The sequence below is a fragment of the Emys orbicularis genome, chromosome 7 (assembly GCF_028017835.1).
Source record: "Emys orbicularis isolate rEmyOrb1 chromosome 7, rEmyOrb1.hap1, whole genome shotgun sequence".
Classification (NCBI taxonomy): Eukaryota; Metazoa; Chordata; order Testudines; family Emydidae; genus Emys; species Emys orbicularis.
The window spans coordinates 107216725-107288335 of NC_088689.1; the positions used below are offsets into that span (position 1 = coordinate 107216725).

The window sequence follows — 71611 nt, forward strand, 5'->3', positions numbered from 1 at the left end:
TATTTTGTTCTACAAATAAAAGCACACAACTCATATTTTAATATCTGTAGTCTTACCTTTCTAATGTGATGGATGTGCCCTCTCTCCCACACCGTGGCAGCCCCCGAGCTGGGGCTGGAAAGGAGGGGGGGGGTCTCTCCCCCGCCACAGCAGCCACAGAGCTCAAGCTGGGAAGGAGGGCTGTCTCTCCCCGGCAGCCGCAACCCTGGAGCTGGGGAAAGTCGCCTCTTTTTCCTGGCCACCGCAGACCTGCGCATCCCAAATTTCCCCCACCCCTCTTCTCACCTCACTGCCCCCTCCCACCTACCCCCTTATTCCCCCCCAAGGCCAGCACCTCACCTTACATGTGCGTCTTCTCCAGGGTCCCGGCACCTAATTCGTGAAGCCATGCCGGGGCGGCTCCACTTATTAGGTGGGTGGCCCTTCATTCTCTTGTGTGCAGCAGCCCAGGCGTGCACCTTAAAGGGAACTATCCGCGGACCACCTGAATGGAGCTTGTGGACCACTGTTTGAGAACCTCTGATTTAAAGGATCTGGTAGTGTGTAGTGGGGTTCAGGGCAGGGCATATAAACCCTGGCAGAAATCTGAGGGGCCACATGACCCTGCATCCCCTCCCCCCCCCCATGCGTCTTGTGGTAAATGATAATTTTGTCACACCTCTCCCTCTGTACCACCCATTTCTAACTATTTAAACTATGGGAAAACTTCTCAGTTTCTCTGTTACCTTCTGAACCAGGTAAAGTTGGAAGTGTAATACTGCTATTAAACTGCTGTAGACAATAATCTTTTACCAACCACTTACAAGTGTAATTGGTGTCTATAAATCTTACCAGAGGGGAGGAAAACTCAAAGACGTAACAACCACATCATTTTGTTTTGTTTTTTGGTTTGTTGGCCCCTTTGTTCACAGTACAGATGCATGGGCTCAGAGCATATGTTGTTGATACCACACATGATGTACTGACCTGATCTTAGGACTCACTAGTGCCACATTGCAGTGCCTTATTTATTAGGGATTTCTGGTTTTCCCAAGCCTCTCACTGTGACGTAGCTTGTATATGGCAATGAATTTGGTCTGGAATATATTTCTTTGGCACAAATATGCACTTTCAAACACTGGTGAAAGCAACAGAAATGATGACGCTGAATCAGAGAAGGTGGGGGAAAGACTGTCCCTAAGCAGGGCTGGGGAACCTGTCCCAGGCAGGTGAATAGATTGTGGGGAAGAGCCTGCTCCTGAACAAGTGCTTATTGGTTTGGGCGTGGCGGCTGCAGGGCACCCAAGCTGCTTTCCGAGAGCTCACTACAGGGGGACACTTAGGTACGTCACTGCTGCAAAGAAAAACCTGTGGCGCCGGTCTCAGAGACTGAGTCAATTGACTTGGGCTCTTGGGGCTCGGGCTGCAGAAATAAATACAGTAGTGTAGACATTTGGGCTTGGACTGAAGCCTGAGCTCTGAAACCCGGCAATGTGAGAGGGTCTCGGAGCTTGGGCTCCAGCCCCAGCAGGAATGTCTACACTGCTATTTTTAGCCCAGCAGCCCATGCATGAGGCAATGGATCCAGGCTCTGAGACTTGTTGCTGTGGGTTTTTCTTTGCAGTGTTGATATACCCTACGGGTGCCTCGCTGGGGCTCTAACCTCCACCAGTTGGTGGTAGGGGACCCTAGCAAACACAAGCTGATGCTGGAGCTTGTTCTGGTGGTAGGGTGTTAGTCTTTCCTGGTGAAAAGACTCAGCTAATCCCAGGGAGCTCCTGTACAGTCACTCCCTCTCCTCACTCTCAGGCCTGGTCTACACTACCCGCCTGAATCGGCGGGTAGAAATCGATCTCTTGGGGATCGACTTATCGCGTCTCGTCAGGACGCGACAATCGATCCCCGAATCGACGCGCTTACTCCACCAGCGGAGGTGGGAGTAAGCGCCGTCGACTGGGAGCCGCGGCAGTCGATTTTGCCGCCGTCCTCACAACAGGGTAAGTCGGATCTGATACGTCGAATTCAGCTACGCTATTCGCGTAGCTGAATTTGCGTATCTTAAATCGACACCCCCCTGTAGTGTAGATGTAGCCTCAGGGAGAGGAGATGAACCTCAAAGTCGGGGACTTGGTCTGTCCCTAGTGCTCAGGACTGCCCACACTTTGCCTGGGCCAATCCCTAACCATAGGGAAAGTGGAAGGCTGGCTGATTGTTTAGGGAGACAGGCGTTCCAGAGCTGCCTCCCTCTCAGCAGGGAGAATCACTTCCTTTCAGCTGCAGTGATATGCTGCTATGCCGGGTTTTGCGAAGGGATTGCACTGCTAACAAAGGTCACGCAGTTGATTCTGCAGAAAAACAGACTGATACCATGTCTGCCCTTGCTTGCTGCGGAAGAAGTTAGCAGGAGAAATACTAGAGAGTAGACCTTCACCCCTTATAAAGCGTAAGCAAATGTGAGCAAAGGAACAACTGTTCTTGGATTGTGAGTATAGCTTTGCGGGTAGCTCTCACCTCTGTGCCAGAAAGTCAATGCTCAGAGAGCAGATCGCAGGCTGGATTTGAATTTACAGTAGAACCTCAGAGTTATGCTAGTGAAGGCAGGGGGCTGGACTCAATGACCTTTCAGGGTCCCTTCCAGTTCTATGAGATAGGTATATCTCCATATTATGAACACCAGAGTTACGAAGTGGTCGGTCAACCACACACACCCCTGGAACCAGAAGTACTCAATCAGGCAGCAACAGAGACAAAAGAAAAGCAAGTACTGTACTGTGTTAAACATAAACTACTAAAAAAAAGGGGAAATTTTTAAAAAATTTGACGGTAAGAAGACTTTCTGTGCTTGTTTCATTTAAATTAAGATGGTTAAAAGCAGCATTTTTCTTCTGCATAATAAAGTTTCAAAGCTGTGTTCAGTCAATGTTCAATTGTAAACTTGTGAAAGAACTATAATGTTTTGTTCAGAGTTATGAACATTTCACAGTTAGGAATAACTTCCAATCCTGAGCAAGGTGTTCGTAGCTCTGAGGTTCTATGGTATAAGCAATCCTAACAGTGAGGAAGATTCATTTTGTGAGTGGGGCTATATTGCAACCACACTCACAATGCCAAACCTTTGTTTTTATGCCTTACTGTCACTTGACAGGGCCCCTAAAGCAGTCCACTGGGTCACTGTTAAAGCCCTGTGAACACTAAATTTGACAAGTTACTAATAGGATTCTAGCCCAAATGGTCAAACATGGTGGTTGCTAATCGCTTCCCTGATCATATTGGACATCTGCAGTAGTCTTATAACATGCTACAGCATCTACATTAGATGAGGAAACCATGCCTGAATTCTGACGACAATGCTTAACCACATTGTGCTTACACACTATCTTAATGAGAATATGGAGTAACGTACACTGGGATTGTGGAGCTTTCTCCACGCCCTCTTACAGAAAGTTTTTCCTCTCTGCTTTTTAGCTGCCTGATGGAGGGAGAAGATAAAGCATTAACTCTAATGGGCTGACAAATGATGGAATCATTACATTTGAAATTGGTCTATATAACTAGCAGAGATATTTTCCATTCCATACTGAACGTGGCAATCTAAACAAGACAGATTTGTGCCCTATGCCACAGAGACCCCCTTCCATGGCAAAGCCAATGCAGTTCAATTCTTTTCTTTTTTTAATGGCTAAACAATTTACAAAGCAAAGGGTAGAATCTGATTGAGTGAATTGCTCTATGTATAATTGGCTACAACACATCTACATACCATACATGACAGCTTGCTCTACAATAAAAGCACTCAAGACAAGTCTTAAACATCACTAACAAAGTTAGTTCAGCTAACGGGGAAGTCAATAGGTGGAGACAAAGCATCCAGGAAGTTTATTCAGTCTACCAAATTGGAACATATTCGCTTACTGCAGTTGCAGTGATCTCTCGTCTCATCTTAAATGGAAACTTACACATTCAGAGGGTTCCTGTCCCATAACTGCAAAATACTCTAGAAGCTTTTATTTAGTGAAGATCTAGTGTCCTTAAACAGAGAGAAAGCACAACTTGAATCTTTCATACCTAAACAGCATTGAATATATTCAGAAAGCATTTTCATATTGCAAGGAAGGTTTTATATGAATTAAGCTCACTGGCTCATTTCCTGGAAATACTGGACAGCCATTTCTGACTTTGTATACTTAAATTGTGTAGTTACTCTGATTAAAAAACATGTTGGATCGTAAATAAATTGGATCATAAATAAATCATTGACTTCCATGTTCACTGAGTTGGGGGTATTATGTTGCAGTTAACATTCAGCACAAATTCGGACACTAAAGTATTGTGGCTTAGGAAGCTTTTAGTTGGCAGTTTGCCTATAGAACAAATTAATTCACAACACAAGATGTCAGAGTCTTGGTCTTCAACAGAGGTGGATGCTCCATATACTGAGTAATAGTGAAGAGCAATGGTGTAATATATACAACGAAGGGGCAAATGGAGTTGTTTATCCATCTATTTACAAGAGAATCACCAGCAGACAGAGGTGAAAGTAAGCTGGTATGCCCCAGTATGGCGTACCGGCAAGAGCCGGTTTGCCGTACCAGAGTGGCCCAGCTTCCCCAGGGGGCAATTTAAAGGGCCTGGGGCTCCCAGCAGGGGCTGGAGCCCCGGGCCCTTTAAATTGCCACCAGAGCCCCGCTGCCGGAGCCCTGGGGTAGGGCTGCGGGGCTTTGGGGGCTATTTAAAAAGTCTGGGGCTCCAGCTGCCTCTGCCGCCCTGGTCCTTTAAATAGCCGCTGGAGCCCCGACGCTTCCCCAGGGCTCCCGCGGCTATTTAAAGGGCCCGTGGCTCCCCTGCTTCTACCGCCCTGGCCCTGGAAATAGCCCCCGGAGCCCCGGGCTGCTGCTGCTACCCCAGTGAGGGGGGCACTTACCTTACAGGGTGGGCTGGGACTGGCTCTGACTCCCTCTGTCACGCCCCTTCCGCCCTAGGCCCCGCCCCTTCCGGGGGCCAGAGCTGGTCCCAGCGTACCGGTAAATCACTGGACTTACTTTCACCCCCGCCAGCAGATGACTACTGCAGACTGATCTTTAATTTTAGTTTGCCAGATTGTATGGACTGTAGATGGTAGCCATCATTTTACTGTTATAAACAGGCTTCCTAGATCTTTCGTAAGTATAAAGACAGCTTATCCCTGCTGTCCCTTAGCAAATATGGTTAAAAATTACTCTCAGTCCAAGAAGTTTTCCTGGGCTGGTTGTGATGAAAGATTCTCCTTCTGTTTAAATAATCTGAACTGATCTTAGGGCATAGCCAGGAATTTAACTGAAGCTATGAGACAGTTAATACAGGACTGGATCTGATTCATTGTTGCTAGGATACAAACAGACAATTTGAATTTACCAGAAATATATCTTCACATAACAGAGGAATATTCTTTTCTTTAGACTGGTGGATGGGTTAACCATGTCCACAAAGGCCATAGAAACAACTAAAACTCTCAGTACCCAAACTGCTCCCCCCATCTATAGGCAAAGGATGGTCCAGGTGATAGCATGCTAGCCTGCAATTCTGGAGACCTTGGCTCAGCTTCTTGCTCTGCCGCAGCTTCTGGGGAGACCTTGAGCAAATCACTTAGCTTCTCTGTGCCTGGGTTCCCCCACTGGTACAATGGGGGTAAATAGCACAGCCCTATCTCAGAGAGGTGTTGTGAAGAGAAATATTGTGAAGATTGTGAGATGCTTAGATAGGATAGTAAAGGGGGGCATACCAGTACCTCAGATAGATATATGGTCTGGAACTACCTCCCAATCAAGATACTTCCAAAGCTTTAAATCCTACAAAACACAAACAAGCTAGGTATGAGGGTGGGAAAAAATCCAGATGAGAGCATTCCTCTGTTATGAGAAGTCACTTGCGGTGAGTTATAAAGAGGGGATATGGGGGCAGATGGGGAAAGAGCAGAATGAATTGAGACAGATCAAGGAAGAATGACAGACTGAAAGATCTGGTGATCAAAGGCAGTGTCTGGTGAAGATGCTGTATCTACATTGTCACATGCAGAGATTGCCAGGTAGCTGCTCTCAGCAGATGTGCCACCATCTTGCTATCCCTCCTCTGATACAAAGAGTTGGCTCCAGGGACAGCCCACCAGGATGGAGAACTGCGGGTGGAGTTAACCAAACTTCCTCTCCACCCATGGACTGAGCTGCAAGGGAAGATAAATGACATTTCTATAGCTCCTTCTTGACTCCAACCACTACCCTTCTCTGCCTTTTCTCCTCTTTCTCCTTCTCCCACTATCAACACCTTCTCTTTCTTCCCCCTTTAAGTATTCCCACCAGCTCTATCTTCTCCTGTTGCTCTTCCCTCTCTCAAATCCAAACCCCACCTTTGCTTCCTCTTTCTCTTTCTCTCTGGTGATGGCTGCCCCAACCCTGGCCCTGCCTTAGTCCTCACCCTTTTCTCCCACACCTTTCCCCACCATCACCAGGGTACCTCTGGATCCTTCCTCCTCTAACCTCATACCTGTCCCTACCCTCCCCCTCACCCTCTCCCCCCCTCCTGTTTACTTTGGAATGCTCAGAACTCTTCTTCATCTCCCACTCTCTCCACCTCCTGGCTCTCCCAGAGACCTTCCTCCTCCCCCTTTTCCTCTTCCTTTGAACAATACTCCATCTCATCTCCCCCATACATATCACTGTGATCTGTTGCTCAACTGGCTTCCCCCTTCACTATTCATATTCCCTTCTGACTTCAACTCTGGCTCTTCCTAGCATCACAGCCATTTCAGTTTCCATAGTAATGTCCCATCTGGTCCTCAGCCTCCCTCCACCTTGTATAAGTGTTGCCTCTGCATGTGGTCTCTGGAGTGCTGTGGTACTAGGCTTTGTCCTGAAAGAGTCTTTGGTGGTGTCAGGTGCACCATGCTCAATCAAGTGCTGCAGCTGTAAAGCCCTAAAGGCTCCAGCACCTAGTGCATCTCAAATAGCACTCTGCCAGCTGCCTTCAATGTCACGCTCCTCTCAGCCCCCCGCCTCACTCCCCCAATGTATTTTAGCTTACATTGATTAGGAATCTGTTTAAGACAAACCAAAATGAACTACTCAAAAATGAAAATAAGTGTCCACACAGGGGTGTGCACTGGTTTAACTATAGCACTATATTTTTAAAAAATATTTAAATTAAACTAGCACAACTTTCTCATGTGGAGAAGGCTCTGAAGTTTAACTAGATTTTACCCACAATGAGACTTCAACCCTTACTGTGGCTTAATAATCCCTTATCTTCTTTAAACTAAATCTTTTAGGAGGGACTTTATCACAAGACTTTTGAAGTTCCAAGTAAACTTACAACCCCTAGATAGCCCTTATCTGTAAGGCTAAGTTTTTGTTACAGATATTTTTAGTAAAAAAATCAGGGACACGTCATGGGCAATAGACAAAAATTCATGGCAGCCCATGACCTGCCCCTGATTTTTACTAAAAATATCTCTGACAAAAGGGGTTCAGCACCCACTGTGGCTGGGGCTCCCAGGTTCTCTACCACTGCGGTGTGTGGGAGCTCCGGGGTCCCCCTGCCTGCAGGACTGAGCTGCTGTGGGGTCTCTTTGCCCCTGGGGCAGCTGGGAGCTGCAGGTCCCCCAGCTGCTGACTGTGGCTGGACAGCTGCGGGGTCCACCGCTCCCCACGGCGGCTGGACAGCTGCAGGGTCCTCACACCAGGGCAAGGGCTCGGAGCTCCAGCCCTGGGGCAGAAAATGTCATGGAAGTCATGGAGAGTGGGGTCAGGTTCCCTGATCTGTATTTCCCAAGATCTCTATTGGCTCCTTTTTAAAATAATAGGTACCACATTAGCAGAGGTGAAAGTAAGCCGGTCCGGTCCGGTGTACCGGCAAGAGCCAGTATGCCGTGCCGGACCACACCGGCTTCCGTGGCGGGGATTTAAAGGGCTCGGAGCTCCCCGCCACAATGGGGAGCCCAGAGCCCTTTGAATCCCGCCTGCAGCTCCGGCGGCTGGGCTGGGGCCAGGATTTAAAGGGCTTGGGGCTCCCCGCAGCTCCTCTTGGGCCCCACTTCTACAAAGATTTAGGCATGTGCTGAATTTTATGCACTCTGAGTAAACCCAGATCAAGGGCCTGATTTTTGTGATGTGATCACAGCAGAGTTTTCCAGCCTAGGCAGGACCCGATGTTCTAATGTTAAAAACCAAGCAGGGTTATTTTAAAGTTAACCCAAACTTTACTAGCCTTTAGATGCATAAAAAAGAAAGAAAATGGCAAGTGCCCATTTTGCTTTCCTTTGTGGAAATGCTGAAAAACTCTTAATGGATATTTTCAAGAGTTTAGATTTAGTATCTAGATTTTCACAAAATCTAATATTAATAGAGATATTTTAATGTTTTTTTTAAAAAAGTTAAACAGTTTACTACATTATTGTATTTAGAAAAAGGTGAATCTGATTGGGAACGAGATAGTCTACCTTCACTATTCAAAATGAGCAAAATAAAACAAAACCAAAAATCCCCCCCCCCCCCCCCGCCCAAGTATTCACTGTGAAAAATAAATGGGATGTTTCGCTATTCATTGCGTTGTATAACACTGGTCTACAATTTTTGAGAAGTCGTCCGCTTCAGAGATAAAATGTGCTATTTATTATGTATTTTGATGTGCTGAATTCAAATATGACAATTAAAACAACTGATTGGCTACTGTTTCTAAGATATTTAAGTTTTTACATTTTATGTCTATGTATATTGTGTAGATAGTAGAGTTTTAATCATAAATTGTAAACCTAGGTCTTTTCATGTGTTTATGGTTGCTTTACATGATAATATTTCACCTGTCCTGTTTATGTAACACTTTAAAAATCAGCAAAAGGGGTTATATAAATAAAATTTATTATGAAAAAAAGGCAAAAAACTATTATGTACATAGTTTAGTCCTATTCAGTGTCTACTCGGCGCTTCTTGGCTTGTCTCTTGTATTCATTAAATGGAGCATCTCTTGTCACTGTCCAGCAATAGTCTTCAAGCATTGATGGGCTCCATTTGCCCTGATAGCGTTTCTCCATTGTTGCAATGTCCTGGCGAAATCGCTCGCCGTGCTCGTCGCTCACTGCTCCGCAGTTCGGTGGGAAAAAAATCTAGATGAGAGTGCAAAAAATGTATCTTTAGTGACATGTTGCAACCAAGGCTTTTGTATGCCTTGAGGAGGTTTTCCACCAGCAACCTGTAGTTGTCTGCCTTGTTGTTTCCGAGAAAATTTATTGCCACTAACTGGAAGGCTTTCCATGCCGTCTTTTCCTTGCCACGCAGTGCATGGTCAAATGCATCATCTCGAAGAAGTTCACGAATCTGAGGACCAACAAAGACACCTTCCTTTATCTTAGCTTCACTTAACCTTGGAAATTTTCCACGGAGGTACTTGAAAGCTGCTTGTGTTTTGTCAATGGCCTTGACAAAGTTCTTCATCAGACCCAGCTTGATGTGTAAGGGTGGTAACAAAATCTTCCTTGATTCAACAAGTGGTGGATGCTGAACACTTTTCCTCCCAGGCTCCAATGACTGTCGCAGTGGCCAATCTTTCTTGATGTAGTGGGAATCTCTTGCACGACTATCCCATCCGCAGAGAAAACAGCAGTACTTTGTGTATCCAGTCTGCAGACCAAGCAAGAGAGCAACAACCTTCAAATCGCCACAAAGCTGCCACTGATGTTGGTCATAGTTTATGCACCTCAAAAGTTGTTTCATGTTGTCATAGGTTTCCTTCATATGGACTGCATGACCAACTGGAATTGATGGCAAAACATTGCCATTATGCAGTAAAACAGCGTTAAGACTCGTCTTCGATGAATCAATGAACAGTCTCCACTCATCTGAATCGTGAACGATGTTGAGGGCTGCCATCACACCATCGATGTTGTTGCAGGCTACAAGATCACCTTCCATGAAGAAGAATGGGACAAGATCTTTTTGACGGTCACGGAACATGGAAACCCTAACATCACCTGCCAGGAGATTCCACTGCTGTAGTCTGGAGCCCAACAGCTCTGCCTTACTCTTGGGTAGTTCCAAATCCCTGACAAGGTCATTCAGTTCACCTTGTGTTATGAGGTGTGGTTCAGAGGAGGAGGATGGGAGAAAAGGTGGGTCCTGTGACATTGATGGTTCAGGACCAGAAGTTTCATCCTCTTCCTTGTCTGACTCAAGTGAGAATGATTCTGGTGCATCAGGAACTGGCAGTCCTTCTCCGTGGGGTACTGGGCGTATAGCTGATGGAATGTTTGGATAATGCACAGTCCACTTTTTCTTCTTTGACACACCTTTCCCAACTGGAGGCACCATGCAGAAGTAACAATTGCTGCTATGAGCTGTTGGCTCTCTCCAAATCATTGGCACTGCAAAAGGCATAGATTTCCTTTTCCTGTTCAACCACTGGCGAAGATTTGTTGCACAAGTGTTGCAGCATATGTGTGGGGCCCACCTCTTGCTGATCTCCAATTTTGCAGCCAAAATAAATGTGATAGGCTTTCTTAACCATAGTGGTTATACTGATGCAAACGTCACTTCACCACCAACATAGCAGAAATTATCTGCACTGTTCACACAAGTACGAGGCATCTCTGCTCACTTTGGCTAAACAGAAATGTGTCCCTTTGCAAAATCAAACACTGACAAATAAGAGAGCACGACACTGTATGATTTCTAGAGCTGACATAGGGCAATTTGTTCAGCAGAGTGATGTAAGCTTTGTTATGATTGCATCATCCATGACTTCTAGGAATAAAATGATGCGATTCATATCATGTATGATGCAATACCAGCTTCAGATTGCATCATTCATCGTTTTGCCTAAAAAGCAAGTACTGTCCAAACCTAGTCATAGATTTATTCATAGATCCAGTCAAAGATGTATTTTAGTCATTTCTGGTTTAAATTGAGATCCCTTCCCTTTATAACTCACTTATCCTCCGCCATTCCCAAGTCAAGGGTCGTATATACTGACCCAATAGCATATCTTGAAAACTAGAGCCAATCAACAATTTTAAGCGTCATTTTCGTTCTCAGTGACCCAGAATTAGTGAAGTTTGACTACATTTATTTCAGAAGCATTTTGGCTGTAGAGCAGTGTAACCCTTAACTTTTCTTACTAGCACAGAAAAGGAAACCTTTTTTATAATAGGGCTTTTGATCTGCCAGTGTCCCTTTAATTACAATAGCGTAGCTTAACTCAGTGACACATACGGCTGCTTTATTGGTTGGAGAGCAAGCCCAGCTGGGGCCGCGATTGAAGCACCCTAGGCAGAGAGCTTTGGATGGCAGCCTCCCATCAACTTTGTAGCAGCCTGTTAGTGGTGGTGCCCAGTATGATGTCATGCCGCTTCTGATGATGATGTCTGTTCAGCTCTGGAACAAAACAATCCAAATGCAGACCCAGTGCAGCATGATGGACCCTTAATCACTGACCCCCTGGGGTGCATGCCAAGAGCCGGTAGCCCGTATCTGTGCGTTATGTCCCATGCACCAGCCCTTGGCTAAGGGAGAGAAGCTCTAACAGTGGATAAAGCGATGGAGCTTTATAAAGACACATTCCATTGGCCCGGGGGGCTGGGCAGGCTGCTGCTCAGACTGAGCCAGAGCATTTTCTGTCGGAGGGGGAGACTCCCGTGCTCCCTGCCTTTAAGGTGCAGGGAGAGAGAGAGAGACAGAAGCAGCCCGCGCTGCAGTTGTGGGGCTGCAGCCCGGGGCAGCCACAGCCGAAGGAGGCGTCGCGAGCGGAGCGGGGCAGCTGCTGCAGGGCCGGCCCCGGGGGGACGCCGCGGCGGAGCCGGAGAGCCCGGGCGGGTGAGGACGGGCTGAGCTAGGAGGCCGTGGATGGGGGTGCCGGGGAGGATGCTGCTGCAGCGGCCGGGAGGGGATGGGATGCAGGCGGCGGCGGAAACAGCTGGGGGCAGCCTGGCTGGTGCCGGGGCTTGAGGCGCAGTGTCAGCGATCAGGGCTGGGGGAAGGGTGGGGAGAGGAGCTGCCGGTGCAGCCGGGGGGCAAATCCCGGAGCGTCAGGGTATGTGGCTCTTCTGAAGCCTGACGGGAGCCGGGCCTGGGCAGCATGTGGCCACCCCAGCGCAAATTCACCTCCCCCCCCCCCCCCCGGGCACATTAGAGGCATCGTCCCTGCCTCCGGTCTGGGCACCGCAATACAATCGGACTCAGCACATGCATGACCTGGACCTGGTTACTCTGCAGAGGCGGTAAAGGTCCCAGCAGGGCACTTCGCCTAGCAACAGCCACGCTCCTCCCCAGAAGTAGCTGCCTTTCGGCTGGGTGCTTTGATGTGACCTCACCCGCGTGTGGTGTGTAAAGCGCTTTGTTGTGCTAAATCATTGTAAAACATCATTACTGGGACGGGGGCGATCTTACAGGAAAGGTGGAACTAGATGGGATTCTGTTCTATAACATTTCCCCTAGCTATCATTTCCTGAGTCAGCATGACTGTTCTCAGGAATTTACCACAATTATGTAAGAACTAACACCAGGTTTGTCTATATGTGAATTTACACCTGTGATGAGACATCACTGGTATTGCCGGACTGTTGAACAATGTTAGGTATTTGTTTTATTGCCTAAATTGTGGCCCTAGCAAGAAGAAGGGCCTGTGAATTCTTTAGTGCCCCAACCTCTCTTGTGGGCTGCAGGGATTTTCTTGGTCCTTCTCTAATGTGGGTCTCAGGAATTGGCTTATTTGAATTTTTTAAAACAAGATTTTTGCACAGATCCCTGTGCCACTTCAGATATGAACCAGGCATAAAACTGTAGGCTTTGTAAGTAAAATGGTTTACTGGTGAAGTTTGTTGAATGCTCTCTAGCCATCAGAATGACAGGCACAGAATGTTTAAGCTTGCAGGAGTTTTAAATTGAGTTTAAATATTTATTTCAGAGAGCATTGAGCACAGTGAGTGGGATTTCTCTTGAGTTTATAGGGCATAAGGCACATTCCTATCTGGGAGAATCAAAAGCATTTTGGGGGATTGTTTTCAGTGGAAAATTCCTAATCTATTTTAATACAGGGCAGTCTGTTGATGTACTCAGTATAAACCAAAGTACCTACACATGACCTCCTGAGCACCAGTGGAAACAACACTGAGCGTCTTCTATAACAGAGTAGGATATGTGTAATGCAGGATTTTCATCTCAGAGATCTCAAAATTTGGGCCAGGATTTAAAATAGTGTGTTTTAGTGTTTCCTTTTTGAAAAGGAAGAGTTGTTACTAATCTGTGACTTTTAAGCCTAAAGGGGAGGGGGATTTTGCTGCTTTATGATCTAAGACTTTAATGAAGGACAATGCCAGATTGGAGGAAGGCTAGTGGACATTTCTGATGCAGCTAAGCTGACCAGATGTCCCAATATTATTGGGAGCATCCTGATATTAGGGGCTTTATCTTATATAGGCAACCTATTCCCCCCTCCTGATTTTTCACACTTGCTGTCTGGTCATTGTAGATGCAGATGAGAAATCTGATATGTCAGGAAGGATTTGTTAGTTATGTATTGCTTACTGTATTGTGTCTGAACCATTTTAGCTTCATTTAGAAGTAATAGGACAATTTAATCAAGAGGGAGTATGTGTGTTGTATATATGTATGTCTTTCATATTTTAACAAATCAGTGGATCTTCATGAGCACCTATACAGTTCCAGTATTTAAAAAAAAGTTTTTAAGTTCTCACTGTAACTATTTTTAATTCGAAAGTAGATAAATAGCCACATAAAAATGTCTCTCTTGATTTTTAACATTGGAAAAGCAAAGTGGTATCCATGTCTATTATTTGGAAGAACCTGCCTTCTTCCAAAATGAAATTCTATGCGTATCAGATGGTGTAGTATAAATGCTACTTTGATCAATGTCTATATACTTGGAAAGAAATTCAGAATCTGGTTAGGTTGGAGCCATTCTTTTGATTTATTTGGGGGAAAGCATACAATCTCTTCCCCAACCTTTCACATTCATATCTTCTCATATATGAGCAATGATAACTTCAGATATACAAATGAAATGAATAGGGAAATTACACAACTTGTGTAGACCGCTTAAAATGTGCATTTATAGATGCTGATGTATATGCAGATACATAAGGGATGGAGATTATTTTTGGATTTGGAAGAAAGAAGGGGACTTTTCTCTGTGTCTTTAAGCCAGCTGCTATTGTTGGAATCACAGCCAGTACCAGTTAAGCTTTTCAATGGTGTTTTAACCATGCTGTTGACAAGTACCAGTAATCAGTTGTTGCTGTGGTTTGATAACTGATAGTAAAAAACAGGGATAGAAACTGCACCCAAATTATTATTTCAGTTTGTATCTCTTGTGTTTCACAAAATAAAAACAGGTCAAAGATACAGAGACTGTCAAACTCAGAAAAAAAAACTATGTATTGGTCTTGAAGCAGTCTGTAAATAAAGTCTAACAGTTGCATTTCTTAATTCCATCCCTCTCAGGACTGGATTAAGCAGGATAGCTAAGTGGCTCCTGGACAAGCAGTTCCCTCCATCGCATTTCAAATATTAATAGATTTTAATTTACATTATACAATTATATGGCTTCTGAAAGACTGCGGAGCATAGCACGTGTGTGAAAAGTCAGAACAGCTGGCATAAATTATAGTAGTATCAAAATGGTCAAATTATCTCTTATATATATGGCATTCTAAGCAGAAGATGGTTTCAAAGAGAAACTTCAATTTTTCTTGTGTTATTAGCTAGTTCAGGTTGGGGTTCTGGTGACAGACTCTCTGCTATTGTGGTTTATCATAGCCTGAAAAATTCCTCAGTGGGGTCTTACATTTGTATTATGTTTTTTCTTCTCTATTAATATTTCAAATAAAAATAAGATGCATTTAATTTTTTTTAACTTTCAGTATTTTGAATTTAAAAATCTATTGCCATGTAAATCAGAAATTGAGTGCTTTGGACCCAAGTAACATTAAGCTAAATATAGACTATATCCAAAATTATTTTGATTTTTACAGACACAGTTCTTTACTGATAATGGCTACATTAAAGTTCAGCGGGCCTGTTTAATGAAGATATATATGTGATTTCTACAGAAAGAAAGTCCCCCATGACCTTGCACAGATTCGCGCAGCATACAAGATGGACATTTTTCTTCCCTTGCTGAACTGAGCTCTAAATTCTCACCTAAGTTTTTAGCTTCTGAATTCAAAAATTGTTTGGTATGTCAATACTCCCAGCGGTGTGTATTATCCTCTGTATGCTAAACACCATTTCATCAAAAGGAGTTTGCTGTGTAGGTTATGTAACATTCCCCAAGACACATTGTACAAAAAATTGGTGATACTAATGAAAAGTATCAGTGCTCTGTGCATGCTGCTCTGGTACTTTACTGATTTGGATTTGAATTCCCCCCCGCCCCCTTGGATCTCATAAACAATATTAAACTAGTTCAGATGAATTTAGTTTTGGTGAGGAGGCATCTCTGTTTTAATTGTGCCACACAGTGTGCTGTTTTTGAAGCCTATTTGGGATTAACTTGTTAAAATCAAAATAAACATTTGATTTATACCCCAAGAATTCTCTTATACCAATTTGCGTGCCAGCAAGGAACAAGACAGACTATAGACAAGGATTTAAAACTCATTCAGACTAACCAGTCAGTCTTTTGGCTAACAGTGCTGCTGAAATGCAGTTATTCTGCCATACTCTTATGTTTCAGTAAGTAGCAGCTTTTGTACTTTTGAAACTTACATTTTTACATTTGAACAGGTTGTTCAATTAATTGAGTTCAAGTGGGGAATAATGATTTTTGACCTGACGAATGCTTGGTTATAAATTTCCTTGCTCTTCCTTCTGCTTTTGATAATTATTCATTAGATTATTTTGGATGAAGGGGCTATTGGGTAAATTCTGTGGGACTATCTGGAACTTCTCTTGAACGATTTAAGTCCTGTTTCACCACCTACGTTACTTCTGTCACTCACATATGTGCTGTTTCTGGCAGCAGTAAGACATTTGGGATGACCGGGTTTTATTTTGAATCCCTTTCTACAGAATGCTTTAATCTTAGAGGCATGTGGTCCAGTGGTTAGCTCAAACCTGGGCAGCAGCACTCGTAGGTTCTAGTCCCAGCTCTGCTGCTAGCTCAATGTAAACGTCAGTGTTTCCATTTTGCATATGAATGTCATGGTTACCCACCTTGCATTGGTATTGTATTCTAAGGCTTGCCTAATTAATGTTTAGGAAGTGCTTTGAGGACCTTGCGAGGAAGGCACTGTAGAAGCCCAGAGTGGTGTTTTTTCTCTCCCATATGTTGCTATGCAAACAACACTTGGTTACAAAGCTCTCGTTGGGATAATTTAGCCTTTGAGAACAGATTGTGATCCAGTGACGTGCAGCTGTTAATGAGTGCAAGTCATGGGTTTTGGCTTTTGTTTTAATTGAATTTTGACAGAATCAAAATGTTGCTCGTTGTGTTTCTGTGCTGGTTAAATTAGCATCCTCTTTTTTTTTTTTTAGTTGTGTTGCCTTTTTAATAATTTTGTCTTTGTTAAGCGCTTAGGTGTTACTGTGGGCTAAAAAACACAACCTAGCCACCTGAGGTAGCTGCTGAAGAACAAAACAAAGTGCATCCTTTCTCTAAGGGCTAAGTTTGCTGCTTCCACACTCTTCCTGGTCCCTGGCATGACATGTGGTGCAGGAAGCCAAGTTTGCTCCTGCTATAAAATTTTTGTTGCCTTTTTAATTCTATTCTTTTTAAAAAAAAAAAAACCCACAACACAGTCAACAAGACACTTTCTGGGGGGTAAAAGACATTTTAAGTAGATTGCTAGTCTGAATCAGTGCCAGTGTTACCTGCGGTTTGGGGGTTGATTTGTAGAATTAATTTTCTCTATATGGTTTTGCTTGTATGATTTTATGCTGTCCTCCTTGCCCCTCCCAGCATACGGGGTGTCAGGCAAGGTGAAGGAGTGTTGGGCTGTGATCGTTCTTGCCTATTGTCACAGCCCCAGACGGCTGGGGAGAGAACCACCCTCCCCAGAATCTAGGGAATGCAATAGGTACTGCTGGGGGAATTCTGCGCCACCCTTCATGTCCCCCGCAGATTTTTTCGCTTTCCCGCAGAAAAATTACTTCCTGACAGGGAAACAAAGGCCTTAGCTACACTTGGCAATTCACAGCGCTGCCGTGGCAGCGCTGTGAAGCGCGAGTGTAGTCGCGCCGCCAGCGCTGCGAGAGCTCTCTCGCAGCACTGTAAGTACTCCACCTCTCCGAGGGGAGTAGCGTGCAGCGCTGCGAGCGAGCGTGCAGCGCTGCAGGCGCTGATTACACTGGCGCTTTACAGCGCTGCACTCGCTGCACTCGGGGGGGGGGGGGCGTTTTCACACCCCTGAGCGCAGCAAGTTGCAGCGCTGTACAGTGCCAGTGTAGCCAAGGCCAAAGGAAAGCTGCAAGAGCAGTCATGCACCACTCCCTAGGAGAGCAGGTACATCATTTCATGCACCCGGAGCAGCTGGCAGAGAGGTAAATTACCACGGGGCTAGGGACACCCCAGCCAGTAGCTCCTACCCTGAGCCGGGATCAGCTGCTGGTCCTAGCTGGGCTGGAGGCAGGAGAGGAAACAACTTCCTCTTCCCCTGCAAGGAGTGTCTGGGGCTGTGTCACACCCACCCCCAGAAACCTCTCCCAGCTGCAGGAAGCTCAGCATTCTACCCTGCTTCCTGCCCCCATTGGTCCTCAACTGTGGGGGGAGGGGTCACTGTATGGGGAGCTGCTCCCCCATACACCCAATGCTCATGCATCCGGACCTCCCATACCCAGACACCCCTGCCAAGCCTCACCATGTACATCCAGAACTCCCCTAGCCCTCCATACCCGAACCCCATCCCACTGAACCTCAACCCCTGCATCTGGAGTCCCCCTGCACGCAGACCCCCTGCCTCCGGACCCCTATCCCTGCACCCAGACCACTACCCACCCCACCAAACCCAACTCCCACAGCACTGAGACATCCCCCCTCCCCCACTATGACCTCCACACCCAGATCCCTCCGCTGATCCCCAACCACCTTCACCTGGAAGCCTTTGCAGAGTCCCATTGCCCCTGCACCTGGAACCTCCCCCAACAAGCCTGTGTGCATCCAGATCCCCCCCCCATTTTGCTGCCTGCATCCAGATTGTCCCACACAGAATCCTGTCACACCACACCTGGATCCCCTGACACTGAGCCACTCCACACTTGGATCCTGCCTGGTTGAGCCTGTGTGCCCACACCTGGTGCACATGGCGCAAAGGGGCAGGGCCCCAGGGTGTTTCTGGGGCAGACCCAGGCCTTGTGCTGCGTAAGGGTCGTGTACAGCCTCACCGCTGAGTCCATGTCCCAGGGGTGAGGGGCCTGCAGGGTGATTTCCCCACCTTTGTGCAGCCAGAGGCCTGTGCTCCCCACTGCCATGCTGGAGCCTCTGCATTTATTTATTGACAAATAAAACTTGCAGAATTTTGCAGAATTTTAAAATATTGTGTGCAGAATTTATAATGTTTTGGTGCAGAATGCCCTCAGGAGTAAATAGGGTGGATTGATTTAAATCAAAGCAATGTAAATCACTGATTTTAATCAGCAAGCAGGAAACCTTTTTTTAAGCCATCAATTTAAATCGTGTACTTTCTATTTTCCTAAAGCAAGTTTGATTCTCATTGGTAGGTAACCATTAAAATATGTTGGTTTGCAACTAAGTAAAGCTTTTACACTAAATTTGGTACTTCTTTTTGCTAACCAGGAGCTTACGCTATTTAATTTATTACACATTTATTTAAGCAATTGTATAGTTTAACTTACATTGATTCAGATTCTTAATTCTTATTTTTAATTATGTTTGAAAATGATGAATGAATGATGCAGTTCTTATTGACTGGATGATTAATCTTTTACTTGTGATTTGTGTCTACCTCTACTTGGCTGAAAATTCAAACTGCACAAAAAACAGCAATTTATTCTTTTTAAATAAAACTACCTTAAATGTTTATTTACAGTGGTATAAATTGGGAGTAAGTCAGTTGAAGGCAGTAGAGTTACTTTGGTGGCAGTGAATGAAGAATAAAACCCAATGCTATAGTAATGGAAACATTAGTATTTTGTATTTTTGCCCCGATTTAGATTTGAAATTTCAAATTACATCAGTCTTATATCCGGAATGGAAAGAGAAAACATGTACATGTCGTTCTGTACCTGCATGTATACATACATGTGTTATATTAGAGCTTGCGAGAAAGGCATACAATATTTCTATTCAGATTTGTCAGACGCATTTGGTTTACGAGGGATATGTTTCCTTGAGTAGTGTAATGCTCATTGGGAATATTTAATTATATGAGTTGTAACAGCTGCCATGGCTTACCCCAGGAACAGACTGCAGACAGGAAGCTGGTAAACATCTTTGCTTGTTGAACTCTAATGCAGAACAGCCAATTGGAACAAATAATACACTTCCTGGTTGCTGCCCCAGCCAGCACACCCCTTTTTAAAGGGAATCACATCAAATAACTGGAACTCTGAACCAGGCTTTCAGACCCTACAATAGACATTAATCAAATGCTGTTTGTGCATTAAATGTCTTTCGGTGTGTTCTGTAACTTGAATGATACTTTATCTAGAGCTGCTGACTGAGTAACTCATCAAGATAGCTCAATCTGTTATTGTAGGAGTACAAAGAAACGTCCATCTCTCTAATACATTACAGCCCCATTTATCAAAAGGTTTTGGGGCAATATAAAATCTTTGGGGAAGAGGGTTTCAAATAAATAGGAATAGCGGGAACCTGACTGAGTTTTAGTTAATGTGATTTAATTGTACTGATTTTTTTAATGATAGTTGTGATCCTAAGTTTCCGTCTTCCTTGTTTCCTTCAGTTCAGCCAAGCTATTATTGTTAAATTTCCTAATGCTTGGGCTTGATGAGGTAGATCCTACTGTTAAGTGGATTCTTTCAGTTGGCTCAGAATGCTTTAATCTTCTCACTCTTTTTCAGTGTTTGTCCTGTGTGTTGACTTGCACTTTGTACATGCTTGGAACTAGTGTCTTGATATTATTTTATTACATGAAGTGATATAAAATGGGAAAGGTTGAACAGGGGGTAGTGACCTTGTACTTTGAAGTGCTGCTGATGGTTCAAACAGCAGAAATGAACAGCATCTCTCTACTAAATATGAAAGAAAAAAGCACTGGAATATAATTTACTTTTTTCTTTTTTAATAATTGTTTCAGAACATCATTGGTACCGGTGGCCTGTGGCAGCTGTACCCAGGAGGAAGAGGCTTTTCTGAACAGTAAGCCCTGCTTTTAAAGACTCTGACTGTTATGTTTAAATTCTAATCAGAGAGTGGGGTGTTTTTCAATAAATTAATGTCTTTTTGAAAGAAGTTATAGTCAATGTTCTCCATCTGCTGCACACCCACCTACTGTCTAAGTTAACAAAGCCAGCCTCACTGTTAAATGTGCTACTTGTGAGATCTACAGCCAAGCAACAGCTAAATAGTGCATGAGGTGGCAAAATGGGGAAGTACATTGGCCAAGCAGAAACTCTAAGGCAGTGGTTGAAGAAAATTGTTGTTGCCCGTGACCCAACGTAATTATATCTTTTGACTAGAGTTTTCATAAAATCATAATATTGCAATACATTCCAGCTTAACCCACTTTACATAACTAACACTAGCCTTAGTAAGCTTATGGTAAGGAGTGTGGGAGGTGGCCCAGGGTAGGGCAAAGGGTGGGGTGTGGGAGTGAGGGCTCTGTCTGGGGGTGAGGGCTCTAGGGTGGTGCTGGGGATGAGGGGTTCAGGATGCAGGAGGGGGCTCTGGGCTGGGCAGAGCAGAGGGTTGGGATGCGGGGGGGTGAGGACGCTGGGTGGGGGTGTGGGCTCTGGGGTGGGGCCAGGGATGAGGAGTTTGGCGTGCATTCAGATTGCCCTAGGGCTGGGGCCAGAGGACTCCCCTCCCCCCAGCCTTCTCCCCGCCGGCAGCATGGAGCTCCGGGGGAGGGGTCTCTCTCTCCCCCTGCCAGCAGGCAGAACCGAGAGGTCTGGGGGAAGGAGCCCCTCTCTCCCCCTGCTGGTAGGCAGCACGGAGGGGAAGGGCCTCTCTCTCTCTCTGCACGGAGCTCCTGGGGAAAGGTCCCTCTCCCGGCCGGCAGCAGCGAGCTCCGGGGCCGGGGGAGATGCCAGCAGCAGCCCTGCAAGTCCCAACTTGCTCCCCTCCCCAGTTCCTGCTCATCCCCTAGCTCTCTCCTCTCCAGGTCCCTGCTGCATGGCCCTTTAGAGCTCCTTTGTTATAATTTGAACCAGCAAGGCGCCGCAGTGCCTGACATTCCGCGACCCGGTATTGGGTTGCGACCCGTACTTTGAAAACACTGCTCTAAGGCACAGTACCCAAAGCCGACACATTGCCTCCAGGAGCAATGGTGGAGTATAGCTGTTGCTGTATCCCCTGAAAGCTTGCAGTGTGTGCTCCCTGCCTTCTCCCACAAACTCCTTATGCTAGGCCATAAAGGGTGGGGGGAGCTCACACCTCTAGGTGTTATAGCACCACTGAATTACTAGAGATCCTACATCCTCCTGTCTGGAGAGGATCCAGGGTGGGAGTGTGCTGTTCTCCTGCACAAGGGTAAAGGGAGGGGAGCCTCTACATACTTTCTTCAACCTTTTACACATTCACAATATGGCCCTGAGTAGGGAAAGTGCCTGGGACACTTCTGGGATAATGCCCTTGGAAATTAGACTGTCCCTGTTCCTTAGCTGTGCTCAAACAGAACATTTTCTTCAGCACGCTTTCCCCCAGCTAAGCTTAGCCATTATATTTTTAAATGTGTTTCTGAATTTTAATATAAAAGATGGCCCAGTAGTACAGCTCCAGTTCAGAATAGATTATAAGTACAGTGTTTGGTTCCTGTTCGGCAATGTACTATACCAGCTGTAGCAACTACTGTAACACCTCAAAATAATCAAACCCATCTGGAGCAAACAGAAGTAGGTTTATCCATGGGCCCTTGTCATAACTATAAAGGGAAGGGTAACAGCTCTCCTGTGTACAGTACTATAAAATCCCTCCTGGGCAGAGACTCCAAAATCCTTTTACCTGTAAAGGGTTAAGAAGCTCAGGTAACCTGGCTGACACCTGACCCAAAGGACCAATAAGGGGACAAGATACTTTCAAATCTTGGGGGGGGGGAAGGCTTTTGTTTGTGCTCTTTGTTTTGGGGGTTGTTCGCTCTTGGGACTAAGAGGGACCAGACATCAATCCAGGTTCTCCACATCTTTCTGAACAAGTCTCTCATATTTCAAACTTGTAAGTAAACAGCCAGGCAAGGCGTGTTAGTTTACCTTTGTTTTCTCAACTTGTAAATGTACCTTTTACTAGAGTGTTTATCTCTGTTTGCTGTACTTTGAACCTAAGGCTAGAGGGGGGTCCCCTGAGCTCTTTAAGTTTGATTACCCTGTAAAGTTATTTTCCATCCTGATTTTACAGAGATGATTTTTACCTTTTTCTTTAATTAAAAGCCTTCTTTTTAAGAACCTGATTGATTTTTCCTTGTTTTTAGATCCAAGGGGGTTGGATCTGTATTCACCAGGAGTTGGTGGAAGGAAGGAGGGGGGATGGTTAATTTCTCCTTGTTTTAAGGTCCAAAGGGTTTGGATCTGTATTCACCAGGGAATTGGTGAAAAGTTTCTCAAGGCTTCCCAGGGAAGGGAATTAGCTTTGGGAATGGTGGCAGCAGACCAGATCTAAGCTGGTAGTTAAGCTTAGAAGTTTTCATGCAGGCCCCCACATTTGTACCCTAAAGTTCAGAGTGGGGAAGCAGCCTTGACAGCCCTATTGTGAGAAGTTGAGCAGTAGCATTGGGAGATGGGTGGTTAGCAAACCTTGGATTTAAATATGCTTGGATTTATCATTCATTCTTGTGAGGAGGCTAGCGTTGAGAAATGGATGGTACGGGAGATGTTCAGCATCAGGAATTAAGGGATATGCCCAGGATGTCTGTGTGACAGGGTTTAATCCTTCAGTAGTAAAGTGCATGCATGCTGTTTAGTGATGAGAGTATAGAAATAAAGGAATCCCACATTATACTATACAGACGATTGCATTTGAAAAGCTATGTTCTGGGATTGCTAATACAAATTGAAGTTCTTTGAGATCTTGCATTTGGAGCACTCTGAGGTTCTGGCAGGGGCCCTTTTAACATCGCTCTTGGGAACAATATATTTTCAGTCTAGTATGAGGATTTGAATGCTCTGGTATTTTCTCAGAGAAGGGGACCAATTTGAGGCTTCCGAGAACCTGTACACGAAGAATGCTATGCCAGGTGTCCTTCCCAGACTTCCTTGAGACCTTTAAGAGGCTCTGCTCCTTGATTAACAGCTGCCTGTCTAAAGCAGAAATAAGTCTGACCCAGGACACATGAGGTTGAATTTTAGGTCCGATATTGTATGCTGTGAATCTCAGACTTGGTATGGAGGATAGGAAGGCTAATTGGGTTAAATGAATGCTTAGTCAGAGCTTTCTTACCCCAGTCTTCAGATTGGGGATAGCATGATGGTAGGGAGGGGGCGAGAATGTATGTTTTGCAAAGTGCCCTAGCAACTAAATTATGACCAGCTGTCTTTAACTTTCATCAGAGAAGATGAGATTGCAGTTTTTAGGTTTGGAAGAAATAGGGTTTTAAAACTGAAAACAATTTTCTGTATTCCTGACCAATATCTGTTGTATATTACAATATCTGTTGTATGTTTAATGCCTTCCTCTTATCTTGGCAGCCTTTCCTTCATTCACTATTCTTATTTGACATATGCAGGTGAGGTAGAGCCTTAAAGAACAACATGGACCTTGATGTGCTAAACATGTTTGTTATAGCAGGAGGCACTCTGGCTATCCCCATTCTGGCATTTGTAGCATCCTTTCTCCTGTGGCCTTCTGCATTGATCAAAATCTATTATTGGTAAGTTAAAGTATAAGAATATTAGCATGGAATGATTATTTTTGGTTCACACTATAACTTAGATTTAAAATGTGTGGTTGCCAGACAAACTGAGTGCTCAGTAAGTCCCACTTATCTTAAAGATGCGGTCCCCGTTGATCTTATTGTTTATTATTCATATTCTTAACTCGTATTCATTCAGTAGTGCATGGGGCCTCAGACTCCGGTGGAGGGCCCCATTGTGACGAGTACTGTACATACGCATAGTAAGGAACGGCACTTTCCCCAAAGAGCTTACAATCTAACTAGACAATGCAGATAAAGGCTGGGAGAGAGGAAGTATTATTTATCCTGAGTTTGCAGATAGGGACCTGAGGTACAGAGAGATTGAGCAACTTGCCCAGGGTCACATATGAGCAGTGATGTTGGAACAATTTTTATAGCGAGGGTGCTGAGAGCCATTGAACAAAACTGTAAACCCTGTGTATGATGGAAACCACTTCAAGTCTGGGGGTGCTGCTGCACCCCTAGCCCCGCTAGTTCCAGCACCCCTGCATATGAGGTCACTGTCCAAGCCCGGTACTGAACCCTGGTCTCCTGAGTCCCAGAGTTCAATGATGTGTTCTCTTCTAGCCCAGAGAAATGGCTAACAGCGGAGTCCAGCTTTAATACATTTTAGAAGACAGGATTGTTTAGTGACAAGGAGTGTTATGAAAACTTCCCAAAATCTCAGTCAGCTATACTTGATACCAAGGCACACTGGCACCTGGGGGAAGTATTCTTAGGGCCCGTAAAATAAAATTAGATTAAGACTTTAACATGTGGATGGAGTTTTGTTATAATAGATTTGTATTACTCTTAAAACACATAACTTTAAAACACAGACTGAAGGAATACTACCATTCCTTATCACACTCTCCCATTTGAGACTTTTGGGGTTATGTCTTTGTTGCAGGTTGCTAGGCAGAGCTTGATTATCCAGGTTGCTTTCATTTGAGAGGGAGGGCTGCCCCTGGGAGCTGGTGTCATTTGCACTTTTCGCAGTACAGGAGAACAGACTGGGGACAAGTGGCCTGTTGGACACCTTCATCGATCAGGAAGGCTATTTGGATCTTGTGGGCAGGAGTGATTGTCACAATGGGACCAGAATGTGGGTTCAAGCAGAGCAAAGAAACAAGACAAAGTGTGGGAGAGAATTAAAAGCAAGAGAGCAATTGACAGAGGCTTCATGATTACTCTGTGAACTGGGACAGGGCAATCATCCAGCAAGACAAAGTGGAAACCTGGTAATTTCATGCTCAGGAGTCAGGACAAATAGAAATGTTATGCTCAGGAGAAGTAGAAAACCTCTGTGCAGCAGTAATCTGCATTGGTAATGCAGTTGTCAGAGTCTGTGCAACGCCTCTTGACATCTCATGACAAGCTACATTTCTGTGAGTTATTCCTTTGCAAAGGAGATGATGATAATGGGCTCTCACTGAGAGAAGCATTAATGGATCTAAGTTCGTTCCCCATGACAGCTGTATTGTGACTGTGCTTACAATAGCATGGCCAGTCTTATTTCAAAATGGCTAGGCTGTGCCGAACAAACACAAGGTACCTTCATGTGGTAACTAACGTGGTCTGTCACTGTCTTAAATATGAATGTTAATCGGAGTGTTCTGATTTGTATCAGGTTACACAAAGCTTCTCTGACGCCACATCTTCCCTCATGATTAAGAATATAATCTGAAATGTGAAAACTGTTAGTTACAGAAAGGAGGTTCCCAGCTCTCTCTCTTTCTTTGCACTGGAGTGTTGAAGAGAAGTTGTATAATATTCCTCATTAGTCTATTGTACCCCATCCTTTCCAATAACAGAAGAGAACCACACTAGCTCTTTAGTCTACATGGAAACGAGATGAAGAAATGATGATGTTTTCAATCCCTCTGTTTATTTCAGCTGAGAGTTTAAACAGAAAATATTCTTTTAAAAATGCCTCATCTGGCATTCCAGCTGTGTTCCAGTATTGCTGTACCTGATGTACAGTTAACAGTATGAGTTGTTTTAATTTGGTCACTCATCAATTCCACTCTACTGCTGGGGTATGTTAAAGTCAAACTGATCTTTCGTAGAAATTTCTGACCATCGTGCAATTTGTAATTCCATTTCCACTCACTCAGACAAGGCAGCAGTATCAATTTTTTTTTTTTTTAAATGGACAGACGTGTAGGTCTAACACAGATTTATTCTAAGTAATCTCATAATCTATGTATTCAGGCAACTGAAGGTTAAAACTGGCAGGATGTAATCAAACCCAGGAATATTGGTAACTAACTAAATATGTGTAAGGAAGAATTCCTTTTCTTTAAGCATCACATCAGGAACTGTGAGGCAGAATGATGCTTCTGCAAATGATGGCTTAAAAAATATCACCAGTTCTCTGCTATGGAGATGTCAGTCTAGTGCTGGGACTTCTGTGTCCTCTGGCTTGTATAAATCCGACTGGCAAAAGAGGATTAACCAAGTTTCACTTCCTTGTAGATGCTTTTCCTGTTTTTTAAAATCTCTATTCTGTGTGTCCTTGGAATGTGTCTCCATAATGGCCCATAACCAGTAGAGTTATCAGCAGCCATTGCTGTAACAAAGATTGTACAGACTTGTTTACTTAGATCAGGGGTGGGCAAACTTTTTGGGCTGAGGGCCACATCTGGGTGAGGAAATTGTATGTAGGGCTGAGGCAGGGAGTTGGGGTGCGGGAGGGAGTGAGGGGCTTGGGAGGGGGTGCGGTGTGCAGGAAGGGGCTCAGGGCAAGGGACTGGGGCAGAGGAGGGGTGCATATGGGGGCTCAGAAGGAGATTGGGGTGCAGGAGGGGTGCGGAGTGCAGGAGGGGGCTCAGGGCAGGGGTGCAGAAGGGGTGCAGACTGTGGGAGGGGACTCAGGGCAGGGGGTTGGGGTGCAGGAGGGGTGCAGGGTGTACAGGGGGCTCAGGGCAGGGGGTTGGGGTGCACGGGTGCAGCAGGGAGCTCAGGGCAGGGGGTTGGGGTGCAGGAGGGGTGCAGGAAGGGGCTCAGGGCAGAGAGTTGAGGTTCAGGAGGGGTGCAAGGTGCAGGCAGGGGGCTTGGGGCAGGGTGCAGGAGGTATTTGGGCTCCGGCCCAGCGCTGCTTACCTAAAGCGGCTCCGGTGTGGCAGCGGCGCACCACGCCTGCCCTAGCCCCACGCCACGCCGCTCCAGGAAGCACTGCGGCCCCTGGGGGAGGGGGGGGCAGAGGGCTCTGTGTGCGTTGCCCTTGCAGTGCCTCTAGGTACCGCGCCCATTGGCTGCAGTTCCCTGTTCCCGGTCAATGGGAGCTGTGGGGGGCAGTGCCTGGAGGCAAGGGCAACACATGGAGCCCTCTGCCCCCCCCCGCCCGGGGGACCGTAGGGAAGTGGCACAGGGGGCAATCTCACGGGCCGGATCCAAAGTCCTGAGGGGCTGGATCCAGCCCACAGGCTGTAGTTTGCTCACCCCTGACTTAGATTGTAAACTCTTTGGGGGCAGGCACCATCTTTCTGTTCTGGGTTTGTACAGCACTTAGCACAACAGGGTCCTGGTCAATGACTATGTGTAGCAGAGCGCTGACTCGCCGACACAGCGCCTCCTGCTGGTCGTTTAGGAATTAGCTCATCCAGCACACAGAGCACCTCCTGGTGGCCGGTGTTTCACCTGCCTCAGGCCCCCGTGTTCCTCCCAGACCCCCTTACCCTGGGGTTCTGCTCACCGCAGTACCCCCACATGCTGGGTCTCCCCTCCCAGGGGAACCCCCAACCCTCTACACCCACCTTGCCTCAGTGGCTACTGCCAGTCATCATCTACCCTCCTCTCACTGGAGCAAACTACAGTCTGTAAAGGCCACTCATCATTGGCAAGGAGGTTGGACCAGCTGCCTCTGCCTATTTCCGGGCTGCACCTCCCAGCCCCAGTACCTGCATAGGCCTTTATCAAGGCCTCAGCCTGGGGAGGTTGCCAGGCTGGAGCTCCCCAGCTCCTCTTGCCCTTCCCCAGCACTGCTCTGCTTCAAGTGCCCTATTCCCAGGCAGCTACATCCCTCTCCCTCCAAAGCTAGAGAGAGACTCTGACCAAGCTCTTTCCTTAGGCCTTCTTATACTCCCAGCCCGGCCCTGATTGGCTGCCTCAAGCCCGCTCCTGATTGGCTCCCCGGGGCAGCCCTTTCCCAGGGCTGTTTTTAACCCCTTCCACACCGGAGCGGGGTGACCGCCCCTCTACGCTAGGGCTCCTAGGTGCTACAATAATACAATTAATCAACAAGAAGAAGTAGCACACGCCTATTAACAGACAGCGTGAAGCCTGGTGCTGCAGAAATTGGTATTTTGGTGAGTGTCATAACTATAAAGGGAAGGGTAACAGCTCTCCTGTGTACAGTACTATAAAATCCCTCCTGGCCAGAGACTCCAAAATCCTTTTACCTGTAAAGGGTTAAGAAGCTCGGGTAACCTGGCTGACACCTGACCCAAAGGACCAATAAGGGGACAAGATACTTTCAAATCTTGGGGGGGGAAAGGCTTTTGTTTGTGCTCTTTGTTCAGGGGGTTGTTCGCTCTTGGGACTGAGAGGGACCAGACATCAATCCAGGTTCTCCACATCTTTCTAAACAAGTCTCTCATATTTCAAAACTTGTAAGTAAACAGCCAGGCAAGGGTGTTAGTTTTCCTTTGTTTTCTCAACTTGTAAATGTACCTTTTACTAGAGTGTTTATCTTTGTTTGCTGTACTTTGAACCTAAGACTAGAGGGGGGGGGGTCCTCTGAGCTCTTTAAGTTTGATTACCCTGTAAAGTTATTTTCCATCCTGATTTTACAGAGATGATTTTTACCTTTTTCTTTAATTAAAAGCCTTCTTTTTAAGAACCTGATTGATTTTTCCTTGTTTTTAGATCCAAGGGGGTTGGATCTGTATTCACCAGGAGTTGGTGGAAGGAAGGAGAGGGGATGGTTAATTTCTCCTTGTTTTAAGATCCAAGGGGTTTGGATCTGTATTCACCAGGGAATTGGTGAAAGGTTTCTCAAGGCTTCCCAGGGAAGGGAATTAGCTTTGGGAATGGTGGCAGCGGACCAGATCTAAGCTGGTAGTTAAGCTTAGAAGTTTTCATGCAGGCCCCCACATTTGTACCCTAAAGTTCAAAGTGGGGAAGCAGCCTTGACAGTGAGTGAAAGAAACAAAAATGCTTTTTCACTCACATGATTAGATTGTGGAACTGGTTGCCACAGGGTGTCATTGAGGTCAAGAATTTAGCAAGATTCAAAGAGGGATTGGACGACGATATGGATAACAAAATATCCACAGTTGTTAGAGCACTAAAAGAAGAGTTTTGGAAAGGATACAAAACCAGTCATCAGGGTTTAAGACAATCTCTCAACTAGTTGGGATTAGGATGAGGCCTTCATGGGGAGATGGATTACCCCAAATCTGCCTATTCTGGGCTTTCTTGCACTTTCCTCTGAAGCATTTGGGTGCTGGAGTGGATGGACCTCAGGGCTGATCCAGAATGGCAGTTCCTATGTTCTTGTAAATATTTAGTCAGTGGAGACATAGGCAAGAGTTTCAGAGTAGAGAAGATGATAAGAAAAGGGCTGATGCCAGAGAGCTCTGAGGAGCCAGGCTGAGTAGGCAGGTAAGAATGTGCAATATGTTTTTAAAAATGGTTAGGGACTGAGGGAGAAGTCCATGGAGTTTATGCTGAGGAATGGCATGGCTGCATCAGCAGAGGGGGGGAGAGGATGAGAGGATTTTTCTAAAGAGATAAATGCCTGTTTCTTTTCTAAGCTTAGTTTTGAGTCTACATCTGTAGTAGCTGGATCTGTAATGCCTGGATAGAACTAGGAATTTCATAGGAGTCTTGTGTACATTTTGTTACAGAATATCCAGCAGTTCTGCAGAACTCTTTCCTCCCCCCCCCCCACTTCCTGTGAATCTTGTTTCTTCAGAATTTGTATTGTTTAATTTGTTGTTTATTCTGTTTCATTAGAAATTGTTTTTTTTGTTCTCGAATCATATTTTCTTTGGGAATGAGAGGAAAAGTATTGTGGCAACTCAGTCCCCTTTCAATCCATGGACCATTTCCACTTCTCAGGGTAGACTGAGCTCTTGAGAGCAGGCTGAGATCACAGACCCGACAGGGGTAGCCAGTGATAGCATGTCGCAATTCAAAACCTGTTCTCTTTGTCCCCCCCTTCCCTCTCTTCCCATCCCATTATTGTTCTTACGGGTTGCACTAGGTCTACAATGAGCTACACTCTTAATGATAGAGGCCATGGCCTTAATTTGTAGTTGGGGTGCTACAGAATGTCTTTTTCCTGCTCACCTGCTTTTGGCGTGTGTCTCCATGCAGGGTTTGAGGTCTGAGGCTGCTCCATCTGGCCGTGGATCGCGCCTCCTTTGCTTCGTGTGCTAATCCGTTTAGCTGCCATTCCTGCCGCTGCTAATAGCGTTAACACCTTGTGAGGGATCAGTTCAGCTTTGGACAGATTATTTTGTCTTTTGCTGAATTGATCCATCAGGATCAGTTGCTAAAAATGTTAATATCTTGCCCAGTGATGGTTTACACGGGGCACCTGAGGCGAACTTTAAGACACTTACTCATTCAGGGTGAAATTCACCTCTGTATGTAGGACCTGCACAAGGTCTAGGCACCACATAAGTCCCACATAAGCCCTCAAAATAGGGTTTACAGTAAATAAGGATTGAGGTGCTGCATAAGCTTTTTGCTGGCTCTCTGTACCCTCACAATGACAACACAATCCAGCCTTAGTGACATCATAGTCGCTTCTTATATAAACTGATATTACACAAGCTGGTATTTATCAATATTCTGGTCACCAGATACTTTGCAATTATTTGTTTAATGTGCAGACAGGGGCCAGAGTCTAATCTCAATCCGAGTAACTGTGTTGACTTCACTGAAGTCAGTCTTGTTTTTACTTCAGTGTCATGGAGCTTAGAATCTGCTTTGTGTTGCAAATTCTTGCTTTGTTTGCCTGAATGAACCTCCATTTGTTTTAACATTTACTTATCGCACTCAGGATTGGTCCCAGACAGAGCAACAGAAAAAGGAAAATCTTGTAAAAATAGAGCCCCAAAGTGATCAAAGTTAGCGTGAGATGACTAGAAAGCCCTTGTGCTGAGCCTTGAAGAGGAGGGATTTACGAGACATCAGCAGGGAGGGTGTTGCATACATGCAGCCCCACTCCCCAGCTCATTTCAGATGGACAACTGAGAGCAGCGACAGCCTGGTTGACCTCTCTTGCCTTGTGAGCAGCAAAATGGCTGTTTGTGTACCTCAGGCCTAAATGACAAAAGGCCATAGAGACCATCAGCAAAACCTTGGTTTGAAACCAGTGCAGCATTCCAATGGGGTTTTATTTCGGCTGGAAGCAATGCAGAATGCTGTATAACTGTCCACAATATTGTCCCGGTCACTTTTTGCTTTAAATGGTTTTTCAAATATACTAAAGCAGCTGTCAACAATTCCCCTTTGACACAGAGTGCTCCCTTTCGGATGGGCACCCTAACAGCAGGTTTACTGTCCTACTTCCCCCCTCGAGTTTCTAATGACTTCACAACAGGCTCTCTTGTCTCAGTAATACGCCTCCTTAGGGCCAGTTTATTACAAAACTCTAGTGCAAATAATCTGTAACAAAAGTCCTGAAACATAGTCCATTTCTCACGCCCCGCTGCCATGCAGTCCTTAAAATCCCATGTGATCTGGTCAGTAGACATAGCACATACCACACTCAGGAGCCTTCCACCTCTCCTGGGCTCTTCTTCAGTCCTCTCCTGTCCTGCCAGGACAGCCGCTTCCAGCTGCAACCCCCCAGCCTTTCTGCTGGGAGTTCATCCTCATCAGGGAGCATCCAGCACTGCCCCAGTTCTGTTAAGCTCCCATCTTAAATAGGCCAGAAAGTAGGCCCTGCACCTGTTCCCCAGCCCTCAGTCCTCTGTCACCCTCTGGTTCCAGTGCACCAGTGTGGAGACCTCAGCAGGTATGCCCCTCTGCTGCTCGCCTGCCTTTAGCCCACTTTGGCCCTCAGCTCTGGCTCTCCAGCTTGCAAATCAGGCAACTCCCTCTGCTGCTTTCTTGCCTTCCATTCGCTCCAGCTTGGGGACTTCATCCAGAAAACCCCTCTTCTGCCTTCCCTGAGGAACCTTCTACAGTTTTCTTCAGGGACCTACTCCCTCTCTGAGTCTGCCCTGCCCTCATAGCTGGCCAAACCAGGAGCATCTGTTCTAGCACAGGGGCGCTGGACCAGCTTCAATTAAAGGTTCAGCCACCGTGTGGCAGCAGCCAAACTATTAAACTTTGATAAAGGTTTGCTAGCTGTTCTGCTCTGTTCAAGTTCTCAGCACCCATCTGTGGGGTATCCGAGTGCCTGTTGCCCCAAAGATTGGGTCCGCCCCAGTGCACAGGGCCCCCAAAAGCCCAGCAAACCATTGGAGCCCCACTTTCCATGTAAGTGGTGTATCAGTCCCTTGTGGGGGCTGAGCTCTCTGTGACATTTTTCATTGAACTTAAATGAGCCAGCGTAACAACTCCTGACATTACATGTCCATCATACTTTGCCTTTACATGTGTCATTTTACCCAAGGGTCTCCTTGTGCTTTTCAAATATAAACTAAGCCTCACGATTCCCCTCTGAGTAAGAAAGAATTGTTTGTGTCCATATTAAAGATGAGTAAACTGAGCCAAAAGAGGCTAATCTTCAGCACACCCTCTGAGGCATCCTCAACATCCATTGACTTCACTGGGGATTGGTGGTGCTGAGTATTTGCAAGAGATGTTCAGTACTGCTTAAAATTGGACCCTGAGGCCCAGATCCACAAAGGTATTTAGGTTCCGACCTTCCATTGAAATTGGTAGGCGTAAGGTGCCTAAATATCATTGAGGATCTGGGCGTTAAGTCACTTGTCTGCATTCTCGTAGCAAGTCAGGGCCTGGAATTGAACCCAGGAGTCCTGTGTGCCTGTTTTGTGCTCGGACTATTAGATCATGCTCCAATGTCATGTTTCACTTATTTCTTTGTCTTTAGGTACTGGCGTCGAGCACTGGGCATGCAGGTTAGATATGCTAACTATGATGATTACCGGTTCTGTTTTTCTTATCGAGGGAGACCTGGATTCAGACCATCCATACTGATGTTACATGGATTTTCAGCCCACAAAGATATGTGGTTGTCTGTGGCCAAGGTATGTTTCCATTTTTCTAACAACAAATGGATACCGCCTTAGCGAGAGAATACTTTTACTTGCAGTGCTGTTGGTGTTGTGAAAGAGGGGTCTCCTGCTAGCACATTAGGAAGCTTAGCTATACTGATCACAGCTATGACAATTATTTTAGAAAACTAGAAATATCCTCAGCTACTGTACATATTGATCATCTGATGCATTCCACCCCTTTTGTCATTCAAAGTTTAGAGGATTTATGCTTCCAGACTTAATAATGTCATGGGCTTGTTCCATACTACAGAGTTAGGTCGACGTAAGCTGCCTAATGTCATGCTACAGCCTTGGCTCCCCCCAATGTAAGTGCTCTATTACATCAACATAATAACTCCACTTCCATGAAAGGCTTATGTCGGTATAGATAGGGTGATGCAGCGTCTGTGTAGACACTGTGTTACTTACATTGGCTGTTGGATGTCATTCTTGTCAATTTCACGGTTCCTGCTTGGAGCTCGGGGCCGGTGGTGGGCTGCTCCTCTTCAGTTGGTGGAAGTGCTCTTGGTGAGGACGTGCACCATCAACACAAGGAGGGTAGTGTGGTCATCGGCCACCTCAGTAATTACTGCAATGGCTGTAAGTCGACCTAACACAGGTTGACTTAAGTTTGTAGTGTAGACATGCCCATAGAGTTTAAGGTCAGAAGGGACCATTAGGTCATCCAGTCTGACCCCCTGTATATCACAAGCCCTTAAATTGTACTTAATAGGATGGAGCCTTTTCTTAACAGCTGGAGTCTGTGTATAATAATCCTGGTGAATAGGTCATTTCCAGTATTTAATCTACGGGGCTAGATTCGCACTCTAGTCTGTGCCAGCACCTAGGCAGAGTCCCTGTGGAAGGCCCTTAAGACCCAAAATCTGCTTGGGGAGAGGAGGTTGTGGTCTCAGAAAACAGGCTTCATCTCCTTAACACTGGAGGTATTTTTAGGGGCTTTGCACCACCCCAAAAGACGTGTTACTGGCCAGAGTGAACGTGTACATGGGATGATTATGGGAGGTACTTATTTCACACTTCCCCACAGTAACTCCCACCTGCAGTGCTCCTATGGAGCCAGCAGCAGGAAGTAAAGTTGCTCTCTCCCAGCAACATCTCTGAGGGAAAGCAGCAAAGGAAAAGCTACCTGTGCTCTGCTGGAAACCATCTCTGTGCGGTGGCAAGGCTGTGCTGTGAGAGAGAAGCTTTGTGTGCAGGAAATCTAGCCCAAGGTATTTAATCACTTCTCAGACTGGGTGTACACATACCAAACATTCATAACACAGTCCCTGTTTCCCCCCTTTTCCCTCCCCTTCTCTTGGATTCTATTTTTTAAACAATAAAACTTCTTTAAGCTTATAAAAGACAATACCAACTTGCAGTGAACTAATGTAATATGGTGCAGCCATTGGCCTCACTGTGCTAATCAGCACAACATTTCCCAGAGAGATTCTAATAGGAAATCAGTTTCTCCCCCCCTGTAATTACCAGTTTCCTTCATAGCATCTTTCTCTAGGCTAACTGCCCAGCGCTTTGTTTCCGCAGTTCCTTCCGAAGAACCTGCACTTGGTCTGTGTTGACATGCCTGGTCATGAGGGAACTACCCGATCATCATTAGATGACTACTCCATCAATGGGCAAGTTAAAAGAATACACCAGGTGATGGCCTCAGATGTGTTCTATGCCGGTTCTTCTCCAGGTCCCCCTTCCTGGGCAATCAGGGTATATGGGTTTGATTTGTCTTTGAAGTGATTGGAAACCAGGATTTCTTCTCTTTAGAGGATTGAAGGTGAAACATGGAGGGCTAGATTGTGCTCTTGGCTCAGGCCTGTGTAGATGGCAGCATGCAAGTGTGCCGCCTCAGGAAAACCCCAGAGAAGTTGATTTCCCCTGCAAGAAGAGGAGAGCAGGGAAATCATCTACTCCTGGGCTGTAGCAAGTGCAGTTTACTTCTCCTTTCCCCTCCCCTCCTGCAGCTCAGCTGTGCATTCCTTTGGATCACTAAATGGGCCAGTATTGCCTTTGCTCCTTGGCTCTCTTTCATGTGCTAAGTTGCAGCCATCCTGCAGAAGGAACTTTGCAAAGGGAACGTGTCCCTCTATTCCTTCAAGGGCTAACCCCCTACCGCGTGACTGATTAGCCTGGACAGTCTTACTGCTTTAGGCACATTCGAATACGTTAGAAAATTCAGTGTGCAAATTACAGCTAGAACCCTGTGTCCCAGAATCAGATGAGTTCTTAAAACCCTGCAGCTCACAGGAGCTTCGTATGATGGGAGAGCTTTTTTGTACTTTGCTGCTCAGATTATAAAATGTGTAAATTTTCCTTTCAGCATAATGGCTGAGCCATGCAGGGTTGTAATTAAGGGGTATGGCAGGGCTGAAGAAAAATGCCTGTAGTGGGGTGGGGGAACGGGACGTGGAGGCACAGCAGTGGCATTTTCCCCAGTCATATACTCTGAATTGATTTCAGTTACTCTCCACCCACAAATCTTTTCAAGAGCCAGCAGTGAAAATGGGCAGGGATCCAGGATCACCACCTACAAGCCTGCCTCCCTCCCCCCCAAGTCACTCACGCACCGCTCTATCACATTAAAAGCGACAAAGAGTCCTGTGGCACCTTAGAGACTGGTATTGAATCCCCATCTCTGTAAAAGCTGCCAAGTGCCTCTGTCCGTTTCCTTTGGCATCATCAGCAGATGCCTTCCTTGTGACTGTGTTGCTTTTTACTTCACATTTGATTTAAGTATATAATATATTCTGGGCCAGATTCTTATTTATGCGAACACCTCTGCACTGCCAGAATGGTGTACAGGAACCTACATGTGAATGAGTATCAGGCCTCGGTGGAGAGCGTTAAATCTCTCTTAAGCTGATCTCTGCAGCAGAGCTCTTAAAATGGAGAGGCGGTTGGTAAGATGCTGCAGAAATAAACAGCAGGTGGGAACCACACTTTTGTATTTTATAAGTCTGCATTTTTCCCCCTTGTCCCTTATTGGCATTATCAAGATGGATGGGGCTGGAATGTAGGAGAGAAGAGGAACAAGACCAAGCAGGGAGGTGGGAGGAGGTGAAACAGGGACTGTTGTTCTCTATAACATGGATCAGACTGCAATTTATTTTTGTTTGTTTATTTTCCTTTCCTTTAAAGAGGGATGTAGATGAGGCTGGATGGTTCAGAGGCTTGGTAACGGCCTGTAGAGCCTTTAAGCCTTAGCCGTTCCAATGTTGCCTGGGTCAGTAGCGACTGAAAGTTATCATCAACGCTTGTTTGCTAACCTTCTAGTTTGTAAGCGCCTCTGGGCCAGGGACCTGTGTTTTTGTTTCTGTCAAGCACCAGCCAGACCTGTGAAACAATAAAAATAACAACAGGAAAGGAGAGTGGTGTTCTCAGTGCCGTTCCAGTGGGCAGGTATCCTGTCACAGATGCTGCTTCCACGCTTGTTGCTAATTTGACAATCTCAGCAGTGGCTAAAAACTAACAGGTCATGGACCCCGAACTACTCTTGTAGCTCTCAAGCTTGTTCTCTTGCTCAGGGACAAGGCACTTTGCTGGGACAAGGTGGGGAAGCCTACCCTGCTCTGTGGATGGTGATGTCCACCCTCAGCACTGTTAAGCCAACGCCTTCCATGGGAAATACGTTTCCTTTTATTTAAAGAGGACGCACGGGCAATCTTAAGATTCTGTGGATCCACCACACTGCTCTAGCTTTGCTTTTAGGATTTACTGCAATGCTGCCAGGACCTCATGATTACTATATGCTGTAGCTTTGGAGTTTATTTTTTCTAATGACTCTGATTGTAACTGTGCAATTGCTCCCTGTGGCCTCATTGCCCTTTCCATTTCAGTTTGTTGAATGTATCAAGCTGAACAGAAAACCTTTTCACCTGATCGGCACCTCAATGGGTGGAAATGTTGCAGGAGTTTATGCTGCTCAATACCCAGCGGAGATTTGCAGCCTGTCTCTTGTATGCCCTGCAGGTGAGTGGCGCAATAAAAACTGAGTATGGAAGGAAGTAGCTAGATATCTACTCTGTACCAAAGGAACCCAGAGCACCTCAGGTAGTACTGAATCCAGTGTAAACTTTGTGAATTAGATAGTGGGAAGAAATATTTGGCACCAACTGAGATTTTAGAATCTAGTTTAGATTTATTTATACTCCGTAAGACTAATTAGACTCTAACAGAACAGTACATGTACTCCTGGAACACAGCACATGAAGTGTCAGATAACAAATGCTGTGAAAGCTGAATTCCAGTCTCTGTTCTAAGCCCCCTTTTTCACAGCTTTCTCCAGCAAACTCCTGTTTAGGCTGAAACGTTCCATACTTAGTCGCAGCCCAAAGGTGACTGTTTTCTGCACACACCATAAAAAAAAACAACAACAATGTGTTTGCATAGCTCAATATTGGCTGAAGCTGGGGGGACAGACAGTCTGTGTTTTTGAAAAAGGTTGGTTCTGAATTTATTTGAGCGGCGAACATTTAAAATGGAATGTTCACACATGCACATAGTGGAGGAAGAATCTGGGCAGAAAGAGAGCTGCCTTAATTAGTCCCCCCCCATCCACAATGCCCACTGCAGAGGAGGACGACACACATCATCAGCACCTTTGCTTTCTGCTATCTTGGAGCCTATGCTACACCAAGGTGGAGGTTTTCAGAAATTGCTATGCAGGGAGTAGCTTTGCCATCTGTTGCAGGGGAGGGAGGGCAGAGATGGAAGTGTAGATAGGAGGAGGGACCAGGAACATGGAGGAGTATTTGCAGGCCCAGCGAAAGAGTTGCTGTTTCCTTACTGGCTTTTGCAGATCAAAGGGTTGTGGCTCTCCCGGAGTAGTGGCGTTTGGTATCACAGCAGCTACTTCTGTTATAGACACATTGAGAGGTAACTGGAATCCTAAATGTGGACCCTTACATCTTCATAGGGAGGCACAGAGGGTTAGTTCCAGGATTGCCATTGGAATTGGAATGAGTTAAGAACATAAGAATGGCCATTGTAGTTCAGACCAGTGGCCCATCTAAACCAGTATCTTGTCTTCTGACTATGGCCAGTGCCAGATGCTTCAGAGGGAGTGGACAGAACTGGGCAATTATCGAGTGATCCATCCCCTGTTGTCCAGTCCCAGCACCTGGCAGAGGCTTAGCTGTGGGGCTAAATCCCCATGCAGCTCTGAATGTTTTGGTAATGTGTGTGTAAACGTTCAGTGTTGTATGCAACTGAGAGATTGCTAAATATGTCGTCTTCCTGTTTTCAGCATGGTGGAAAGAAAACCCTTAGACCTTTCTTAAAATCAGTTTTTTGTAATATCCATTTGACTAGAAACTTGTAAATTGAAACACCTTCTACCAATGATGCTTCTTGCCAACAGTTTAATCTTAACTGTTGGGTAGCTAGGCAGAGTCTGCGTCAACCTTTGTGCTCTGTGTGATGTTCCTAAGGGAGAGAGCACAAAGCCGTATGGCTCGGACAGGAGTGGCTGAGATGAATGGAAATGGGGGCGGCGGGGGGGTGGGTCAAGAGAGGTGAGCTGAACTGACTTCATAAGAAGTGTCTGTTTTAAACCTGCGGGGGATTTAGCTGGGTAGTCTCATCTCTACAGGTCCGATCCTCGCGTACAGTAAGGCCTCTCTACAGTACTCTGGTAACGTAAGATGTCTTGAAGTGGGTGTAAATTACATTGGCCCTGTTTTAAGACATCTTTACACTGCCAGGGAGCTGTAAAGAGGCCTTACTGTAAGTGAGAATTGGGTCCTTCATGTTCTGAAAGCCTAAAAGGGAAGATCGCTTAGTTGATTCTTCCCAAATCTGCCACTAAATCCCCCATGCTCTCTCCAGCTGTTTAGAGACTGTTACAAGAAGGGAAGTTACTCAGTAAATGTGAATTTTAAAGTACCTGGTTATGCAGAATTTCACATTTCATCAACTTACTCTCCTGTCTTAATACCTGGCCAGACTATTCAATACAAGCTAGGGAATTAAATGCTACAAATGTGTCTGAGTGTTGGCACAGCGTTATCTGCGTGCAGGGAAGGCTTTGGTGTTTGCCCCTGTTGTCAAAACAGCTGCCGCTGCTTCTTATCCAATAAACTAGTGATTCCAAGGCAAGAAATAAAGGGCAAAGTGGAATGTTACCTAGTTGTCACTTGTGCTGCTCTGGAGAAAGAAAGTGATGTGAATAACTGTCTGTGTGTGTGTCAGGCATCTATGAATTAGCCAGTGGGTCTCAACCTGGGGTACACGTATCCCTGGGGGTCCGCAGAGGTCTTCCAGGGGATACATCAGCTCATCTAGATATTTGTCTAGTTTTACAACAGACTACATGAAAAGCACCAGCAAAGTCAGTACAAATTGAAATTTCATACATACAATGACTTGTTTATACTGCTCTATATACTATACACTAAAATGTAAGTACAATGTTAATATTCCAATTGATTTATTTTATAATTATAGGGTAAAAATGAAAAAAAATAAGCAATTTTTCAGTAATAGTGCACTGTGACACTTTTGTGTTTTTATGTCTGGTTTTGTAAGCAAGTAGTTTTTAGATGAGGTGAAACTTGAGGGTACACAAGACAAATCAGACTCCTGAAGAGTCACCTCCTAGTGAAGAGGTTTGAAGTAGAACTGGTTGGGGAAAATTTTTGCAAAAATGTTGTGTAAAGCCTAGTGTCACTTAATAATAAATATTTAATTCCATTGGTTCTGTATTTTCCCTGCAGTCTTCATTGTTAATTTCCCAGCACCTAGAGATAGCTTAGCAAATGATGCATACAGTAATAAAGTGCTGGTGCTTCAGGAGTTCCCTGTCTGAGAATTCATTTTGGCGGGCAGGTTGCTGTTGCCACCTGCAAATTGTATGTCCCACATCATGAGGAGACCTACAATGTCCTGCTGCAGCTTAACTATAAAAATAATTAGAAAAAGATAATAGAAAATGGAGATTTGTTTGTTGTTTCTATCTTCATCAGGATTTTTTGTTTGTTTCTATCTTCCTGTATGTGATGAGTTATTCAGCCCACTAGCTGTTGGTGGTATTACCATTCCAGCAAGCAAACATCCATTCATAATATATGTAAAGTATTTGTCAGATTGCATCCTGACTTTCTCTGCACCCACTGTATGCTCCTAGCTTTCCTTCTGCATCTCTTTCCACACCCGCAATTGAGTACCCACCTTCCCTGCTGTGGCTTCTGGCTTCTTCCTGTGTAATGCACTGTTAGTGTATCAAGGAAATGCACTTCCTATTTTATTAAAGTGAGAAATTCTCTGCATAGTGTTTGGGAGGCAACCAGCCACGGGAGCAGTCGGGTCAAAGCTATGGTGAGTAGGGAGGGCTGAGATATCATTTGGTAAATACTATACATGTATAATGTGTAATTCCCCCTCCCCCCCCCCCCAGGAGTAAGCGGGCAAGTAGGCCATAGAAATCAGTAATTGAGTTCCCCTGGCTGAACTTCAATCATTTTCAGGAATAGATTATATTGTACATGTTATATATTATATAATATATATATTATATATAGTCATAAAATTTTAATTCCATGGATGGAACGGGGAATGGGATTCACTGGTTTTTTGTTTTGTTTTGTAAGTAGGTAAGTTGTGGCCTATGGAAAATGGCAGTGTTCCTTTTGATAGGCTTTTAAAATTTTTTAGGAAAAAGGGTTCCGGAAATTAGAAAACAGGAGAAATCAAGATCTACCAAGGAATGAGAGAAAGAGAGAGAATGAAAAGAGTTATTTTGTGAGAACTCTGACAAACTAGCTGAAATTCTGGTTCAACTGAGAAATTACAAAGGTTCTCTCATCCACTTCACACAATTCGGTAAAATTGGCAGGTTCCATTTATGAGAGGCTCCCACAGGACAGAGATGCCAAGGTGTTGCAGGGCAGAACCGTGTCTTGATTAACACTTCATCGGTCTCAGTTCATTTTGAATAGTATGTGACAAAATCAGAGGGTTTATTTTTCTTCAGAAGAAAGGGGGACTGGGAGGAACACAAAGCAGGTGTGTTTTTGCGCTGTGTTTAGTGCTATTAGTTTGATTACCATAGCTATTAGCGGAGGCTGTCATGGCTTTGCGTGAAAGTTTACAACAGTCAAATGTACAGTACTCCAAGAAGTAACTACCTTCTGTGGCAAATTGCCATCTCTAGGAAGGGCTGTCTTGTTGTCACTTTTGGATTTTAGCATGTGGATATTTCTGTTCATCGTATGTAGGTCTGCCATATCCAACTGATAACAAATTTCTTAAGCGTCTGCGGGAGCTGAAAGAGTCTGAACGTATTGACAGGATTCCTTTAATTCCATCAACGCCCGAGGAAATGGCAGACATGCTGAAGCTTTGTTCTTATGTGCGCTTTAAAGTACCTCAGCAGGTAAGAAATCCTAGTCAGTCATCATCTTTAATCATGACAGAAGGTAGTAGACTTGGCCAGGATGGGCCATAAGCAGAATAACTCTCACAGAGAGAGTGAGAGGGCAAGCTTGCCTCTCACTGAAATCCAAGCATTTTAAACAGAACGGTTGTGTCAAAGACAATGAAACTGAAATGGCACAATCTAGGATGTAGCTTAGAACAGTGTAATTCTCCAGGTAATGTTGCTATATATTTATGGAATGGGAAAGAAAGAACTGTTAGCAATTTGCACCGAATACTGGCCCCCTAAGACACAGTTTGAAATTGTCCATCAGGGCAAGAAATTTGTATTTATATTTGTTCAGGTCCAATTCCGCAGTCTTCACTAGGTCAAACATGCTTTGATTCATCATTGATGTGATCCTAGCAGAAATATATCTGAAAGTATACACCGAAATTTAATCGTGGCATTTGTGTCTTCATGCTTCTTGAAAGGAGCCAAAAGAGCTAATGAAAAGGTGTGGGACTTCTGCCAAAATCCCTCTCTCCTCCCCTTCTTGTGCTCCAAATCAACTTGGAAGGTGTCACCCTTATGACTAGTCCTTCATTTTGAGTATCTCTGAAATTGGATCTTTACAAAGGGGCATGTTATTCATGACTAATTTCGTTTGATTAAATCAGGAAGGATTATAATGGACATACAGGTCGTTGGCTGTAGAAGGTCTGGCGTTTGCATAGTTCTACCAATAGCTTTTCTATCTTTTTGACTTCATAGAAACTTCAGAAGGTTTCTGTTCAGAAATGTAACTTCTTTACAGCAACCCTTGCAGACAGTGTCAGGTCAGTGCTCCTGGGGGTCTCTTGCTCCTGTGGTGCCGCCCTTCTCTGGAGATTTATCCCTCTTAGGGATGAGAATGTTAATGGGAAAATATTTTCCACAGTCTCTCTAATTTTCCATAGATTTTAAGGCCAGAAAGGGCCATTATGATCAACCTAATCTGACCTCTTGTATAAAGTAGGCCATAGAACCTCCCCCAATAATTTCTGCATCTAACTAGTATCTTTAGTGGTTTAGACCACTTTCCTTTTGTTTTTTCCAGCCATACTCGCCTGATGCTTTCCTGTTGGAAGGATCTAAATTCTTTGGCAGCTTGGTGGGAAGTCTGGATGCTTTTAGTATATATAGATAACAGGAAAAGCTAGATAGACGAAAAGTTATCATCCAGTACATAAGCAACTTGTTTGTTCTTTTTTTAGCGAATTCAATGGAAATGTTAATTGTTCCATTGTGAGGAAAAAGGACCTTAGCAATATGTTTTCCTTAGGAAGTCTTTGATTAATTACACTGCTCTACAGCCAAAATGCTTCTGAAATAAATGTAGTCAAACTTTACTAATTCTGGGTCACTGAGAACGAAAATGATGCTTAAAATTGTTGATTGGCTCTAGTTTTCAAGATATGCTCTTGGGTCAGTATATACGACCCTTGACTTGGGAATGGCGGAGGATAAGTGAGTTATAAAGGGAAGGGATCTCAATTTAAACCAGAAATGACTAAAATACATCTTTGACTGGATCTATGAATAAATCTATGACTGGGTTTGGACAGTACTTGCTTTTTAGGCAAAACAATGAATGATGCAATCTGAAGCTGGTATTGCGTCATACATGATATGAATTGCATCATGTTATTCCTAGAAGTCATGGATGATGCTGTCAAGGCTGTATCCCCACTTTGAACTTTAGGGTACAACTGTGGGGGCCTGCATGAAGACTTCTAAGCTTAACTACCAGCTTAGATCTGGTCCGCTGCCACCATTCCCAAAAATTAATTCCCTTCCCTGGGAAGCCTTGAGAAACCTTTCACCAATTCCCTGGTGAATACAGATCCAAACCCCTTGGATCTTAAGACAAGGAGAAATTAACCATCCCCTCCTTTCTCCCACCAACTCCTGGTGAATACAGATCCAACTCCCTTGGATCTAAAAACAAGGAAAAACCAATCAGGTTCTTAAAAAGAAGGCTTTTAATTAAAGAAAAAGGTAAAAATCATCTCTGTAAAATCAGGATGGAAAATAACTTTACAGGGTAATCAAACTTAAAGAGCTCAGAGGACCCCCCTCTAGTCTCAGGTTCAAAGTACAGCAAACAGAGATAAACACTCTAGTAAAAGGTACATTTACAAGTTGAGAAAACAAAGGAAAACTAAGACGCCTTGCCTGGCTATTTACTTACAAGTTTTGAAATATGAGAGACTTGTTTAGAAAGATGGGGAGAACCTGGATTGATGTCTGGTCCCTCTCAGTCCCAAGAGCGAACAACCCCCTGAACAAAGAGCACAAACAAAAGCCTTTCCCCCCCCAAGATTTGAAAGTATCTTGTCCCCTTATTGGTCCTTTGGGTCAGGTGTCAGCCAGGTTACCCGAGCTTCTTAACCCTTTACAGGTAAAAGGATTTTGGAGTCTCTGGCCAGGAGGGATTTTATAGTACTGTACACAGGAGAGCTGTTACCCTTCCCTTTATAGTTATGACAGATGCAATCATAACGAAGCTTACATCACTCTGCTGAACAAATTGCCCTATATCAGCTCTAGAAATCATACAGTGTCGTGCTCTCTTATTTGTCAGTGTTTGATTTTGCAAAGGGACACATTTCTGTTTAGCCAAAGTGAGCAGAGATGCCTCGTAGTTGTGTGAACAGTGCAGATAACTTCTGCTATGTTTGTGATGAAGTGACTTTTGCATCACAAAAGCGCAGTATAACCACTATGGTTAAGAAAGCCTATCACCTTTATTTTGGCTGCAAAATTGGAGATCAGGACAAGAGGTGGGCCCCACACATATGCTGCAACACTTGTGCAACAAATCTTCGCCAGTGGTTGAACAGGAAAAGGAAATCTATGCCTTTTGCAGTGCCAATGATTTGGAGAGAGCCAACAGATCACACCAGCAATTGTTACTTCTGCATGGTGCCTCCAGTTGGGAAAGGTGTGTCAAAGAAGAAAAAGTGGACTGTGCATTATCCAAACATTCCATCAGCAATACGCCCAGTACCCCACGGAGAAGGACTGCCGGTTCCTGATGCACCAGAATCACTCTCACTTGAGTCAGACGAGGAAGAGGATGAAACTTCTGGTCCTGAACCATCAATGTCACAGGACCCACCTTTTCTCCCATCCTCCTCTTCTGAACCACACCTCATAACACAAGGTGAACTGAATGACCTTGTCAGGGATTTGGAACTACCCAAGAGTAAGGCAGAGCTGTTGGGCTCCAGACTACAGCAGTGGAATCTCCTGGCAGGTGATGTTAGGGTTTCCATGTTCCGTGACCGTCAAAAGGATCTTGTCCCATTCTTCTTCATGGAAGGTGATCTTGTAGCCTGCAACAACATCGATGGTGTGATGGCAGCCCTCAACGTTGTTCACGATCCAGATGAGTGGAGACTGTTCATTGATTCATCAAAGACGAGTCTTAAAGCTGTTTTACTGCATAATGGCAATGTTTTGCCATCAATTCCAGTTGGTCATGCAGTCCATATGAAGGAAACCTATGACAACATGAAACAACTTTTGAGGTGCATAAACTATGACCAACATCAGTGGCAGCTTTGTAGCAATTTGAAGGTTGTTGCTCTCTTGCTTGGTCTGCAGACTGGATACACAAAGTACTGCTGTTTTCTCTGCGAATGGGATAGTCGTGCAAGAGATTCCCACTACATCAAGAAAGATTGGCCACTCCGACAGTCATTGGAGCCTGGGAGGAAAAGTGTTCAGCATCCACCACTTGTTGAATCAAGGAAGATTTTGTTACCACCCTTACACATCAAGCTGGGTCTGATGAAGAACTTTGTCAAGGCCATTGACAAAACACAAGCAGCTTTCAAGTACCTCCGTGGAAAATTTCCAAGGTTAAGTGAAGCTAAGATAAAGGAAGGTGTCTTTGTTGGTCCTCAGATTCGTGAACTTCTTCGAGATGATGCATTTGACCATGCACTGCGTGGCAAGGAAAAGACGGCATGGAAAGCCTTCCAGTTAGTGGCAATAAATTTTCTCGGAAACAACAAGGCAGACAACTACAGGTTGTTGGTGGAAAACCTCCTCAAGGCATACAAAAGCCTTGGTTGCAACATGTCACTAAAGATACATTTTTTGCACTCTCATCTAGATTTTTTCCCCACCGAACTGCGGAGCAGTGAGCGACGAGCATGGCGAGCGATTTCACCAGGACATTGCAACAATGGAGAAACGCTATCAGGGCAAATGGAGCCCATCAATGCTTGCAGACTATTGCTGGACAGTGACAAGAGATGCTCCATTTAATGAATACAAGAGACAAGCCAAGAAGCGCCGAGTAGACACTGAATAGGACTAAACTATGTACATAATAGTTTTTTGCCTTTTTTTCATAATAAATTTTATTTATATAACCCTTTTGCTGATTTTTAAAGTGTTACATAAACAGGACAGGTGAAATATTATCATGTAAAGCAACCATAAACACGTGAAAAGACCTAGGTTTACAATTTATGATTAAAACTCTACTATCTACACAATATACATAGACATAAAATGTAAAAACTTAAATATCTTAGAAACAGTAGCCAATCAGTTGTTTTAATTGTCATCTTTGAATTCAGCACATCAAAATACATAATAAATAGCACATTTTATCTCTGAAGCAGACGACTTCTCAAAAATTGTAGACCAGTGTTATAGGAGAAGAGGAAATGTAAAGTAATGCCAAGGTAAGGTAATGAGAAGTATTACTTTTATGTGAATAATAAAGAAATGTATGATAACTCCTGAGGCAACCTGGCAAGAGTGCATAGTCTGGCTTGATAGCAAATTCCAATTGCACAATATGAAGGACATTTTTCTGCTTCCTTTTTATTCTACAAGTTTGTAGCCCCTTTCTGAGGAGTCAGATCTTGTGTGAATAATATGCTTACTCTCTTGCTCTGCAGCGATGTAACAAAGCCTTGTTTTCCAGGCATTACGCAACAACCTGTCGTCAGAAGGTGTCTCCAAGTAAGCTTGTGCTTTAATGACATTGTGTAATGCACAAAAGGACAGACCAGAAGAGGTCCCAGAATCAGATTCTGGGCACAGTCTTGTCCAGTGTCCCCAGGAAACTTCTCCATGTGCTGTCACCTGAGTGGCAGCGCGTGGGCCGTGTGTGGTGTGTCTGTTCTCTTACCCTGATACACATTTATTTATTTATAGATCCTGCAGGGCCTTGTTGATGTTCGCATCCCGCATAACGAATTTTACCGGAAATGTAAGTGCGCTGGTTCTGCTCTGCTAGAACCAAACACAAAGTCTCTTGATCTGTATCCTAAGTACCCAGTGTGTGTACAAATCTATCCCCCCTCATGCAGGGTTTCCCTGTGGTGGATGCTTCATCAGTGTGGCGATTCCCTGCTGGTGGAGGAGTGTGTAGGGACAGTGTCATGGGGCACGCATCACCCCCCCCCCCCTTCTTGCAACCAGCCCTGTGAGGAGCTAAGGGTGGAGTGACACAGCCAGAGTCTATGTGTCTCTTCTGCACCCGTCTTTCCCCTGCCCAGCAGTATTGTGAGCTGACAGAGTCCCCACCCAGCTCCAAACAAACTACACATTCTTCACAGAGGGCCTCCCCCAAAAAGAGAAAAAGAAAACAAACCCTCAGGTTTATTAATCAAATGTTTACTCCAGAAAAACCCTGCCTGCACCCCCTAGCCAAATCCTTCTCCATAGGCTTGGCTGCCCCCCAGGGCCTGACTATTCCAGGCCCTAGCTCCCTCTTCTGAATGTAAGGGAGGTGTGATAGAGCAGCTGCACCTGCCCTGGTGGGTCCGCTTCAGGGGCTGAAATAAGGGGGAAGTAATGGGGAGGGGAGTGCCGCTCCCCTTCTCATTAAAAGAATATAGCAGCCCTCCTCCTCGGCTGGACAGTTAATTTCCCCCCTCCTGTTTGTATCTGCTTTAATCATTGGTCAGCTTTAATTAACGCCTGCTAACAGAGTGGGGCCGTTGGAGAATCTTGTCATGCTAGAGGTCACAGACATGCTGTCCTCCCACTCATGGATCCTGGAGTGATCTGTGGTTTGTGGGCAGGCCCTATATCCTGTTCTGCCTCCCCCGTGGGCCAACTGGGGTACAGTCCCCTTGAGAACACAGCAGTGTTTTCCTCCCACTGTCACCCCCTCTTGCAGGTTTTCTTTATTCAGGCAAACCCTCACTGGCGGCCACAGGAGCCTGCTGAAGGAATAAAGGAAATCACTCACTCAGGATTCGGGCCATGTTGAGTAGCAGTAAATGGAACAAATCCCACTTGTGTTTGACTAATTCTTCTCTGCTGAAAAGTATTTTTAGAAATTACAGATGAAAAGTCCAGACACGCTCTTCATGAAAACATGAGCAAGATCAAAGCCCCAACGCAGATCATCTGGGGAAAACAAGATCAGGTACTGCTGCTGCTGGGCTGTTTTATTTTTTTATAAAGGATTGGTGCTCCATTTCCATCTGTATGAATGTTACATAAGCAGCTAGCACTAGTGACTTGCATGGTGCTTTACAGACCAGTAGTAAGAACACAATGTCCCTGTCTTCCCCAGGGATCTCCCAGTCATACGGGAGTCTATGAAGGATGATAGGAGGGAACAGACAACAGAAAGGAAAGGGGACAGGGAGAGCAGATGTGGGAAGGGAGTTGGCTACCAGGAGCTCAGATTCTGTCTGCTTAATTGTCGTGAGGGAGGGAGCAGCTAGTGGAAAGCTCACTGAAAGAAGTGGGCTTGGAAGAAGAATTTTGAAGCAAAAAAAGAGTTGTCTTGGCAACGAGGAAGAGAGAGGCTGTTCCTTGGGTAGGCGGCAGAGGAAAAGAAAGGCACAAGGATGCAAGACTGGGAAGGAGACCAAGGGAATGTTAAGGAGTGAGGAGAGGAGCATGTGCGTGCACACGTTTGCAAAGGAGAGAGGAGAAGATTGTGTGTACATGCGTGCAAAGGAATACAGGAAAACCGGCTGAGACATAAGCAGGGGCGGAGCTGTGTAGAAGGGAGGCTATAATGTCAATTTCTTCCCTGCGCCAGAGCCCCTTTACGCGGCGGTGGTGGCCGAAAGGTGGTGGAAGTGCTGCAGGGATAGGGAGCTCCCCTGCCAGAGTAGCCCTACGCCAGTCCCCGTCATAGAGGGCTTTCAGAGGTGGGAGGAGGTGGGGAGGGAGGGAGAGAGGCCAGTGTATTATGCTCTCTGGATCTCTTCTGCTTCCCACGGCTCATAAGAAACCATGAGCAGAGCTTGAACTAGAACAACTGTGAGGTTGCTTTAACTTATACTAGGAGCCAGGCAGGCTCCCAAACAGCCCTGGAATCCAAGGACTGAAAGGTAGGTTAGAGGCACTTCTGCCCTGCTCTGCCCACCAACCACACCTATTCGGGAACTCAAAATTGGGGCCTATATCGTGGGATAGAAGGGGAAATGTAACACTGTCAGAACCAGTGAGTGGTCTGGAACCAGCTGGAAATAGGATGGATTTTAAAATAAAAAGGAGTGATGAGCTTGGAACTCATTATTTTTTATTTTTAAAGAGTGTAGTGCTTGTGAAAGGTACCCTAGTGATAACTCCTTCCCCCTGGGAGTCCCTGCTTCCCCTCCCACACCACCCATAGACTACCTCTCTTTGCCAATGGGGTCATGTCCACCTTGAATAAAATTTGCCAGATGAGGGCTGATTTCCCCTTCATCTGCTTGCCTGCCATGAAGTGTGGGCTGTATGGATCCTACTAGTCATCTTCCCTAGTTACCCTAACAGAGGGGGGAACAGACACTTCTGACAGGAGAGGTGCTACCAACACTGGTGGGAGAAGGTGCTTCTGGAGCCCCTGCTGATAACAGCTAAGAGGGAAACAGAGCTCAAACTGTGGCTGAGGATGCTATAGAGTAGCCTGAGTTGCCACAAGACCTCTAAACCAGGCACGGGAGCCAGAGAGAAACCTAGTCTGTTTAAATCCTTTCCTATGCTCATAGATCATGTTAAGTGATAGGGAAATTCAGATGAAATAGAAATAAAAGTAGAGACTTGCATTTGGACCGGAGAGACGTCTATGGTGAACATTGTCAGTGGAACTGGGTAAGTGGTGGGAACATTCAGACTCCGTTCACATTGGGAGCAGAACTCTGCTAGCCACAGTGCTCATTACACTTGGGGTTCTAGAATGGTTTCCCGCATCAATATGAACAAGGATTTTTTTTTTTATTTTTTGGTCTGCAAACCATGTTAGCACTTTGTTTATAAAACTGTGCTGCAGGGGATAGAGGTATATGATTTACCCACTTACACGCATGCGTGTGCACAGACATGCACAGAGAGTGCCTAAATTGTCACCAGTAGGATTCTGTTGCATGTGGTCAGTGCCTGAATTATTCCCACTACCAGGCCTGGCTTTTACACAGTGCAGGAGGGCCAGAGGAGACACCTGGATATGAGCTATTCCTGAAGAATCTGTTCTGGGGAAACAAATGCATTCCATAGTAATTTAGTATCCCACTTTGATGTAAAAATACACAAGAGATGGTTCAAACAGGGTCATGGAACAGCCAATAAAAACTTAGATTCAACTCTGAGACTTTTTTCTTTGGTTCTTACTACTTTTTCTGTCATTCAGGTTCTGGATGTTTCTGGAGCAGATGTTCTAGCAAAATCTATTTGTGACTGTCAGGTACATATTTTGGAAAACTGTGGACACTCTGTGGTAGTGGAGCGGCCCAGGAAAACGGCAAAGCTCATATTGGAATTTTTCGCATTGGTGCACAACACAGAGAACAATAAGAAACTAGCTTGAACTTCATGTAGAGTCAAGCACTTGAACATGTTTTGAGTTGTGAATTACTGATGCTGTGATAAGTTCTCAGGGATCTTGTACAAAACATGGCGAATGTGCCAGAGTCCCTGAGGAAACCAGAATCCTTGATATGTAAAGCTGTAGCGCTAACAACACACAGTGACCTAAGGGATCCATTGAGCAATCTCCAGTTTTTTTAAATATAGAACTAGAAAATCAGAAAATTCTAGCCATGGAATGTACTGAAAACTCGGAGTTTATGCAGCCCATGATATGTGATCGTATTTAATGTAAAACTTATTGGAACATAGGTGTTAGACGTTGTTAGAATATGGAAGGAATAAGTGAAGAGGGAGAACTTCATAGACTGAGATTTAAGGTATTTCTGCTACTTAGAATCTATTGCATTGCATGATAAATTATGAAAGAATTCTGATGTTCCAGGCATTTGCTGAAGTGCTGTTGATATAACTCATTAACTTATGATTTATGCAGAAAATGAAGGCAACACATAAAACTTAGTCCGCAAAAGGAAAATGAGTGTATGTCCAGGATGTTTACACTTACTGTGGATGGATTTTTACTCCCTGAACAGCTCCTGTGTATATATACTGCCTTAACAGTTTAGAATATTGAGGTGTTTGTACAATCTGGCTTTGCTTAAAGGGGGATACTTTCTTTTGATGTTAAGCCCATGTATATAACCACTCAAATATGGAGAGCAGTTTCAAGATGGTTATTAAAACAAGTGGAGAAAAACTCCTGGAGCCATTTATTCTTTTAGGTTTGGGGCCTGATTAAGCAATAATACTGTATATAGAGGAGTGAACGAACAAATTCAGGTTAACACAAGGGGTGAGCTCTTAGATCTTTTATATTATATTGTGTTGCTGAATATTTTGATGTACATAATGAGTTTCTTAATGAATTCTGTGAATTCTGTGATTGATAATGTAATTGAAAACAAGTGTAACAGATGTAAGCTTAATGAGATCATTGTAATAATATTGGTTAGATGCTATACAGGCTCGTGTATTTCTTACACCTTTTACAATATGAATTGCTAGCAGATGTATTATAAGCTCCAATGGAATGCATTTTAAAATATAGTGGTGCAGAAAAGTACAAAATACAGTAGTGTTTCCTTTTGATGATTTGTATGTGTAATTAAATTTATAGTCGTAACTTTTATCTAAATGAAATTATATCAAAACAAAAGAGCCAGACTAGTTACGTTTTGTTATCTGTGATGCACCTTTTATGATATGTAGAGATTGATTCTGGACTGCCTCACCCCCAGAACTATGCAGCTCATGTCCCTGTGTATCTTCAAGATCAGCTGCTGTGCATGCATTCAAACTATGCGGCAGTTCATGCTGCAGCACTGATGAGAATCTGCTCCTTGGTCTCAAGCATTGCTTGTATTTAGTAGAAAGCTCAAGAGTGCACTGTCTCCTTGAAAGCGTGTGGGATGACATCATTATACAGCTGCCACCACTCATTCCCTTTGGACTTCTTACTTGGACATCAACATTTGACATTTTTTCTAAACTGTAAAGATTCTTGTAGACTGTATATTTCTATTTAAGCCTGCATTTCTAAGAGCCACCTTTGAGCTCCTTTTCCAATGTACTATGATCTGTATATGTATTTGAAACCCATTGCTAGTCTGTCTTTTGTTTAAAGAGAAAAATCAGAAACATTACATTACATTACATTAATTGCTTGGTCATTGTTTCTACTCCAGGAATAAATACAAAGTGGCTGACAATTTTATTTGTGAAAAGCTGGAAAAAAAGTTGTTAGATGTTTACATGGTTTCCAGAATATGCAAAGGACTTAAATTATTATTAAAATCTAGTAATTTACAGAGTGCTCCATGCATGAATTTTTCATTGGGGGGGCGGCGGGAAGGGGGTAGATCGTGGTGGCCATTGAGGGGGTGGGTATTTTGAAATTTCTGTGAACTCTGTGTTATTAAAGCCCCATTGCAATGATGATTACTTCAGAGTACCAAGAGACATAAAGCTAGCAGTGAGGGCCAAATTCTGCTTTCTTTAACGTCGGTGGAGTTTTGCCATTGCATTCAATGGGAATACAGGATTTGGGCCTGAAAAGCTTCAGGTAAAATTGGATTTCAAATGGCAAATCAGGTACATAGGTTCTAACTGACACACATTCAGATTTGAACAGAGATCTGCCACTTTTTGCAGATGAATGCTCTAACCACTAGGCAATGGAGTATTTTGATGTGGGGCTCTCTCAACCTCTTCTGTTGAAGTTCTTCCACTTACTATTTAGTTATTCAATTAAATTGGGCCAGAGAAAGAGAATGACTCTATGGGCCCATGAATAGGGCGCTCCCCTGAGAGGTAGCAGATCCCTGTTCAAATCCCTTTTCCTCCCCTGGTAGAAGGGGGACTTGAACCAGTGGTCTCCCACATCACAGGTGAGTGTGCTAACCACTCAGCTAAAGTTTATACAGAAGGTTGTTGTCACTTTGTGGAATCAAGCAGTCTCTGAGCACTCTTACCAGCTTAGGTCCCACATATGATTTAGGCAGGAGCACCTATCTTCCCCCAGTTCAGGGATTGCTAGCAGAGATAGGTGCCTCCCTGCAGGAGAGGGGTGGGGTTTAGGATACACCCCTCTCATCCGCAGCTCCCATTTGCTTGTTTAGGCAGCTCCCGTCCTAGCATGCTGGGTTTTGTGGATCATAGTCCAAGGCACCTCTCCCTTCCCTTTCATTGTCTAAGGAGCGCAGGCACATAACTTGGGCTTTGTGGATCGCAGTGGTGTTCCTGTGGGTTTTTGTCTCGGTGCCTAAAAGTTAGGCATTGCAATGCTCAGCGTCACAATGCCTAAATCCCTTTTGTGGATTGGGCCTTAAAGCTCTCTCATTACTGATCTCCCCTTAGTGGATTTTGATGACTGTTAGATACATTGATTTAAGGGTGTCGGTATGATTTAAGGGTGTCGGTATGACACAGCTCAGGCGTAAGACCCACCCATCAAATTTCTAGAGTAGGATAAATACTTGATTCACTGTAGCCTGAGATTCAAATACATGATAAACTGGAAGCATTTGCAGCAATCTGGCATGAATGGTCTGGTTCTCCATCCTTTTCTTTCTTCAGGCTGCTTTATTGGAATGAGATCCTCCCCTTGATCCTGTCTTCTTTCCCAGTACTCCATTCCCCTAATCCTTAATTCTCTGGGAAGGCCACAGACCCCTTGTAAGGACTGTAATTTGAGAACCACTGTCCCAGCAGATCATCTATGTAATAGACCATTTTCTTCCCAAAATTAAATAGTAACCATGGCATTCCAAAGAAGTTCAGTCAGAGGCAGCTAAATATCGGTAAACCTCACTATTGCAACGAGAAGATCAAAGAAGCTGATCTTCAGACCCAGCCCAGAAAAATCTGCAGAAAGCATTTCATTTTCGCTCAGAAGAAAACCTAGGATTGGCAAATGATGAAATCTGGAAGGTGTCCCAGGCATCACTATTGTTCAAGGGCAGTGGGCTGAAGTACCACGAGATCTGTGTCTTAGGCCTGGTCCCCACTAAGCCCCCACTTCGGACTAAGGTACGCAAATTCAGCTACATTAATAACGTAGCTGAATTCGAAGTACCTTAGTCCGAACTTACCGCGGGTCCAGACGCGGCAGGCAGGCTCCCCCGTCGATGCCGCGTACTCCTCTCGCCGAGCTGGAGTACCGGCGTCGACGGCGAGCACTTCCGGGATCGATTTATCGCGTCTAAACCAGACGCGATAAATCGATCCCAGAACATCGATTGCCTGCCGCCAGACCCTCCGGTAAGTGTAGACGTACCCTTAGGCAGCATCCCTCTTCTAGGTGTCCTCCTGCCATAGTGATCTGTAACAATGTGTAGACCTTAACTGAAGTTAAATTGTATTTGTTGGTCCTACTGTTTAACAGGCACCTTGATGAGTGTGTTGGTTGCAGGGCCGGCCGGGGGTGGAGGGCAAGTGGGGCAATTTGCCCCAGGCCCCACAGGGCCCCCCACGAGAATATAGTATTCTATAGTATTGCAACTTTTTTTTATGGAAGGGGCGCCCGAAATTGCTTTGCCCCAGGCCCCCTGAATCCTCTGGGCAGCCCTGGTTGGTTGAATGCAGTTCTTGTTTTACAAAATATTTACTCATGTGGTTGGGCTTTCATTACTGAAAAATCTAAAATTGATTTAATCTTGGGCTGCAGCATTAAGAGATTGAAGTGGCTGTGGATGCAACTCCAGAAAACTTACACTTACTCAAAATGTTTAATGAGTAGACTCCTGGCTTCTTCATGGGGGACTGGCATAATGCAGGGAGTTCAGATTACAAATTTGAGAATGTTGCTGTTTTAAGTTATAAAAATCCATCGGTCGGTCTAGTCTTGTGCAGTTTATTTAAAGATGACGTCACTCCTGATCTATGATTAATTTTGAGTGCAGCTCCAAGGCACTTATTCCCTGCTGTTCTGTGATGGATTTAATCATTTCTCTTTCATACATTCCTGTGTTCTCAGGCTGTGACCACTTCAGCAAGGATGCACTCACTTATGGACCCCGCTTCTTTGGCCTCAAAATACTTAACTCACTCAGCTACCCCCTGGGGCTCCATGGACCATAGCTTGAGAAGCAGAGTGTGTAGTGTGCAGTGTCCCTTTTAATCTCTGCTTCTGGGGTTGAATTTATGTGTTTTTAAAGCTGCATACAGAATAAAGCATTTGTAGAATGGATTTTATATACATGTATGTCCACCTGTGCTACTCTGGATGGATATAAGTAGCTGAGTTTTATTACAGGGTATACTCAGGATGAAATTAAATGAACCTGCATCAAGGTGGCGAGGCAGGCTTTGTGGAGGTGAAATGCACCCCCAACCATCCGTCAGGCCAGGGATACAGCATGGCCTCCAACCCTTAGCATTTGCTACTCCAGTCTATTTTCTAGAACAGCAGCTGCAGCCTCTGTGCTAGTTGTGTGATGTGGAATGGTCACTGGATCTGTGTAACCCCCAGCTCCCCTGGCCTCTCCCTCACCATAACCTGACAGAGATTCTGAGTGGCATGCTGGGATGGGACACGTACCCTCTATGGGACAGATCCCTCCTTCTGCACGGCCCCTCTTGGTGCTTATGTGATGCAAAGGGTCTGGGGTGAAGTTTCTGTGCATTTGCTTTTCTGATCCAATTATCAAAGCAAGTATTATCCATTCTTCCCTTTTCAGAAATGTTCATGTGCATAACAAGCTTTGTCTTGGCCACAGACAGCTATAGGGGGTGCAGCAACATATAAGGAAAATTGGGTAATGGGAGGGGATTATGTACAGGTGCCATACACGTTCAGCTTCATGTGTCCTTGTGTGATAGGGCCTTTCTCAGGGGTCACACTCAGGCCGCTTCAGCACTCTTGCCCCTTTCAAAGGTCTTGTGGGAAGTCTGTGTGGGCAGTGGAGGCTTGTCAGCTGTTTCCCTCTCAGCTGCTCTGCAAGAAGACTCAGTGCCTTCCAATGCAGAGCAGCTTCCCTTTTGAAGCCTGCTTCCTCCAGCTGCAGGTGTCTCTGGTAGGGACTGAGCCTCCAGGAGGAGCTCCTTGCCTTCTCCTGATTGGGGTGGGGGCGTGCCCCACCACACCGGGCTTTTGTGGATTGCTCCCCCCGAATTGGCCTCAGCATGATGGTCTTTGTGTTTGATATTCTCTCCTTGTCAGCTCCATCCCTGAAAAACAGTTAATAGATACAACATCTTAAAAATCCCCTTAGGGCTGAGATAGGGTTACCATATCTGAACTTTCAAAAAAGAGGACACTCCATTGGGGGGTAGCCCTGCCCCCTAGCCACTCCCTCCCACTTCCCGCCCCCTGACAGCCCCCCCAGAACCCCTGACCCATCTAACCCCCCCTGCTCCCTGTCCCTGACTGTCCCAACCCATCTTCACACCTCTGCCCCCCTGACAGCCCCCCCGAACTCCCAACCCATCCACCCCCCCTGCTCCCTGTCCCCTGACTGCCCCCCTTCTCCAACTCCCCAGCCCCCTTACCGTGCCACTTGGCTTAGAGCAGGTGTCTGGCTCTGCGCCCCAAGGAGCGCCCCGCCCGAGCACTGCCGAGCGGCGTGCTGCGGCTGTGGAGGAGGGGGGAAGCGGGGGAGGGGCTCTGGCTGCCGCTGCCAGCCCCACCGCCGTGTTCCCTCACAGGCACACAGCCCCGCCCCCCAGCGCTGCCGGGCGGCGTGCTAAGGCTGCAGGGGATGGGGGGAGCCGGGAAGGGGCTTTGGCTGCCGAGGCCCCAATCGGCCGCCCTATCAGCCGCTTTTCGGTCGATAAATAGCCGACCGGGGGGAAATCCCGGATATTTTTAGATTTTTAGAAACCCCCCCCGGACGGCTATTTAAAGAGCGAAAAGCCAGACATGTCCGGGGAAACCCGGACGTATGGTAGCCCTAGCTGAGAGCTTGGGCTTTGAACTGGTGCATTGAAAATCTTTCTACAGTTCTGACTGGCCTTGTTCTGCCCTGAGTGACTGTTTGTTAGCTCCAATGCTGCCTCTCCCTTACAGTCTCTTCCCCTTAGCATCACTCCACACCTGCTCCTCTTATTTGCTCCTCTGACCTGTCATCTTCAACCCCCTTCCCTTTTCTTTCCATTTAGATGATCCCCCTTAACTAAAACCATTGTCCCCTAGAAAATTATAGAACTAACATGACATTTGCTGCCATTACATTATTCACTCTGCTTGCGTGTTCTACCTCTTCCCCTGTCAGTGACTGGTCTGTGTAGATGGTAAGGTCTTTTGGGCAGGGACCATCTACAACTCTGTGTGTGTACAATGCCTAGCACAATAAGGCCCTTCTGTTGGTCCTTCGACTCCACTGTAATAAACACGATTAATAATGATAAACCACTGTGGCATAAAAATCCCAATAGGAGAGGCCATAGTAGAAGCTAAATTCTCTCCTACTGTGCCATGAAATCATAAATGGAGAGACTTTGTAATTTGTATAATTGTCTCTAGATCTTGGTCTCAGATTTGTTTTGGGTCTAAACTTCTTACAAGCTGCAGATTGTTACTGTTGTGCTTTGCAACCCATTTGAACAAGGAAACCCCAAAGGCATAAATAAAAGTGCTTGTTACACTTGTATAAGGGGCAAGCCCTGCTCTGGTGAGGTAGGCCCTGCCTGACCAAAGTGGAACCCATGCTGTTCTGCTCTGGGAGTGGGTGGACAGGACTTGGAGAAGTCCAGAGCGTCCTGTGTCCTGCAGCACCACTCCAGGTGAGGGGGAGCAGTTGCTGCATAGGGGAGGCTTTAGCTGAGAATAGGCCATTTTGTCTCATGAGAGGTGTGTGAAACCAGATAGCTGATGCCCTGAGGGCACAGTTCCATGGCCTGGGACAAGAGAGATTTCTTCCTCCAGTCCTTGCCCCTATGGAGAACCACATCCCAGAGCCTCAGCACTGATTTGTCACTTGAATGCTGTATGTGTAAGCGGGGGAATGGTCCCGCTATTGTGGGGAACTTTCCTTGCTTCTGCACTATCCCGGTGAAGTGGGCTAGCGAAAGGATCCGAGTCCTCGCTCCCACTTCCTTTACCCAGAGGCCTCCCTGCCCTTGAGGACTCCCCTTCCACTCTCCTGTCTGGCAGAGTCCTCGTAAACCCCGACAAGGCTGGGCCCAGGATTCCTGGGGGGCTTGACCCCCAACCCTGCTGTGGTCACCTAGGACAGGGGCTAGGGTGTCCCCACTCCGGGGTACTCTCTCTGCACTGGGCACCTCCCTGACCCACTGATCATTTCATACAATTTAAAGCAAATACAAGTTGTTTAATTAACAATTACTTTTAAAAAAGAATAAGGAAAAATGGGAAAGGTTAAAGGAAAACCCATCACCCTGCTCTGTGGCAGGGAACATCACAAGCAGTGTCTCTGGAACGTCAGGGCAGTTCACAGTCTGTTCCTTGTAGGTCCCAGGCCTCCTTCTCAGGCCCCGGCTGTGCTGCAGACGCTGCGGGTTGGACACTTGCTCTGGCAGTGGCCACACGCTCTCAGGCTCTAGGTGGCAGGACCCTTCTTCCCAGCGTCGCCCCCGCCCTGTCGGGGTTACGATCCCCCTCCAAGTCTGGCCTGCCAGGCCTCTTGGCTGAGGCGTCTCCCTGTGCTGGGCCCACTGCCCAGGGTCCCCCTCGCTCTCCCCAGCTGCTCACCACACCCGGCTCCGGACTGCTCCAGCCCCTGCTCCAGCCCCAGCTCCACTCTGCCTCAGTACGGCTGCTGCTGCTGCTCTGCCTTCAGCCCCCTGGGCTGCTTCTCTGGCCTCTCTAGCTCTGGTTGCTACAGCTCTGCCCCCAGGACAGGTCGGCTCTGCAGGCTGCTTCTGTGACTCTGCTCCCAGCTCTGACCTGCTTCCTGGCTGCTTGTCTGGCCCCTCTGGCTCTGGTTGCTGCAGCTCTCCTCCCAGGGCAGGTCTGCTCTCTCTGGGCTGTGCTCTGGCTTTTTGGGGCTGCAGCTCTGCTCCCAGCAACTTAGCTCGGGCCCCTGCTCTCTCCTTAGCTCGGCCCCACTCTGTCTGACCCAGGCAATTCCAGCTCACACGGAGGACGGGACCCCCCTGGCCTCCTGATTCTCTGATTAGCCTGCCCGCCCTGTCAATCAGGCTGATCTGGAGCATTGGCCTCTCCCCATTGTTCCTGGGGACTGTCAGTCTCAGGGACCTGATTTGCCATCGATCCTTCCCCTTTTAGTGCTGGGAGCTAGCCAACCAAAACACCCCCACTGAATGTTAGTAAGGGGGCAACAGTCCCCTTACATATGCTACCTTGAGTGGTTAATGAGGCATGTGTGTTTCTTTATAGAGCAGCATTTGTACTTTTATTCATAGTTATAACATGCATTTAGTGGGAAAGAGCTCCACCTGGAGGCTGTAGCAGATAGTAGCAAGCCTAGGACCTCACAGAGGAGATGGAAGAGGTTAACTGTCCTTGTCCATCAGGGAAATAAAAGGGGAAGCAGGTGGGGATAAGTATCTTAGTAGAGCCTCACACACCCACACCAGAAAAAGAAGGGAGACCACAAACAAAAAAAGTGAGAGAGACTAAAACTGGGAAATATTGGAGCCTGTTGGGGGAGTGCAATGAAACAAGGAGCAAATGACAAAAACAAGAGAGTGGTGGCGAGGAGACGTATGAAAACCAAGAAGGAGGTGAGAGGCCAGAGAGCATTTAGTGAAATGATATAATAACAAACACTAGAGCTGGCTGGGAAATGCCTCACATTTAGCCTGGCTCTGGTTAGTGCTCACAGGGCACTTCTCAGCTTCAAAGTGCTTTACTACAACCATTGTCAATGCCACACCATGGGCCAGTGGGTCTTATCCCCACCAGGGGACAGTGCTGTTAGAGAAGTAAGTGATTTGCTGAGGGAGTCAGTGTCAAACCCAGGTTTAAAACTGAGGCTGCCCCTTGCATGTAATTAGCTTCGTGCACATGAGTAATAGAATTTGTAAGTGTCGAGTTTAACACTTTCACCAAGAATATAATTCTGCTCTGGCCTTTATAGGCTTAGCACCCACAACTAGGATCAAACTTGGAAAACAGCTCAGCGCCCATTTATGCCTCTAGCTAAGGGCCTGATTTGCCAAAGTGCTCGGCACCTAGCATGTTCCCCAGTGTGCTGAGCTCTTTAGAAAATCTGGCCTATGGAGTCTGGCCCTCAGCAGCAACCTCTCATGGCCTTGCCTCTCTTTGGTTCTGTCAGTTAGCCCACTCTACCTTTCCATGCTTCCACCATACTGCCCCTCCCCTGGGCCCCAAGAAACCTCCAGACTTCCCTCAGTCTTCAAGCCTGCCGGTCTGGGACACAAGCCATCAAATGTGTGACAAGTTACCAAAATGGGGAACAGCCATGTTTTGCTGCATGCTGCTCCATAAGTGACAGGTTATAATATTGTTTAGGTGTAAAATCTGTTCTTAAGGCTATTTTCCTACTCTGTGAATCAAATAAACCTTTCTTGTAGCCTGTCACAGGGTGTTCCCATGGGGGGAGAGGCTGCTGCAGGTCCCAAAGCAACCAGCACACAGGTGTTCCATAGCTTGATCATTTGAGGTCCAAATAGGGGAAGAGAAGGGGGCTCTGGTAGGTGGTTTGGGAAGTGGGTGCCTGCCCAGGCTTCTGATGGAGCACTGGCAGGAATGCGAGGATGATCCCTGCTCAGGCTGCCCTCCAATTCAACAAATGCAGCCTCTCCCCACCCCTAATTAGTGCTCTTTGAGCATTTCCTGTCTTAGAGCTTCTGCTACTGCCCTCTTGGGATCCAGGGAGTGCTAGGTGCTGCAGCTCTGAGCCCTCTGCCCCGTCCCACCTCAGCCTTCCCCTGCCTGAAATCGACTTTTGGCTCTTGAGCTGCCCCCCTCTTTCTTCCACAGACCTCTCTCTGCTCCCTGAGAGCTGTCCTGCAGAGCACTGCCTGAGCCTGCAGCAGAGCAACACAGGGAAGCTGCAGGGTGGATCCAGGAGGCCGAACAATGAATCATACTTCATAATGTGGTATAGGTGAGAGCTCTGCCTGCAAACAATATGCCCCCTTGAGCTGTGGTCACCAGTAGGGCTTGAGGAGATTCCAGCACCATGCACTGTCGTGATGAAGGGAAGAAGAGTACAACCGGGGAGAAGAAAGGTACAGAAATAGAATGAATGTAGGTTGGTGGTGGCTGTTTCCTGTTACTTTCAGCCAAGGGACATCACAAGACTGTAGTGTTGCTGTGCTGCCCAGGAGTGGTGGTGTGTGCGCTCATAAATCAGAAGCACTTGCCAGATCCCTTACAAAATTCAAAATGGCTTCTCTAAGCAGGATCTGTTGTGCCTGTGCCTGCACAGGGAACCTCCCCTTACGAGATGTGCTTCCTCGAGGTAACGCTGTGCCCTGTCTTTGTTTCTGCCCTGCAGTATGCGGGAGGCTGGAGGAAACTAGCTGGGCAGTGTGCATGCTGTAGCAGGTTCTGCCCTCTCCCCTGTCATATTAGACCTGAGGTGAACTGGGGTTAACTTCTTCAGTGGCTTCCATGTTCTCTTTTGGCCTTCTTTTCCTCTGTGATGGAGCACATTGTCACATGGCCTCACTGTGTGCAAAGCTATCTGACACTGCAAGGAATCCCATGGAAACCAATGGGACTTCTCACAGAGAAAGGTACTCCTCAAAGTGAGTGAGCATAGTGGAGTCTTACTCCCAGCCTGCATACAATTGTGCATATGGTGGTGTACCTCTCTGCTTCCTTAGGTGTCATTTAAGAGTAGTTTTTCTTGGAAGTGTGAGGAAAATCAAATTCCTCCCTTTCGGTTTATTATAAAAACAAAGAGTACGTTGGCAATGAATAGTAACAACATAACTGGCTATAGTTGCTCTTCATTGGTCCTCCAAGGAGTAATTGTTGTTCCCCAAAAGGGGATGGAAGGTCCATGAAGTACCCAATAAACAATGGGGAGAGTAAGGACTGAAAACAAACAAAACCCCAACTCTTTAATCAACATGATGATGTAACAAAACTAGTGTCTTACCAGGCACACTAAAGTTACATGGTGGAACATAACTTGGTAATTCCCCTGCTCTTTATCTAGTTCAGAGTGAAGGAGAGTTGTGGGACCCAAAATCAGTAGAACTGGCAGCTGCTGATACTCATGAATTGAGGCTCACAGACGTATTAACTGTAATAAAGAGTCATCCACGTAGGGACTTAAATAGGTGAGTGCTTTTTTGATTGATGTTGAGGGTTTAGGAGGGAATATAACAGTGGTGACCAAGGTCCCTCAGATGCCCATTCTTTAATAGCCTTGGCAGAAGGCATCTCCTAAAGCTCAGGCAAAGCAGCAATACCACCTTTGCGTCCTGCCAAGGGAGGCGTTCATGAATGATTTCCTTGCCAGAATTAATATATCTAATACTTTACATTTAAAATGTGCTAAATGTGGAGGTGTTGTCCCACGAAGCCACAGGCCTCTAGTGCTGACTTCTAGTCCCTGCCTTGAGAGCTTGCCTGTTAAATCCCAAAAGCCTTTAATTTTGTTACCAGATGAAATCATGTAAAAGGGGATAGGGCTGGCCCACCGCACCTCACAAACAGCTGGCTCCCTCCCATCCAATGCACTTGCAAAATACGTGCAAGCGTTACCGATAGCTAATATGCCTCTTACCCACGCCAGGCTCAAATACAAAACCCAACAAGGTAAAAACATGCTGCAGGTATCTCAGTGTTCCTCATTTTTACAGGGATGGTGGAGATCTCTCTTCTGTATGATTTGTGGCTAGCAACCTGTGTGTTCACTTGCAGCTAGACCTGCTCCTCAGATGGAGTGTGTGTGGGGGAGGGCTGCATGTGCAGAAACTACTCTGCACAGCTGAGCCCTCTCTTGTGCTAGTGTGTTTTTTCAGAAGAAAACTTTGCTGTAAAACCAATTTGCTTGGAGTGGGGAAGGAAGAGCCTATGGGAAAAGGAAGGATGGGCCAGTGGTTAGGGCACTAGCCTAGGACTTAGGAGACCTGGGTTCAATTTGCTGTTCTGCCACAGACTCTGGGCAAGTCTGTGGGTCTCAGTTCCCTGCCCATACAATGGGGATAATAGCTCTTAACTTACCTCATGGGGGTGATGTGAGGGAAATAGGCTAAAGGATGCCAGGTGCTCAGTTACTGGTGTGTTAGGAGCCATATAAATACCTTATATGGTAAAACATTCCCCCTTCCTGTCTCTGGCGTGCTGGCTGGGCTCCCTTCACTCCAGTTTATTGTAGGAGATAACGAAGTCAAAAGTCTGAGAACCAGGCTAGGAGCAAGGTTTCCTGAGTTCTAATCCTGTTTCTGGCATGGCCTCCCCACGTGGCCTGGGGCTAGGGTGACCAGGTGTTGTTTTTTGACTGGAACACCAGGTCGAAAAGGGACCCTGGCGGCTCCGGTCATCACTGCCGACTGGGCCGTGTGCTCTGGAAGTGGCTAGCAGGTCTGGCTCCTAGGCAGGGAGGGGAGGCCACAGAACTCTGCGTGCTGCCCCCACCCTGAGCACCGGCTCCGTATTCCCATTGGCGGGTTCCCGGCCAATGGGAGCTGTGGGGGGCGGTACCTGCAGTGGGCGAGAGCAGTGTGTGGAGCCTCCTGTTCTCCCTGCCTACTAGCGTTGGACCTGCTGGCTGCTTCCGGGGCGCGCGCAGCACTGTCAGGAGAGACAGGCAGCCTGCCTTAGCCCCGCTGCACTGCTGACCAGGAGCTGCCCGAGGTAAGCCCCGAGGTGTTGAAAACAGGACACCTGGTCACCCTAAACCCCTCATCCCTGGCCCCACCCCAGAGCCTGCACCCCCAGCCCAGAGTCCTCACCCCCATGCACCCCAATCCCCTGCCTCAGCCCAGAGCCCCCTCCCACACCCTGAACCCCTCACCCCCCCCGCAGAGCCCTCACCCCCTCCTGCACCCCAATCCCTGCCTCAACACACAGCACCCTACCACGCGCTGAATCCCTTGGCCCCATTCCCAGCCTGGAACCCCCTCCTGCACCCCAAACCCCTCATTCCTGGTCCCACCCCAGAGCCCGCACCCCCAGCCAGAGCCCTCACCCCCTCCCACACCCCAAACCCCTGCCCCAGCCCAGTGAAAGTGAGTGAGGGTGGGGGAGAGCGAGCCACCGAGGGACGGGGAATGTAGTACGCGGGGGGCGGGGCCTCGGGAAAGGGGCAGGGCCTAGGGGAAAGGGCGGGGCTAGGGAGTTCTGTTTTGTGCAATTAGAAAGTTGGCAACCCTACCTGGCGCAAGTCAGTTAATTTTTCTGCCTCTATCTGTAAAGTGGGGATCATAATACTTACTGGTCCCTATCACATGAGGCTGTTATGAGGGTTAGCTGAATGTAAAGTGCTATGTAAACTTAACTAACTTAAGCACTGGCAGGACACCACCGTATTTTCATTCCCAGCAAAGAGTATCTGTATCAAGGTCACTTCCTCTTTACTCTGTGTTGACCAACTTCAGCAAGAACCAGGCTTCTTCTACACCCCCGGGGGATAGGGACTGTCTCTTCTGGAGGAGGAGGTGCAAATCCTCTTACAATGCAGCACTTGGTGCATATCACCCAGGTGGTGAGTGCTTTGTTTCAAGGGGAGTATTTATCTGTAATGTGTCAGCATCCCCTCCCCATCTGCCCCCCCAAAAAGAAAAGAAGGGGGGAAGAGAAAGAGAAACAGCATGTGAAATGGCTAAAAACTTGCTTGGTGTTGCTTTCATTTCAACGGCAGCACTCTCGCTACTCCTGTGTGGTACTTGCCTGGCTTTCTGTAGGTCTGCTGAAAGCTTGTCAGTCCTCCCCAGTCATGACATCATTAGCACAAGAGACAGCTGGGCTGTAGAGTCTCTCTACCTTTACCTATAATGCAGCTACACTGCTAGCACCTAAGGGTTAGGGTTCCGTTAGCCTTTTGCCTTAGAACCTCTCTGCCTATGGCTGCGCTGACGCTAGATGGCCAGTGTTAGACAGAGTTGAGGTCTTTTCAAACTTGTCTGTGTCGACTTGAACAGGAACAGCCATTGTGCTTATGGTGGCTAGCTCTGTGCTGTGCCTCCGTTTGGGTGGGTTGGTACCATTGAAGGACACTGGCCGAGTGCTGGACTCCGTGGGCTTTGTGTGTGGGTGGTGAGGAGAGGGAAAAAAAGCTTGGCTTTTGTGCTGATGCTGTACAACTTTCTGTAGCATCATTGCTGAAGTCTTCAAATCAGTGAAAGGCTGCCACCTGCTGGTTCTGCAGGCGTGGCCACAATATTGGATCCCACCTCAGAAAATCTGCTTTTGGGTATTAGGATGGAGCCAGGAGATGTTAAAAAAAAGGTTCTGTGCCCACCGGCCTTTCAGTCTCCGGAGGGGAGCAGGAGGGAGAGGTTACTGGTTAGGTTCTCACAGGGAAGGGACAGTGACTTTCCCGTCCCCTCCTGACCAGTCTCTGCAGTTAGGGGTCGGGAGGGGAAATGTCTGCTCCGGTTCCTGAAGACAATGTGGTATCTTTCACACACAAGCGTTAGCTCTGTAACCTTGTCCACGGAGCTCAGACCAACACAGCTGCCCACAGCTACAGTCTCAAAGGGCAGGGAGTGGAAGTAGCTGCCAGCCCCCGCCCCCACCCTGCTGCAGCACAGCTCCTTTCCAGCTGCCAGCACACTGCGTATTACACAGCATGGGTAAAACTTTAACCCCAGTGCACGGGGGGCCATCACCTCTGGCTGAATGTTGTTCCTCTCATCTGTTGCGTAGTTGACACTGTAACCCCGACAGCCTCAGTGTCTCCCACTTCCATACAAGTCCTTCACCCAGCTTTAAACAGGCTTTTGAACTTTACTCTGCATATGGATCACGTTCCCAAAGGCCTCCACATTGCATATTATTCTCAGGCAAGAAACTTGAATTTTATTTCTCCAAAGGCAGTTGGATGTTCCAGCCTGGTCACCCTAAACCGCTCCGGGAACAGGAGCGGTCACTGCCTCCAAGAAATGGGCATGCTGCTTCCAAGCCCTCTCAAGCATTGAGGGGTCGGGCTTAGAACACAGATTCTGATCCCATGCATTGCCACTACAGTACTGGATTTGGCCCTCTTCACTGCATGCTCACCATGGGTTGAGAACAGGGATAATCAGTGTCAGGATTGCACCACTGAGCCCTGCAACCTCACGGACCCATGATCCCCCAAAGACTTTGCATTCTAAATACAGAAGCACATAGATGCTATTGCATTTCATTAGTCAAGGCCCTTTTCCATGATACTAAACCACAGCATACAATTTCTCCTTTCATCCTAGTTATGTTTCCCCTAATGCCAACCTCCTTCCCAGCTCAATTTAGCAGCTCTTTATAAGCCTGAAAGATGAGGTGCCACTTTCCACTGTGGCCAGTAATGGTACGCTCCCTACCAAGTTTGCTGTGGTCAAACATATTCATTTCCTGCCTAGCCTTGCTTAAAGTAAGAGCATGCTGATACCCTCCCATTTGGCAAGGAAATGCCACTGGATTTATTTTATTTTAATACTTTGAAGCCAGCTGGGAAAGTTTTTCAACACCAGAAGCAAAATTCTGGCCTTCCTAGAATCCCTCCTACCCCTTCCCCCCAGCCTGCAGTCCTGACAAGAAAAGCATCTAACTCCCTGTGCTCTGAATTTCCCTTGCTTTCCTGGAAATCTGATTCACTGTTTAATCCACTGATCAAACTCAGCTGAATACAACTAAATCAATAGTACAGAGGCTGTGTCAGGCTGTTAGCTCCCAGGCGAAGTGGAGATTTCTAGGAAACAGTTAGTTAAGAAGGGGGCACCATGAAGCTTTCCCCCTTATTGCTGGAGAAAGCACCCAGTTGGCAGAGCTAAACTGGGCAGTGGGCAGAACTGCTGTGGGGAGCAAAGACGGGCAAGGAAACAGCTTTATGGTAATGTGTTGTATGTCAAAATGAGACAGCAGCACTTTCTTCACCATGCTGATGCCAAAGTTGTTGTTCTGGGAATGGGAGGCAGCGGTCTCAGCTCTTGAAGAGAGTGGTGCTTTCCTGCTACCTAGCCAGTGTGCTGACAGGCTCTGTGAGGTATGTCTATTGCTCTGTCACAGAGAGGGGTTATAATGTGGTGCCATTGAGGGCCATGGGTTGGAGTAAATGGAGGACCAGTCTACAAGTCATTAGTTGAAGTTCTACAGGTCATTAGCTGGAGTAAATGGAGGACCATTCTACAGGTCATTTTCCACCCCTGGGGAAAAGCGACATCCTCTCAGAACAGTCCAGGGGAGAAGGCTCCTCAAGTTAGCAAGGAGTCTTCCTGGCTGGCTGGGGAGCACACCCTTCCCAAGTCTAGAATATTTTATCTAGTTCCTCTAACCCTAAAGAGATTGTGTTCACATGAGAAATTCATGGGCCTCAATAATAGCTTGGCATTTTCAGAGGGCTGTGCCTGCTCCTACACTGACTAACCCTAATCCCCAAGGAGGTTTGACCATTGTTTCACTCGGCTGAGCTCTCCAGCATTAAACCTTTGCTTTGTTCTCTTATTGACCTCAATAGAGTTTACAAGCCCCTGTTAGACCCCTGGGAAAACTTCCCTGTGGAAGAAAGATGCAACCCCTGAATCCTTGGTGTCTGTAGCTGTTCCTAATAAGCTTCTCTAGATGTCAGCACACCCGCATGATCACACTGCTTTCTCCGTGTCTTGAGCTAGTGCTCTTGGAGGTAGGTTTTATCTCAAGTACGTTGTAGGGTTCTTCCCTCAGAAGGAGCTTATAAAGCTGTAGGTTTCATAGCTAGTGCAATGAGTGGTTGTTGTTGTTGTTTTATTTGCTGTGTAAGGCAGGGACCCCAGGAACCATGAAGTGTCACCTGGGTTTTAGATTGCTTGTTAGCTCCCTATTTCTGCACCGTAATTGATTCCAGAGGCCTATGGATAGTTGGGTCATATTGGCTGCACTAAGCAGGCCTTACCTAGTGGCATTCAGGAAGGAATGAGTTAGGAGGCTCTAAGCAGTGTGAGTTGGGTCTGGGAAGAATCCTGGAATATTTCTGCTGAAAAGTAAAGGGAAGCATTTAGCAGCTTAACAGGTTAGTTTGGCTTCTACTGTGATGGCCTTGCCAGCATGTGCAGAACTGCAGAGGGAAGGTGGCCAGCTAGCCTAGGAGTTTCTTCTGTGTCTTTGGTCTCTGGTCTCCTGTACTCTCCAGGTAGAGTAATAAAGATACAATTCAGTCTGTAGTTCCAGGCTGGCCCATGAGGAGCTGGTTTCTTGGACTTATTCCCTTTCCCAGCTGGAAGGTTTGTTTCCTCTGGGCAGGGCTGCCTCCAGCTTTTCTGCTGCCCCAAGTGGCCCCTCCCCCCCCCCCCCCAAAAGACTGGCGGCACTTCGGCGGCAGCTCAATCGCGCCGCTTCTTCTGCGGCACTTCGGCGGCGGGTCCTCCCTCTCTTCCTCTTCGGTGGCGATTTGGCAGCAGCTTAAAGAAGAAGAGACGGAATGAGGGACCTGCCGCCAAAGACACGGACGTGCCACCCTGATACCGGACGGAGTGTCGCCCCTTTGAATTGGCCGCCCCAAGCACCTGCTTCCTACGCTGGTGCCTGGAGCCGGCCCTGCCTCTGGGTTCCATTGTTTCTCTCCAGTGTGATGCTTTCTCACACTGGACAGCGCTGCCAATGGGTGAGCTAGTGTAAAGAAAGGCAAATCGTATTTAGTTTGAGCCCTAACTTTCTGCCGGGAAAACTTGTTCTTAGGTTGAGCATAAATGAAATGCATATCACCTGCACCCAGCGCTGAGTCCAGGTAGGGACCCCTCTCTCCATTTTGGTGGGCAGGGGTGGCCACAAAAGGACATAGGCACATGTACAACAGAGCTATAGTGTGCAGAAACCTGCCATTGGTGTGAGAACAGGAAATGGCCAGCTACAGAGCCATTTTTATGGGGAATAGGATGTGCTCCATTCCCAGCTGCTTCTGGTTGTGCTGCTATGAATGGAAAATCTGATGGGGATGCTTTCTGGTCATTATAACATCTGGCTGCCTCTTGGGAAATAAACATACATTTATTGCCTGATGGTATCATAAAACAAGGAGGTCTATGGGCATGTGACCTGTGTCCAGAGTAAAGTTCAAAAGCCTGTTTGGAGTTGGGGGAAGGACGTGCACGGGGGTGGAAGGTGCCGAGCTGTCCGGGTAGGGTGTCTTTGAATCCCAGCCAGTTGTGCAACAGATAAGAGAACAAAACTAAATAGGAACAAAATTAGGCCAGGGTGAGGGCCGCAAATGAAATCGGTTCAGAGTTTTTTGGTTTTTTTTTAATACTTGTTTTGCATAACGACCTGTGAGCAGCCAGAAGGGGCTGTGCAGCAGCAGGGCAGGGGTTTGCCACCTGCTTTGGCTCCCTCCCCTTTAGGACTGTAGCCATGAGCAGTTGTGTTGGCCTGACCTCTATGGACGAGATTACAGCGCTAACTCTTGCGGATGCGAGTTACCATGTTGTCATCAGGAATTGGAGCAGAGATTTTCCTTCCCAGGTCCAAATTGCAGTAACCAGTTAGGAGAATCCCTGCCCCTTCGTTCTGGGAACCAAACTAGTCATCTCTCTGAACTGCCCTCTGGCATTAGGCGTAGTTTTGACTTCTATATTTGGGGGGATAGGGGACCAGCCAGCGCTGTCCATCTCGTGCTGCCCCGAGCTACCTGACGTCACTGCTCGCCTCCCCTGAATGTTTGAAAACCTCTGTAGATCCAGAGGCGACGCGTGGGACGGGCACGTGTCCCTCCCTCCACTATCAACAGTTATGTGTTGCCTCTGGGTAAGGGGGGAGCCTGCCTGGGGAGGTAGCAGTGACTCAAGCTGTTTTGGGGGTGGCTGAATTTTTAAATTGTGCCCCCCACTACCAAAATATGCAGTTTGGGGAGGCAACACCCCTCCATGCCCCCTAATTTCTGCCAATGCCTCCAGCTCCTCCTCAGGCTGAAAGCTTGAGCTTGGCGCAAACTATCTAATCTTGGGCCAGCTCTGGACTCTCAAACCCAGTGGTTTTCAACCTTTTTTTTTTTTTTTTCCCATTTGCGGACCCCTAAAACATTTCAAATGGAGATGCAGACTCCTTTGGAAAGGTTAGACATAGCTTTGGACCCCCAGAGGTCCGCAGACCACATTGGAAACCCTGGGTCCAGCCCCATCAGAGATCTGCTAATGCTGCTACTATGGGTTGTAACGTCGTACCAATTGTCATTAATAATTCTGTCCTCTGGCTACAGCCCGGAGCTACAGAAGCTCTGCGGTCAGTGTGGCACGCACTCTGCAGAAGGGAATACACCCCTTTTACTGTTAATGCAATGTGGAGTGAATGCACAGAACTTGGTTACAGCATCCTGCTCCATCCTAGAACCCCAAAGAAGATGTTTTGAGGTGGAATCCAAGAAATGGTCAGTTCCTGCTGTCACTAACAGGTGGCAGCATTTCATCACTTTTAAAGGACTGGGGCCTTCAGTGTTAATGCCACAGGAATCATTGTACCTTTGTAGCACTGCAAGATCCAACCCAGCTGACTGCAAACCCTGGGGCAGAGTCCTTCAGCTGTACCATCAATGACCCAAATAGGGGCAGAGAACAGAACCTGCCCCCATGAATAAATTGGCTGCTGGAGTAAAACAATGTTACCCAACCATTATTTGGAAAGACCCATGTTTGTTTGACTCCTGGAAGTTTGGCACTTGTAGCCTTGGCCATGTTCTGGGTGAAATCCTGACCCCATGGAAGTCTACTGTATAACTCCTGTTGACTCCCCTACGCCAGGATTTCACCCGCCAACTCCAAATCTACAGTTAGTTTCTTTAGTCCAACGCTGACTTGCTCCACTTCCTCTTGGAACCTTCAGAACACCTTAGGGAGTAATTAATGCATCATCAACTAGATCTAGATTATTGGCCCAGTCCATTTTCATGCGATTCATAGCACACTTCATGCTGCGTTCTTTGGTCAGTGGTGGGAAGGACAGAGGTTACCGCTTGGATATTTGTAAAGCAAGTGTCCAACATATGCTGCATAGTCTATGCAATGAGCGGGCCTTTTCCATCCTTCAGAGCCGATAGCTCCCAAGGTCAAAGTCTCTTATTTCATAAAATGTCTAGACTTGGAAGTTTACTGGCAAGTCAGCTATGAAGAGAGTTAAATCATTAACTTGCTCTGCAAAAAACTAAGATTTCTGGCCTGCTGGTGCTGAAAGCAAATACTCCCAGTTCTGGGGTATTTGCTACTGACTCTTTGGTGTCTTATTCTGAATTCCAACTTGCAGCAAGAAACTAATGGACTAGAAAATGCATGGCAGAGAGCCAAATTCATGAGGTGGTGAGTTGGGGGCCATCATTAGGAGACAACGATGTTGCAGTTGTAGGTTTTGATTGCAGTAGAACCAAGAGGACCCAGTCAGGATAATCTCCCTTTATATTAGTCCCTGTACAAAAGTATGCCCCCAGACCGCAAAGAGCTTGTAGTGACCCACAAGGATGTACATCAGCATTTAAAAGATGAAGTAAAAAGTTAAGTAGATAAAATCTTTGCTGTCCCCATCTGCCCCTCCGCCTAGCCATCCTGACCTGGCTGGCCTCTCACAGACATTGCTTGAAAATGAGAGGAGCAGTGTCCTTCCCGTTGTGTTCAGGCAGGGAGGCCTACACTTGGAGCTCTTGGTTGGCATAGGTATTCCGGTGTTATATTGGCAAAACTGGGCTTTTGCCCGAATAGCTT

General features: G+C 46.2%; 1 protein-coding gene across 1 annotated transcript; it reads left to right on the plus strand.

Annotated features, from left to right (window-relative positions):
- The first annotated feature begins 23834 nt into the window (after window positions 1-23834).
- On the plus strand, window positions 23835-50351 carry ABHD6 (abhydrolase domain containing 6, acylglycerol lipase). Its single transcript, XM_065408504.1, has 8 exons — window positions 23835-23953; window positions 32997-33153; window positions 34708-34821; window positions 37011-37143; window positions 41388-41545; window positions 46751-46805; window positions 47872-47972; window positions 50175-50351. Exons 1-8 carry the CDS (start codon window positions 23835-23837, stop codon window positions 50349-50351), a joined length of 1014 nt encoding a protein of 337 aa, XP_065264576.1.
- The last annotated feature ends 21260 nt before the right edge of the window (window positions 50352-71611 follow it).

Excerpts from the sequence above, each read along its gene's own strand:
- ABHD6 (XM_065408504.1), top strand. The coding sequence starts at position 23,835 with ATGGACCTTGATGTGCTAAACATGTTTGTTATAGCAGGAGGCACTCTG. Across the intron at positions 33,154-34,707 it reads TGTGGTTGTCTGTGGCCAAG|TTCCTTCCGAAGAACCTGCA; the intron begins GTATGTTTCCAT and ends TTGTTTCCGCAG. Across the intron at positions 47,973-50,174 it reads TCTGGGGAAAACAAGATCAG|GTTCTGGATGTTTCTGGAGC; the intron begins GTACTGCTGCTG and ends TCTGTCATTCAG.